We start from the raw sequence: 60,948 nt of genomic DNA, 5'->3' as shown, positions 1-60,948 counted from the left end.
GTTTTATTCTAAAAGGGAAATTTTAAGTTACTTTGGCATTTAAATTATTTTGGCTGTAGTTTTCTACTCATTTTTCAAGTTTGGGCCTGGAAATTGCTGCAAAAATGCAATTTTAACTTGAGAATGAAAAGAACTCACTGAGCTTAGAAGCATCCATTTTTTTCCACTCAAAACTATGGGGAACCACCCAAGACATAAAACAAACAGCCCTGTGCCCTCAATTTGGGTGGCAAGCAGTTTTAAGTACACATTAATTCTATTCACACACATAACTAGGAGCCCTTGCACAAGCAATTTATTGTTTTCACGGCAACCAAAATATTACTGGGAAGTTACACAGCAATTTAGTAGAGCACAGATCTCTGGCTAAATGACTTTGTTATTTCTTTCTACCAATCCAAATGTGCGTGGGTAAACATCGAGGCTCCTGGTGGAGACTCTGGCTGATGGTGGATGAGCCTCAGCCCCGCCATCAAGACTTTAGGACAGTGTGTCCGCACAAACACGGTGGTCAGAGTGACCAGAGGTTTGCTCGTGGCCACCTCCTCCCCTGCCAGCCGTGCCCACAGAAATGGACCGGCAACTAATTACCGGGTGGCTTTTCGTTTTTCTGCAGGGATGAGATCTTTCATTTGCATGTATTTAAACCTGCGCTTAACATGTACCATCAAGGAGGTTTTTACTCAGTAGTAAACTGGGCTTGAGCAACCGACAGAGCAGCCAAGCAAAACTTATTTTGGATATTCATCCCGGGATTTCTTTTGGGTTTAAACACGTGTCACCCCATTTCACAGGTCTGAGGCATTATGAGATGACGACAGGAAGCCGAAACCCTACAAAACAAAACTGATGGAAGAAAACATCTCGCGAGAAAACCAAGACAATGTTCCACTTGCACTGGTAACTAAAGCAAACCCCTGAGCTTAAGCTATTTCCTGTCCACCTTGAAGTGATACATACAATTTTAAAGCGGCAGACCAAGTTCTTAGGAAGTTTTCTAAAGTCTTCTAAAAATGACAAAATACCAGTTTATGCATCTGCTGCTAGGCACTCCAGATTTTGAAAGACAGGCCAATAGACTGTAGACCCGCAATTTGAAACATTTTAATGGCAGCCGCCCAGACGGTCATTTGAGTTTCCGCCTCTAACAGAGCTCTTAAGATACTCCATCATCTCCGCCTCTTTCGACAATTAGCTGTTGTTTCTTTTGCCTCGTAACTAAGCAGCGTGCAATGCCCAGTGCTCCCCCCTTTACAAAACGTACAAAATTGTCTCCGACTAAAGGGCCCAGTGCAAAAAGGTTGCCTTCCTTCGTGCATTCGTACGTGTACGGATCAATTTCCACCGGATTGCTCTTACAGGTGATGGGTTGGTTGGAGTTATGGCCCAGGTGGTACCCTTGCTCCTTCAGAAAGAAGAGACTCGGGTGAGAACCTATCAACACCGCCGCCGCCGAGAACTTGAAGCTCTTCTTCAATCCGGCGGCGCTCTGGAGAACGCATCGCATGTCCGCCTTAAAAGAGAGCACCTGGTGCTCAGGGAAACTGATGTAAGCAGATGATAAGCTGGGTTCTACAGCATACGTCTGAGTGCACATCATATGATAGACTTTATGGTATTCGGGATAAAGCTTTTTGGGGAGCTGCTGGAATATTAAGCCCGGATCGGTGACCTGTCTGCGGAACACGTGGATTACGGGGATATTATTGTTGTACGCGCACAGCACTGCGTCTGCGGCGGAGAGTCCAGAGCCTACTATTACAACTGGGTCCACGCTGCCCTGAAATTTCCCTTTACTAATGGCAGTTCCAAATTCTGGCACTGAGTGAAAGACAAAAGGAGAATCTTCCCCTTCGACCTGCAGTTGGGTCGGAGAATCTAATGTCCCGGTGGCTAGGGCGACGTTCTCGGCAAAGAGGCAGAAGGGAATGTGAGAACCATCAGCTCCTTTCTGATAGCCTCTAATTTCCCAGTTCCTCTTGATGAAGGTTGATTTCTCGATTGGTAGTTGCTGAGGTGAAAGGTCTTCATTTTCTTGATCTTCGCCTTCACAATCCTCTTGGTTTCGGTAAAGTCTCGATATAGAGGTTACGTAAGTGTTGTCTCGGAAGTTTTTCTGGAGACCCATGACTTTTACATAATGCTTGTAGTAACAAGCTATTTCCTCGGGCATAACTCTGTCACTCTTGAGATTTCTACTACAAGAAAAAACAAAAAAAAGAGTATATTTCTCAGTAATAAAACATCTTTGTAACTATAAAACTTAGTCACTGAGGATGTACTTTTACGGGATCTCCTCGGGCTAAATTAGATTCCTATTTCACACTGGCATTTAGCCATGTGTAGGGAAAGGTCTGCTAGCTTTCTCTCGCAAAGCCCTTCAGACAGTAACTTTGGTCAATACATGAAAGAAACTACATAAGTGACGTGAGCAAACAATATTTCTAGTTTAATGAGGGTCTCCAGTTCACAAGGCAACACCATCAGCGGCTCTTTAAAAGGACATAAGAGAAGCAGCGTGGCTCAGTGGAAAGAGCATGGGTTTTGGAGTCAGAGGTCATGAGTTCGAATCCCAGCTCTGCCACTTGTCAGCTGTGTGACTGTGGGCAAGTCACTTAACTTCTCTGTGCCTCAGTTCCCTCATCTGTAAAATGGAGATGAAGACTGTGAGCCCCACGTGGGACAACCTGATTCCCCTGTATCCACCCCAGCGCTTAGAACAGTGCTCTGCACATAGTAAGATCCGCCCTTTCCTCTCCACCCAAACGGCTACCTTACTATTACGGGCTCTCGTTATATCCCGGCTAGACTACTGTGTCAGCCTTCTCTCTGACCTCCCTTCCTCCTCTCTCGCCCCGCTCCGGTCTATTCTTCACTCCGCTGCCCGGCTCATCTTCCTGCAGAAACGATCTGGGCATGTCACTCCCCTTCTTAAACAACTCCAGTGGTTGCCTATCGACCTCCGCTCCAAACAAAAACTCCTCACTCTAGGCTTCAAGGCTCTCCATCACCTTGCCCCTTCCTACCTCTCCTCCCTTCTCTCTTTCTACCGCCCACCCCGCACGCTCCGCTCCTCCGCCGCCCACCTCCTCACCGTCCCTCGGTCTCGCCTATCCCGCCGTCGACCCCTGGGTCACGTCCTCCCGCGGTCCTGGAACGCCCTCCCTCCTCACCTCCGCCAAACTGATTCTCTTTCCCTCTTCAAAACCTTACTTAAAAATCACCTCCTCCAAGAGGCCTTCCCAGACTGAGCTCCTCTTCCCCCTCTACTCCCTCTGCCATCCCCCCTTTACCTCTCCGCAGCTAAAGCCTCATTTTCCCCTTTTCCCTCTGCTCCTCCACCTCTCCCTTCCCATCCCCACAGCACTGTACCCGTCCGCTCAACTGTATATATTTTCGTTACCCTATTTATTTTGTTAATGAATTGTACATCGCCTTGATTCTATTTAGTTGCCATTGTTTTTATGAGATGTTCTTCCCCTTGACGCTGTTTAGTGCCATTGTTCTTGCCTGTCCGTCTCCCCCGATTAGACTGTAAGCCCGTCAAACGGCAGGGACTGTCTCTATCTGTTGCCGACTTGTTCATCCCAAGCGCTTAGTACAGTGCTCTGCACATAGTAAGCGCTCAATAAATACTATTGAATGAATGAATGAATAGTAAGCGCTTAACAAATATCAACATTATTATTATTAATAGAAAAGAAATGCCACTGAAAATTTCCACCTTTCATTCCATCCACCTGCCACAAAATAGGAATTCTTTCAATTTCAGAGGCTGAATTGGGCAAATGACAGTTCAATAACAGTGATGATAATCTACTGATCAGTGCTTGCAGAGACATCCTACACAACAAATTGTAAGCATACTGTAATTTAAGAACTCAGAATTTAAGAATTCGCTTTCTGTGAATTAAAGAATTTAGGCTTAAATTTGATCTGGTTTTGGCTAAAATAAGACATGCGATGATCACTGACAAGTTTCTTTGGTCAACACAGCATAACAAAGTCAGGCTGGTACCACCTGCCACTTATTTAAAACTTCTTGATGTTAAACTGCCAAAAAAAAAAAAAAAACCCGGTGCAGCATCTTTTCCTATGATTTCACCCTTCAAAGCGCCTGAAGGCAACTCAAGATGAAACTTGTATTTTATGGCAAAAACAACATCTAAGTAGAGTGAAATATGATCCTGCAATGACTTTTAAGTATTGTAGTGTATACTTTTAAGTGTGATACCAAACAGGAAATTAGGAATGCTAGATCATCAATAGTATTTATTGACAGTCTATCAATCAATAGTATTTACTGAGCGCTTACTATCGGAGAGAACAATACAACATAATTGGCAGACATGTTCCCTGCTCATAATGAGCTTACGAAATAAACGGATGTCAAAGAGATCAATTCATAGCTCCTCCAAGCATCCCAATGCTGCTGACAGAATAAATTCAGGCCAAAGGTCTAAAAGAGAATGGCATTTCTTTCGTTATCACTTAGACACTGTGTTGTCCAACTGAAGAGCCATGACTTGGTACACCTAAATTCACTGTTATCAAGTTGCAGCCTTAGTTCTCTTGTAATCATCCTTAAAAAGCCATTCATCCTAACTGACAAAAGCTTTTTATATCCTGATTTGAATTAATTACCCTGGATGCTTGGATAGGCTATGATCAACCAAAACAAAGTATTTTTGAAACTGTATGGTGTTATAGCTTATTTGTGAGGTGGTGTTTTGGGTGATAAAAGACTAACCATGTTGGTTTCTTTACTATTGGAAATAGAATATTTAATTTAACACCACCCCAAAACAAGCTGTTCTTTCTGGTCTCCTGCCTTTCAAGACTCTCTCATATATTTTTTACATATTTAAAAATTACATATCATGAAATAAAATTCTCTCACTTCTTCCTTTGATTCTCACAATCTACTGATAACCTTTGCTCCATTTCTGTCTGTCGCTTAGTAACACAGAAGGTACAGGGGCTTGCTCTTTAACAAGACAATTTAAATCGAGAGGGGAAACAATACAGGGGAGATTCTTTTGAGGATATTTCACTGGATATAAACCCATGGAGGAGCAGCACTTCCCTTCCAATGTTTTTTTTTTTAAAATTAATAATACTTCTATAAAGATGAATTGAAGGCCGGGTTACAAATACCAACCTTCCTTGAACTTGTCTAATAAGGAAGCCCCTTCTTTCCCAATATAAAAGAACTGCCCATTAGCTCTTACCTTCGTTTGTTAGCTGCCCATTCCTTAAATGAAAGCCCAGGTAACTCCATCCAGTCTCCAAAGCTGATGGTCAACATGGAACCTTCCATAGTCTGTAAGACGTTGGTACAAAGGCATTATACAAGTGAGAAGCCAACTAGATCTTTTTTGGTAGAGAAATCTCTCAAATATTCTTCAACTTGAGAGAAGGTGGACTACGTTTAGGGAATAGGCAGGGCTGGAGTAGACAACACCCGCTTGGATGGGGGGGGGGTGCAAATAAAGTGGCTTATTCATTCATTCAACAGTATTTATTGAGCGCTTACTATGAGCAGAGCACTGTACTAAGCGCTTGGAATGTACAAATCGGTAACAGAGACAGTCTCTGCCCTTTGACAGGCTTACAGTCTAATCGGGGGAGACAGATAGACAAGAACAATGGAAGTGAGGGAGGGCCAGTTGATGGAATTTCCCAAAACCCACCACTAGAAAGGCAAGAGGAACTGGAACTCACTGCAGGGATCTCATGGGGAGAGAGATGTGGCTGAATCAATCGATCGTTTGTATTTATTGAGCACTTTCTGCGAGCAGAGCACTGCATTAAGTGCTTACGAGAGTACAATATATAACGGAGTTGGTAGGCATGTTCCCTGCTGAAGCAGTGCTTGAGGAGTATTACTTCCGCTGCTGTAGCTAGATGTTGAGAAGGTTGGAGAGGCTAGAGACAGAAAGGCTGGCAAGGTGGCTGTTACAGCACTTCAGGCACTGTGTGACCTGAATTGTGGTTTCTGTTAAGCGCTTACTGTGTGCCAAGCACCGTACTAAGCACAAGGAGAGATACAAGATAATCAGGCTGAACACAGTCTCTGTTCCATATAGGACTTGCAGGCTAAGTAGGAGGGAGAACAGGTATTGATCGAATCCCTGTTTCACAGACGAGGAAACTGAGGCACTGAGAATTTAAGTGACTTGCTTAAAGTCACCAGCAGGCAAGTGGCAGAGCCGGGATTAGAACCCAGGTCCTCTGATTCCCAAGCCCGAGCTCTGATAACAGAGCAGCTCTGATAACAGAAGAAGGGATAGATTTTACAGCTAATTCTCAAATTAAGGAGCAAACTAAATGCAACAATTCTTCAGTCGCATTAGATATCATGTAACAATTCTTCAGTCGCATTAGACATTATTCGCCATTATCATCTCAATTTATTAAGTCGCTATTCATTAGCATTTAAACGGTACTTATAAGGCGTATTGCCATGAAGATGCTTTACTCTTCCACGGAGTAGAGAGTCGAATAGTCTGTATTGTGGTTGATTCTTAGGAATCATCTTCTTTCTCCTGACAGGCAGAAACACAAAAACTAAATACTAAAAGAGAAACTGGAGGAGAAAAATGACTTACATGCCAAGCTCCGCCGGGTGGTCCTTTACCAAGCACTAGATGATGAATATAATGATGTTGTTCTAGTTTCCAGCGCAAAATGGATGGATACTCATAACCAAAGTCAGCATCTGGATGAAGTAGCGTATCGAGAAGGATCGCAACTGGGTTGGATGATCGGCCCTCGAGACCCTCAGACAGGTACTCCAAATCCTCGGGAAATCGTCACAAGAGAACAACTAGGTGAAAACACTATCGAGTCACGGTTACAGTGAGGGGCAACAGCATCATTCACCTTTACCAACAGCATCATTCACTTCAACTCTGACCCTCCACCGAACAAAGACAGTGCACAACACAGCGATGGAAAAATTCAGAAAAATCGTAAGAACTGTTCTCATTCTGGTCGCAAGACATGGGTCTCAGGCCTACAGCTCTTGGGCTTCAGCCCACACCCAGCCCCACAGCACTTAAGTACATCTCTTTCGACTCTGCCGCTTCCGATCTGTAATTTGTCTGCCTCCCCCGTCTAGATTGTAAGCCCCTTGAGGGCAAGGAACATGTCTACCACCTCTACTGTATGTTAAGCAGCGTGGCTCAGTGGAAAGAGCACGGGCTTGGGAGTCATAGGTCATGGGTTCGAATCCCGGCTCTGCCACCTGTGAGCTGTGTGACTGTGGGCAAGTCACTTCACTTCTTTGTGCTCAGTTACCTCATCTGTAAAATGGAGATTAAGACCGTGAGCCTCACGAGATTACCCTGTATCTACCCTAGCGCTTAGAACAGTGCTCTGCACATAGTAAGCGCTTAACAAATACCATTATTAGTATTACTCTCCCGAGCCCTTAGTACAGAGCTCTGCACACAGTAAGTGCTCAATTAATACCATTGATTGATTGATTAGAGGAACTAGCAATACCTTCTTGAGGTTACAAACAGACTATTCACTCATTCATTTGTATTTACTGAGAGCTTACTGTGTGCAGAACACTGTACTAAGCGTTTGGAAAGTACAATTTGGCAACCAATAGAGACAATCCCTGCCCACAAGGGGCTCACAGTCTAGAAGGGGGAGATAGGCAACAAAACAAGTAAACAGACATCAACAGCATCAATATAGACAGAATTATAGATCTACACATATCATTAATACAAATATGCACTTCTACACACAAGTGCTGTGGATGGGGGAGGGGGCAGGGCAAAGGGAGGGAGTCGGGGTGATGGGGAAGGGAGGGGGAGCAGAGGAAAAGGGCTTAGTTTGGGAAGGCCTCCTGGAGGAGGTGAGTTACTTTTCATTCTCTCGCTTTTTCCGTTTTCCCTGCCTCCCCATTTTTCTCATATCCTTATACTTGGTTGCTTCCCCAACCTGTCACTTCCCTTAATGTCCTGTCTCCCTGCAATGGACTGTAAGCTCCTTGAGGGAAAGGATCATAGCTGCTTCCACTACAGTACTCTCCCAAGTGCTTAGTTCAGTGCTCTGCACAGAGCAAGCACTCAATACATATCATGGATTGACCGATTGATCCTAGCATGTCCCTCTACCCCAGTTGTTTGCCTGTTTCTCGTCCATGTGCCGGCGCTTCTCCACATTGGTCTATCTAGGTGTCTATGACCTAATGCCCTGTGCGTCTCTCCACACAGGTGTAAGCCCCTGAGTATGTACGTGCATTAACACACGGGGAATAAGCATGGCTGCGTGGCTGAAGCATCGGCAAGGCCAGGGCCACAAGATTTACCATCTGCCCGTTTCCTGCTCTACAGAGTTGGAAGTGCTCCCACGCCACTGTGGCTCGGGTCGGAGTGGAAGGAACAAGGAGGTGACAGGGGTAGTTTGTGTGGTCACACTGCACTGCCATTGTTTTGGCGAGCCCGGGCTGTGCTATGCCGTGCCTCTATCGGTTCACGGTTCTGATGGTGGGGGTGGGAGGAAGGGATTTCAACAGAACAATGCCAATCTGTGTTTGCAGGGAGGAGGGGACGAAGACAGGGTGGCGGAAGACCTGAGGCTCAAGTCGGTTTCTGTCCATCACTTGCTCCGGTAGGAAACGGTAGCGTGGCCCAGCAGCTTAGTGGAAAGAGCACGGGCTTGGGAGTCAGAGGTCCTGGGTTTGGATAACGACTCTGCCGCTTGCCGGCTGTGTGACTTTGGGCAAGTCACTTCACTTCTCTGGGCCTCAGTTGCCTCATCTGTAAAATGGGGACTGGGACTGTGAGACCCTCGTGGGACAACCTGATAACCTTGTATCTGCCCCTGCGCTTAGAACAGTGATTGGCACATAGTAAGCGCTTAACAAGCACCATCATTCCCCCGTTTACACTGTGAGCCCATTATTGGGCAGGAATTTTCTCTATCTGTTGCCGAACTGTCCATTCCAAGAGCTTATTACAGTGCTCTGCACATAGTAAGCGCTCAATAAATATTATTGAATGATTGAATGAATGAAATGTGGCTTCTACGCTGCAGTGGCAGAGAGGTGGACAGAGGGAAGCAACCACTCCCCAGCTCCTCCCTCCCTCCTCCTCCCAAACTCGACTTCGGCTCCAGTTCCTTTTCAACTCTTCCCACCTTGACTTCTCACTTGCGATATTCCCTCAGCCAGGAACTCCCTGCCTCCTGGAAAATCTGCTCTATCTTCAAAGACTCACTAAGGTCCCGCTTTCCAGGAAGCCATCCTCCGTTAATTCACAACATCCCAGATACATGTCAAGCCGACATCCCCCCCACACCTTTAACACTTTCCTCAGCAAGTAGGCTCATTGATGTATTTATATAACCAGTAGGTGCTCAACACATACCATTACTTGGCTGATGTATTATTTGTATCTTCACTTATTTATCTGGCTGTGTCAACCTGATTTGTCTGTAACTACTTCTTCCTACCATGCTTCGTTCCGCCTCCTGGTCTTTGTAAATTATTAGACTGTAGGCTCCTCGAGATTAAGGAAGGGGTGTCTTCTATTGAATTCTCCCAAGTGCTTAACAGAGTGCTCTGCACTCAGGAGGCACTTTGTTATGGCACTTAAATACCACAGATTGAATTCCTCAGGGTATTAGGCCCCTCGGGAGTCTCTCTACCTCTGGCATAGCACAATGCCAATTGAATGACTTACTGAAACAGGTGAATTGAAGAGGAATGGCACAAAGAATGCTCTGGTCAAAGAAAGTAGTATTACTATTTATTGAGCACCAACTGAATGCCATGAGACTACATGTGAGGCAGTTTCCCTGGTCATTAGAGAAGCAGCGTGGCTGAGTGGAAAGAGCCCGGGCTTGGGAGTCAGAGGTCATGGGTTCGTGCCCTGGCTCTGCCCCTTGTCAGTTGTGTGACTGTGGGCAAGTCACTTCACTTCTCTGTGCCTCAGTTCCCTCATCTGTAAAATGGGGATGAAGACTGTGAGCCTCACGTGGGACAACCTCATTCCCCTGTATCTACCCCAGCGCTTCGAACAGTGCTCTGCATGTAGTAAGCGCTTAACAAATACCAACATTATCATCACTATTATTATTATGTAATTTAGAAACGGCAGTCCTAGAAGCAATCTATAAACAGGAATATCATACTTTAAAGAGGGAAAACTTATAATATTTCAGAAAGATACCTGATCAACAATGGAAAGATGTCGTGCTTCCTCTAATTTACTCTGTAATACTGGATTTGGGTGTATGGCCTCCGGAGACAAGTACGGTCTGTATCCCGATAACATGTACGAAAGGCAAATGCCTGAAGGCCCATTACCTAGAAAAGGTTCACGCGTTATTATCCTGTGGGACAAAAGCAGGCAAAGCTGGCTTTATTGTAACTGCTAACATTTATAGCTGGGACAGCAAAACATCAGGAAAAAACATCTGGACACATCAGCTAGAAGTTCAGCACAGGCAGAAATTTTAAAACTAAAAATTTTCAAGAAGTTGTTTCTGAACAGGTGGAAAAACTTTCATTTTAAAAAAAGTTTTCCACCATCTTTTACTTTTAAAATTGAAGACTGCATTTGCTTTTAGGTTTGCTTCAGGCTTTGGAGCAATTCAGCTAGAAGGGTTATCTTGCCAGGACACTCAGTCAAACCTCAGACCCAGATCTGGGAGCATAAACACAGGTCACCATCATTCTGAAGGTGTCATTTGACCGAAAAACTCAAGATTGATTCATTTATCCTTCCCACTACCATTTTTTGGAACACTTACTTTCACGTGGGCAGAGGACATAAAACAAGTAAAATATGTCTGTCATTTAGGAAACAGCAACGTTGTTTATGAAAAAAAGGGGGACATTACAAAAGTGAAACAGACAGCCTATGAACTTGGGTATGTCCCACACTGCTTATCTTCAGGTTGTCCTTGGAGAGAGGAAACTGCCAAAATGTCCCATGGAAGATTGCCTACCAAAAATTCAAGGAAGAGTAAACTTGCCTCTTGTTACCTCCTAAAATTAAAATATCTATCGAGAGATATCTAATGTGAAATCAAGCCTGGTGATCTCCATTCACATATTTAAACAGATCAGCCTCTTGGAATTACCTCAGTGCTCTGCTGGGCTTGGCACGAAGCCACCATGTAATAAATACCATTATCACGATGATGAGGAGGAGGATGATTATACCACATTCAGCCTGGAATTTCCTGGGCTAAGGGGGAGTAACTCCTCTCAGGGTCGCTCCTGGAGAGTTTCCAGTACTCTACCAGTCTTGACTACGGGTGAGACAGTCAAGCAGAGGCACATCCATTCCATTCTTAGCTTGGGCAGTAGCTAGCAAGTGGAAGGCAACCTGCTACAAGTCAGAACTCACCCGTGCTAGGCAGCAGCGGCAGGGGAGAGAGTCGAGGGCGGAGACTCAAGTTTACCACACCGAAGGAGGTAATGGTCAACCGCTTCTGTATACTGACCGAGAAAACTCTATGGGTACACTACTAGAACGACTGCAGATTGAGGTGGGGTGTCCTGGGAGAGATGTGTCCATGGCGTCGCTATGGGTCGAAGACCACTCGACGGCATAAGACAAGATGGGGGAGTGAAGGGAGAAAAGGTTTCTCCCGGCACCGAGCAGGAAAGGAGAGAGTAACCCCTGCAACTCCAGGGACATATCTTCCAGTGGGTTTCAAACACTGGAGAATGTGGGTACCTTTGAGGGTCCAGGCAAACAGTTTCTGTTGTATTGTTGCACTGTACTCTCCCAAGTGCTTAGCACAGTGCTCTGCACACAGTAAGTGGTCAATAAATACGACTAACCGTTTCCCCGGAAATGCTGTTTAGTGTTTGAACTGTTCTTCAGGCGCCTATGTAATTACAGGCATGTGTAATTACAGGATTGTCAAGGTTTCGAGAGCTGAAGTTTTTCCATGTATGTGAGGCTTGCCTCCCCAACTTTAGTTGGATTGTAAGTGACTCCTGTTTTCATACTACACTCCCCAGCACCTCCTCTAGTGACTAGTCCATTTCACAGAACCTGGAAGAAACCATTCTGATGGGGAGGAAGGAGGAGGATGGCGGCTGTCCCAAGAGCTACGGAACATCCACTAGACAAACTCACCGACTATTACCACTGGCAAAGTGAGTGACGACTCTTCAGGCAAAGTGATTCCTTCCACTAAGGGCATTGCTTGGACTTTTCCCACCCGGCTGTCACCAATGTAGTGCGCTAAGGAATTCAAAATCTGCTCTTCGGCTTCCTGGGCGCTGTATTTCCTTCAAGGAGAAAAGAATTGAGTAATGAAAAAAATTATTGAACCTTTATTTTATATTCAGCTGTAATGAATGCTTCCCAACTGTAAAAACAGGGGAAAAAAAACCCCTATTATTTACTCTTGGTTAGTATCAACCAATGAACAGTTTTTACTGAGCAATTACTGCGGGAAAAGTATGTGAGTTTTAATCCTGGCTCCGCCACGTGTCTGCTGTGGGACCTTGGGCAAGTCACTTCACTTCTCTGGGCCTCAGTTACCTCATCTGTAAAATGGGAATGGAGACTGTGAGCCCCATGTGAGACCAGGATTGTATCTAACCCGATTTGCTTGTATCCACCCCAGTGCTTAAGTACAATGCTCTGAACACAATAAGCACTCAATAAATACGACTGAATAATTAAGTGCTTAAATACCACAATTATTACCAGTAGTAGTAGTACGTTTGGGATAGTACAATATAAGAGAGTTGGTTTCCTGCCCAAAATGAGCTTATAGTCTAAAGGAGGAGACAGACATTAATAGAAATAAATAGATCATAGATATGTACTTAAGCACTGTGAGACTTAAGGGTGAATAAAGAGTGCAAGTGCAAGGGTGACAGCAGAAGGGAGTGGGAGAAGATGAAATGAGGGCTTAGACACGGAAGGACTTTGGGAGAGTATGTGCCGGTTGGGTTGAGTGATCATCTGCCATATAGAGAGAGGGTGGGTGTTCCAGGCCAGAGGCAGGACGTGAGCGAGAGGTCATCAGCAAGATAGACCAGACTGAGGTACAGTTGGCAGTTGGCATTAGAGGAGTGGAGTGTGTGGGGCTGCGTTGTAGAAGGAAATCAGAGAGGTAAGGTAGGAAGGGCCCATGGTGATTGAGTGCTTTAAAGCCATTGGTGAAGGGTTTCTCTTTGCTGCAGAAGTTAACTACTGGAGGTTCTTGAAGAGTGGGGAAACACGGACTGGACGGTATTGTAGAAAAATGATCTGGGCCACAAAGTGAAGTACGGACTGAAGTGAGGAGATAGGAGGCAGGAAGGTCAGCAAGAGGCTGATGCAGGAATCAAGGTGGGATGGGATAAGTGCTTAGAATATTATATTGTAGTATTTCTTAAGTGCTTACTCTGTGCCACACACTGTTCTAAGCACTTGGATATAAGATCAACCAATCAACTGTACTTATTGAGTGCTTACCGTGTGCAGAGCACTGTACACTTGGGAGAATACAAGTGTGGGAGAGTTGATAGCCACATTCCCTGCCCATAAGACAATCGGGTCAGACACAGTCCCTGTCCCACATGGGGCTTAAAGCCTGCTACTTAAGCGCTGTGGGATTGAAAGACGGGTGAATAAAGAGTGCAAATAGCATTCATCCACCCTCTCTATATACGGCAGATGATCACTCGCCCAACCGGCACATCCTCTCCAAAAGGCCTTCCCTGCTTAAGCCCTCATTTCCTCTTCTCCCACCCCCTTCTGCTGTCACCCTTGCACTTGCACTCTTTATTCACCCCTTCTGCAGTCCCACAGTGTTTAAGTACATATCTATAACCCATTTATTTCTATTAATGTCTGTCTCCTCTAAGTAGGAGGGAGAAAAGGTAATTTATCTGAGATAAGGAAGCTGAGGCAGAGAAAAATTGAGTCATTTGCCTATGGTCACAGAGCAGGCAAGTGGCCGAAGCGGGACTAGAACCCAGGTCCTCTGGCAGCCAGATCCATGCACTTTTCTTCCTATGGCCACGCAGCTTCTTTTTTTTCTTTTTTTGAAATTAACTGGAATTCTATAAATATTTCACTGCAGCTCATTAAAATCTAAATAATTAGTTATAAAGCCGGTGCCTTTCCTATGCTGTTTGTACTTCTACTGTGCTTCTAGAATAAACTCCATCTCCTTTTAAAATAGACACTACAAGAACACTAGGACAATTAACTGCCATTTAAATCAGCTAACAGGAAATACTTTAAGGATACGAGTCAAATCGTTAACATTCTGATTCTTACCAGGAATAATAATAATGACGATGGTATTTATTAAGCACCGATTATGTGTCAGGCACTGTTATACACACTGGGGTAGATACAAGCTAATCAGGTTGGACACAGTCCCTGTCCCACATGGGGTTCCCAGTCTTAATTCCCATTTTCCAGACGAGGTAACTGAGGCCCAGAGATGTGAAGTGACTTGCCCAAGGTCACCCAGGAGACAAGTGGCAGATCTGGGATTAGAACCCAGGTCCTTCAGACTCCCAGGCCCGTGCTCTATTACACTAGGCCACTCTGCTTCTCGGTGAAGTAGGATTAAGAAGCACACGAGTCAAAACGAATGAATTAAGCAACCTCTGCCTTCCGTCTGATCGCTGAAGAATATATTAGTGACTCTTTCCTTTCTGTAAATTGCTGAGTTCTGTCATTGGTCCAGTGGAAAGAGTGCTGCTCTGGGAATCCAGGGGATCCGGGTAGTACCCCTGCTTCCACCTGTAATGCCTCCTCATGGGGCAAAGACCAGGAGCCACACCCCGGCCTGCCTACTCTCTTGTCGGACTCTGTACCCCAGAGAGAAAGTGATTGGCCAAGGAAGATGGTGCGATTGGCCCCGGGCAGGCTACTAGCACCATTTAGGTCGATTCCTAGCACCACTTGAGTCAATTCCTGCACCACTTGGGTCAATTCCTCCGTGCTGGCTCTCCCATCCCTGACACTTCATCATTACATACGGCCACCTTGACTCGCTCCCAAGAATTGGCTGACGTTTTTGACAAACGCTCAAGATAACGAATATTTCAAAATAAGGAAAATGATGTTACTGGGCTCAGGGCCTGCGCTGAAGATGAAAGTTTGCTTCAAGGATTCTGAAATTCCAGTTCTGAATGTTGTCCAAGGATCAAAAACACATCTCTACAAATCATTTGAGAGGAAAATCTGCCCTTCGGCGATTTTGACTGTTGACTGTAGATCAAAAATAGCCTATTTTCTTAAAATCTCCAATTAACAAGCTATATAAATCAAACACAAATACTCTTTAATAGAAGCAGTAAGATTTAAGGTACACCAAATCAAGTTGGGCAATTAAAACATAAATCATATATATCTATATATCTCTCTCTATATAGATATATACACACACAATCACATACTACTACTTTTCTAAATCTGTTTTTCCAAAATCACACAATTATATGGTTTGTACTGGCAGTCATTTTAAAAGCTCTCATAAAACACTGGGTATTTTAGATTACAAGATCGTTGTAGGCAGGGAACGTGTCTACCAATTCTGTTGTACTGTCTCTCCCAAGTGCTAAGAACAGTGCTCTACACACAGTAAGCACTCAAATGCGACTGATTGATTGCAAAAGGAGAATGAAAACAACGTGCTAAACTCTGCTAAAGCTACCAATTTGTTCAGGAATTCAGTCACCATCTCAAGAGCTTAGTGGGGCACCCTTAGTTACCTGTTCAGTCATTCATTCAATTGTATTTATTGGCACTTCCTATGTGTAGAGCACTGTACTAAGCACTTAGGAGAGTACACTAAAGCAAACAGATGCATTCCCCGTCCACAACAAGCTTACACTCTGGGGGGAGGGGGGACAGACATTAATATAAATAGATTATGGACAGGTACATAAATGCTGTGGGCTGGGGTGAATTAAGGGAACAAGTCGGGGCAACATAGAAGGAAGTGAGAGAAGAGGAAAGGAAGGCTTAGTCAGGGAAGGCCTCTTGGAGGAGATGTGCCTTCAAAGGCTTTTGTGGGGAGGGGAAAATAACTGTCTGTCGGATTTGAGGAGGGAGGGCATTCCAGGCCAGAGGCAGGGCATGGGTGAGGGGTCGGCAGCAAGATAGACGAAATCGAGGTATCGGGAGAAAGTTAGCATTAGAGGAGCAACGTGTGTAGGCGGGGTTGTAATAGGAGAGTAGCGAGATGAGGAAACAGAGGGCAAGGTGAAGAATTTTTGTTTGATACAAAGGTGATAGGCAACCACTGGAGGTTCTTGAGTGGAGGAAACATGTCCTGAAAGTTTTTTGTAGAACTATGATCTGGGCAGCAGAGTGTAGTATGAAGTAGAGAAGCAGCCCGGCCTAATGGCAAGGGCATGGGCTTGGGAGTCAGAGGACGTGGGTTCCAATCCCGGCTCCGCTACTTGTGTGCTGTGTGACCTTGGGCAAGTTGCTTCACTTCTCTGGGCCTCATTTACCTCATCTGTAAAAATGGGAATTAAGACTGTGAGACCCACATGGGACAGTCTTGTATCTACCCTAGCACTTAGAACAGTGCTTGGCACATAGTAAACGCTTAACAAATACCATAATAATAATAATGTTGGTACTTGTTAAGCGATTACTATGTGCAGAGAACTGTTCTAAACGCTGGGGTAGATACAGGGTAATCAGGTTGTCCCACATGAGCTCACAATGTTAATCCTCATTTTACAGATGAGGTAACAGGCACAGAGAAGTTAAGTGACTTACTCAAAGTCACACAGCTGACAAGTGGAAGAGCCGGCATTCAAACCCATGACCTCTGACTCCCAAGCCCGGGCTCTTTCCACTGAGCCATGCTGCCCCCAATAATGGAGTGGGGAGACACAGGAGGCTGGGAGGTCAGAAAGTAAGCTGCCACAGTAATCAAGGCAAGATAGGACAAGTGACTGTATTAATGTAGTAGCAGTCTGGATGGGAAGAAAGGGCGAATTTTAGCGATGGTATGAAAGTTGAACCGACATGTTTTAGGAATGGATTGAAAATGTGGGCTGAATTCATTCATTCAATAGTATTTATTGAGCGCTTACTATGTGCAGAGCACTGTACTAAGCGCTTGGAATGTACGATTCGGCAACAGATGGAGATAACCCCTGTCCAATGACGGGAGAGGAGTCAGGATAACGCCAAGGTGACGGGCTCTTGAGACAGAAAAGGATGGTGGTGCCGTTCACAGTGATGGAAAAGTCAGGAGGAGGACAGGGTTGGGATGGGATGCTAAAGAGTTCTGTTTTGGACATGTTAAGCTGGAGGTGACAGCAGGATATCCACAAAGAGATGTGTCTTGAAGGCAGGAGCAAATGCGAGGCTACAGAGAGGGATAGCAATCAGGGCTGAAGGCACAGATTTGGGCAGCATCCTCATACGAGTGGTAGTTGGTAGTTGAAGCTGCGGGAGTGAGGAAGCTGCAGGAGTGAGGAAGCTGCGGGAGTGAGGAAGCTGAAGTCGTGGGAGCGAATGAGTAAGCTGCGGGAGTGAGGAAGCTGAAGTCGAGGGAGCGAATGAGTTCTCCAAGGGAGTGAGTATAGATGGAGAATGGCAGGGGACCCAGAACTGAACCTTGAGGGACACCCGCAGTTGGGGGCTGGGAGGCAAGAGGAGGAGGCCTGCGAAGGAGACTGAGAATGAGCGGCCAGAGAGATAAGAGGAGAACCAGGAGAGACCAGTGTCAGTGAAGCCGAGGTTGGATAATGTTTCCAGAAGGGGGTGGTCGACACTGTTGAAGGCAGCTGGTCTGGCACTGTTGATGTCATCATACGGATTGCCCCAGTTCCTTTCAGGCATTCAAGTACTGGATGGTAAGTGAATAACTAAAATTTTTCTCTGGTCTTAGCCCTTAGGTATGCCTACTCTCCCTCCCACTAATAAACCACATCTCTACTGGATACTGTGCAATAACAGTAATAGTCATTGTATTTATGAAGTGCTTCCTATGTACCAGGCACTGTACTAAGCGCTGGGGCCGACATGAGGTGACTGAGTTGGACAAAGTCCCTGTCCCACAAAGAGCTCACAGTCTTCATCCCCCTTTTCCAGATGAGGTAACTGAGGCCAGGGGAAGTGAAGCGATTTGCCCAAGGTCACAGAGCAGACAAGTGACGGAGCGGGGATTAGAACCTAGGTCCTTCTGACTCCCAGGCCCGTGCTCTATTCACTGCGCCACTACAACTTCACCTAACTTTTTAGCAGTAGCAGCAGGTGAGTATTATTGACGGGTGCGGATTTCATTTTAGTCACTGTAGTGAAGCAGCACGGCCTATATTGGATAGAGCCCGGGGCTGGGAGTCAGAAGGACCTGGGTTCTAATTCGGAATGCCTCCATCACTTGTCTGCTGTAGATAACCTTCGGTAAATCACTTCTCTTCTCTGTAGCTCAGTTACCACATCTGCAAAATGGGTATTAGGACTGTGAGCCTCATGTGGGACAGGTACTGTGTCCAACCCGATTTGTTTGAATCCACTCCAGGGTCTAGTACAGTGACTGGTACTTAACCCAAACCACACTTATTTTTACTATGAAGCACTTAGGTATGATTTGTTATGCCTATTTTGTTATGGTTAGAAATATAAAATTGATTTGGAGTAAAAGAGAAAAAAAACATACAGAAAATATATTTCACTGGTTGTCATATAAGAATGAAACCAAGACTTGGGCTAGCATAATTCCTTCACAATATGACTGAGAAAAGAAAACCAAACCCACAGGAGTTCATTTCTAATACTGAATTGCTGAATGTTGTATTGTGCAATTGTACCATACCCTCCCAATACCTAAGTTAAAAATGCCATTTTTTCTATGTTAAATATTTGTGTTTTATAGGATCAATGGGTGCTTTAATCTTTTCTTTTTTTCCCTGATTTGGATAAATTACTACTTACAGTCTACAGGGGCAGACACTTTGAATGTGCATTTAAACTAGGGGCTTTCTACATTTGGCCTATTCTCAAATAGGGGGTTGGCCTATTCTCTTGGCCAACTCCCTCCTACCCTTCAAAGGACGAAAACAGTATTTTCTACATGTAAAGGCTCTTTCCTGTCAGGACTCATCACCCCACAGATTTCCCAACAGGTTAACACCCTTAACATTTCTGAACCCAACTGATTGCCTCCATTACCTTTCAACTTTAAAACTCTCAAGATTATATCTTAGTAGAGTAGTAGTCGTAATATTATTTAAGTGATTATTGTGGAGGACTGTCCTAGGCCCTGGGAAAGAATACCTAGGTGGGAATTAGATCTAGTACGAGAAGCCGCGTGGCTTAGTGGAAAGAGCACAGGCTTGGGAATCAGAGGTCGAGGGTTCGAATCCCAGATCTGCCACTTGTCAGCAGTGTGACTCTGGGCAAGTCACTTCACTTCTTTGGGCATCAGTTCCCTCATCTGTAAAATGGGGATTAAGACTCTGAGCCCCACGTGGTACAACCTGATAACCTGGCATCTACCCTAGCGTTTAGAACAACACTTGGCACATAGTAAGCGTTTAACAAATACCATCATAATTATTATCTCGTCTCTGTCCCTTGGAGAGCCCCCAGTCTAAAAAAGCTACAAATGGGCAACAAGATAGACTGTAGTTAGACACGGAGACCTAGAGGAGGATGGAGAATTCTTCCTCCTGCTTTGGCTCTTAAATTTCTGTTGACTAGTTGCCCCTGAAGTGCAGGACTGAATTGTGCCGACCCGTAAAGCGACTCCAGCGAACTTCCCGAGGTTATTATTTCAATACAAAAAACGTTTCGAATAAGCACCTGATATATTTTTGTCATCCGGGCTCAGCTGAATAAAATAATGCCCTCTAACCTCTTTCTGGCCTACCACTATATCCTTTCTCCTAGTTTCTAGAATTCTAAAGTTTAGATGAACAGGCGACTTTTAAGGCCAAAAACGGATGAATATTCTTGCAAAAAAGCAACCCAAAGGGTCAAACCCGTAATAACCTTTTTTTTTTTCCTTTCAGATCGGTAAACTGAAAAGCTGCTCCTCCGTAACCGTGCGCCAGGGACGGGTGTGGGGCACATGATTTTAACCCGGCCACGAACTCGTTATTTACTGACCGCCTTTCCTGGGCGCTGACTGTGCGCAAAGCACTCTCCGAAGCGCTCGTCGGCCTACTGCTCATAGCCTTGCCGGCCCGGGTAAACTTTTCTGGTGGTATGGTGATGCCCCGCAGTCAATGAGAAGGGGGCTGGTCACCAGGCCTGGGGCCCGGGCGGCAGGGGTCTCGGGTGAATCGGGGAGCCCAGCGTGGCTGGGGGGGCAGATGGATGAGGGGATGATCTGTTGCCTAATGTACATTCCAAGCGCTTAGTACAGTGCTCGGCACACAGTAAGCGCTCAATAAATATAACTGAATGAATGGGACGGACTAATAATAATAATAATGTTGGTATCTGTAAAACGCTTACTATGTGCCAAGCACCGTTCTAAGCGCTGGAGTAGATACAGGGTAACCTGGTTGCCCCACGCGGGGCTCACAGTCTCGGTCCCCATTTTACAGATGAAGGAACTGAAGCCCAGATAAGTTAAGTGACTTGACCAAGGTCACCAAGCGGACAAGTGGCAGAGTTGGAATTAGAACCCACAACCTCTGACTCCCAAGCCTGGGCTCTTCTTTCCACTAAGCCATGCTGCTTCTCTCCTGGGAGTATTACTTTACTAAGAGCACAGCAGCACTAAAGCATTGTGGTCTAGTCGGTACAGCAGGGGCCTAGTTGTCAAAAGGACCAGAGTTCCAATCCCCCCTCCGCCCTTTCTCTGCTGTGTGACCTTGGGCAGGTCACTTTACTCTTCAGTGACTTGGTTCCCTTCTCTGTAAAATGGGGATAAGGACTGCGAGCCCCACAGGGGACAGGGACCGATTAACCCCTATCTACCCCCGAGCTTACCAGAGTGCCTGGCATGTAGTAAATGGGAAGCAGCATGGCTCAGTGGAAACAGCACGGGCTTGGGAGTCAGAGGTCATGCGTTCGAATCCCGGCTCTGCCACTTGTCAGCTGTGTGACTGGGCGAGTCACTTCACTTCTCTGTGCCTCAGTTCCCTCATCTGTAAAATGGGGATGAAGACTGTGAGTCTCACGTGGGACAACCTGAATACCCTGGATGCACCCCGGCACTTACAACAGTGCTCTGCACATAGTAAGCGCTTAACAAATACCAACATTATTATTATGATTATTATTAAATGCTTAACAAATACCATTTTTTTTGTTTAAAAAAAAGGTGGCAGAGGCAGGATGCGAACCCAGGTCCTCGTGCCTCCCAGGCCCATGGTCTCTGCATTAGGATCTTCTTCCTCCCCGACCCGGCCCCGCTGACCCCTGCCCGGCCCGGGACTCACCTGAAATGAGCGGCCAAAGAGCAGCGGCAGCACCACACGGGCATCGGGCGCCGCGGGATGTGCCAGCGGGACCGGGCAAGGTCGGACAGACAGGACGGTGCGGGCCACAAGGACCGGACAGGACGGTGCGGGTCAGCAGGACCGGACAGGCCGGTGCGGGTCAGCAGGACCGGACAGGATGGTGTGGGGCAGCAGGACCGGACAGGATGGTGCAGGGCAGGCCGGTGCGGGTCAGCAGGACCGGACAGGATGGTGCGGGTCAGCAGGAGCGGACAGGACGGTGCGGGGCAGCAGGACCGGACAGGACGGTGCGGGCCAGAAGGACCGGACAGGACGGTTAGGGTCAGCAGGACCGGACAGGATGGTGTGGGGCAGCAGGACCGGACAGGATGGTGCAGGGCAGGCTGGTGCGGGTCAGCAGGACCGGACAGGATGGTGCGGGTCAGCAGGAGCGGACAGGACGGTGCGGGTCAGCAGGACCGGACAGGATGGTGTGGGGCAGCAGGACCGGACAGGATGGTGCGGGGCAGGCCGGTGCGGGTCAGCAGGACCGGATAGGACGGTGCGGGTCAGCAGGAGCGGACAGGACGGTGCAGGGCAGGCCGGTGCGGGTCGGCAGGACCGGACAGGATGGTGCGGGGCAGCAGGAGCGGACGGGCCGGTTGGGGGCGGGCAGCAGGCCCGGACGGGCCCGGGCAAGACGGTTTGGGGCGGCAGAGGCGCAGGCCGGGGCGGGAGCCGGTGCCCGCGGGGGTCTCCGGGGGCCGCGGCTCGTCCTCCCCCTGCCCCCCGCTCCCCCTGCAGCCCCCAGCCCCCGGCCCCCGCCCCGGCCCGGCCGTTAGCGCTGGCGCCCGGCCCCTCCTCCGGCCCTCGGCCACGAACGGCGGCGGCTGGCGGGCGGGCGGGCGGGCGAGCGGGCGGCGGAGCCCAGAGCACCGGAAGGCTGCGGGCCCGGCGAGGGGAGGAGCCGGCACCGGGGCGGGGGCGGGGGCGGGACCGGGGCCGGGCCGGGGCGGAGGAAGAAAGGCGCTTCCGTCCCGGGATCCGCCCCTTGCTCTCCCCGCCGGGACCGGGCCGGGGCCGGGGCCGGGGCCGGGGCCGGGCCCGGGCCGCACGGGCCCTGCATCCCCTCCAGACACACACCGCCCCACCTCCTCAGAGCCGCCGCTTCTTCTCTCTCTATACACTATTTAGATATATGATACACACACAGCTGCACAACCCCAAGCATGGATTTGCAGCACATCGCACTCTTCCACACACACAGCTGCACGACCCCAAGCGTGGATTTGCAGCACTTCGCGCAACCCCAAGCATGAATTTGCAGGACATCGCACTCATATACACATATATATATATTATATATGATATATACGCATATGTATATGCTTGGGGTTGTGCAAGGGTGTGTGTGTATGTGTTATACATATAGCATATATATAGAAGAATATATACATGTATACTTCTATATGTATGCTAAGCTATATACATGTATATATTCTATATGTATGCTAAGCTATATACATGTATATATTCTTCTATATATATATATGCTATATGTATAACACACACACACACCCTTGCACAACCCCAAGCATGAATTTGCAGCGCATCTCTCTCACACACACACATACATATATATTCTCTTTCTCCCTCTATATATTTGTATAATACACACACACACACACACCCCTGCACAACCCCAAGTATGAATTTGCAGCACACACACACACACACACACACACACACACACGAGAAGCAGCGTGGCTCAGTGGCAAGAGGCCGAGTTTGGGAGTCAGAGGTCGTCGGTTCTAATCTCGCCTCCGCCGCTCGTCAGCTGTGTGACCTGGGGCAAGTCACTTAACCCATCTGTAAAATGGGGACGAAGACTGTGAGCCCCACGTGGGACAACCTGATGACCCTGGATCTCCCCCAGCGCTCAGAACGGTGCTCGGCACATAGTGAGCGCTCAACAAACACCAACATCATTATTACACGGAGCTGCACAACCTCAAGCATGGATCTGTGGCACATTACACCCATGCACACACACACACACACACACGCACAACCCCAAGCGTAAATTTGCATCACATCGCACCTTTCTACACACACACACACACACACACACACAGAGCTGCATAACCCCAAGCATGGATTTGCAGCACATCGCACATATATATATTCTTTTTTATATGCACATATTCTTATATATATTCATATATATAATACTCACACCCCCAAGCATGAATTTGCAGCACATCACACATATATAAATCCTCGTGTATATATAGTCTTATTTATATATATGTATAATACACACAACCCCAAGCATGAATTTGCAGCACATCGCACATATATATTCTCATATATATATTCTCATATAGTCTTAGTCTTATATTCTCATATAGTCTTAGTCTTATATTCTCATATAGTCTTATTTATATATTTATGTATTTGCAGCACATCGCACATATATATTCTCATATATATATTCTCATATATATATTCTCATATAGTCTTAGTCTTATATTCTCATATAGTCTTATTTATATATATAATACACACAACCCCAAGCATGAATTTGCAGCACATCGCACTCTTCTACACACACACACACCTCCCCACCCCCCACTCCCTAGGCCCGGAAGGATGAAAAGAGGGATGCGCAACTGCTGGTTGCCGATAGCTCGGAAATGGATTTGTCAAATTTAGGCCGGAGATACCGATGGTTTCCAATAGTTAGAAAACTGATTTTTTCCCCCCTTGTTGAAAACCGAGATATCATCTGAAGCATAATGGTTGGGCTGAAGGTTTGATTCGGGTAACCCTCGAGGCGAAATGGAAAAATTTTGAGTTTTATTTTTGCTTTTACAATTCGTATACAGTACCTGAAATGAAAGTAGACATTCACTCATTCGTTCAGTCGTATTTAATTGAGCGTTTGCTGTGTGCAGGGCACTGTAGTAAGCGCTTGGAAAGCACAATACAGCAATAAAGAGAAACATTCCCTACCCGTTTCTTTGGTAATAGTACCAATCTGGTGGTACAAATGGCTAAACGACCCCCTTACTAGTTTGGCATGCATAGTAATGTTAAGGCTTAGTTTAGGGTAGTACCGCCCTCCGATAGCAATCCAAAACTCAACTATATCCTGATTTTGGCCTTGAGGCAAGGATTCCTTATGAGCAAATATAATAATAATAATAATGTTGGTATTTGTTAAGCGCTTACTATGTGCAGAGCACTGTACTAAGCGCTTGGGATGAACAAGTCGGCAACAGATAGAGACAGTCCCTGCCGTTCGACGGGCTTACAGTCTAATCGGGGGAGATGGACAGACGAGAACAATGGCAATAAATAGAGTTGAGGGGAAGAACATCTCGTCAAAACAATGGCAACTAAATAGAATCGAGGCAATGTACAATTCATTAACAAAATAAATAGGGTAATGAAAATATATACAGTTGAGCGGACGAGTACAGTGCTGTGGGGATGGGAAGGGAGAGGTGGAGGAGCAGAGGGAAAAGGGGAAAAAGGGGGTTTAGCTGCGGAGAGGTAAAGGGGGGGTGGCAGAGGGAGTAGAGGGAGAAGAGGAGCTCAGTCTGGGAAGGCCTCTTGGAGGAGGTGAGTTTTAAGTAGGGTTTTGAAGAGGGGAAGAGTTTGGCGGAGGTGAGGAGGGAGGGCGTTCCAGGACCGCGGGAGGACGTGGCCCAGGGGTCGATGGCGGGATAGGCGAGACCGAGGGACGGTGAGGAGGTGGGCGGCGGAGGAGCGGAGCGTGCGGGGTGGGTGGTAGAAAGAGAGAAGGGAGGAGAGGTAGGAAGGGGCAAGGTGATGGAGAGCCTTAAAGCCTAGAGTGAGGAGTTTTTGTTTGGAGCGGAGGTCGATAGGCAACCACTGGAGTTGTTTAAGAAGGGGAGTGACATGCCCAGATCGTTTCTGCAGGAAGATGAGCCGGGCAGCGGAGTGAAGAATAGACCGGAGCGGGGCGAGAGAGGAGGAAGGGAGGTCAGAGAGAAGGCTGACACAGTAGTCTAGCCGTGATATAACGAGAGCCCGTAACAGTAAGGTAGCCGTCTGGGTGGAGAGGAAAGGGCGGATCTTGGCGATATCGTAGAGGTGAAACCGGCTGGTCTCGGTAACGGATAGGATGTGTGGGGTGAACGAGAGAGGCGAGTCAAGGATGACACCAAGATTGCGGGCCCGAGAGACGGGAAGGATGGTCGTGCCATCCACGGTGATAGGGAAGTCTGGGAGAGGACCGGGTTTGGGAGGGAAGATGAGGAGCTCAGTCTTGCTCATGTTGAGTTTTAGGTGGCGGGCAGACATCCAGAAAAATATGGAACGCTTCACGAATTTGCGTGTCATCCTTGCGCACTGTTCTAAGCACTGGGGGAGATACAGGGGAATCAGGTTGTCCCACGTGAGGCTCACAGTCTTCATCCCCATTTGACAGATGAGTAACGGAGGCACAGAGAAGTTAAGTGACTTGCCCACAGTCACACAGCTGACAGGTGGCAGAGTTGGGATTCAAACCCATGACCTTCGACTCCCAAGCCCGTCTCTTTCCACTGAGCCACGCTGCTTCTCTAGTATTTTCAGCAGTAATAGCAATAGTAGCATTTGATGAATGCCCTCTTAGGGCAGTGCAGTGAACTAGCCTATTGGAAATTTAATCAGGAAAAGCATATTGCAGGAGGTGGGATTTTTAGGAGGGCCATGAATGGGGGGAAGAGCCCTGGTCTGATATGGAGAGAGAGAGGACAGGAAGACTGTTGACCCACAAAAGAGATAAAACACAAACAGTTTACAGGGACCAGTAATTTAAGGAAACTCTGGAGGGGAGATGATGGCAATATCCCAGAATTATGTATATATATATATATATATATATATATATATATATATATATATATATGAGAATCCTTTATATAAAATATATAAATATATCAGAGACATCGGATATATACACATATATATGAGAATCCTTTATGTAAAAATATATAAATATATCAGAGATGTCTACCCTGATTAATTTTGCACCTTCACCTTTTGTGTGTGTGTATATATGTGATCCTTTTATCAGTGACCAAACTACACGATCGTCTTTGATGACAGTGGGGGCCCAATTCTGGGGCACCTTTGGTTTCCTTCCCCACCTCCTCTCCCTTGTCATCTTTTTGTAAATGTCTTTCCTGTGTTGCCAACATGCAACTATTTTATATCTAAACTGCATATAAGCAAACATATTATAGATCTCATTTGAAGATGGGAATTTTTAAAAAGGCTCTAAATGGGTAACACAGCCATTGCAGATTTAAGATGATTCATGAAGGCACAATTCTCTATTGGCAGTGAAAATTAAAAAAAGCACAACTTCTTGGGTGTTTGGGGGAGGGGTTTTCATTTAAAAAAAAGTTGGAGGGGGATGGAATTTGAGTGAGAGCCTAAAAATTCATATCCTATAGTTGTAGGTAGGGTTGACCTCCCAGCCTCTTGTCTCTCTCCACTATAGCCCATACTTGATTCTGCTGCCCAGATCATTTTTCTACAAAAACGTTCAGGACATGTTTCCCCACTCTTCAAGAAACTCCACTGGTTGCCCATCCACCTCCGCATCAAGCAGAAACTCCTCATCATTGGCTTTAAAGCACTCAATCACCTTGCCCCCTCCTACCTCACAGTAGTTGTACAGTCAGTTGTTGCTCAATAAATGTTACTGATTTGGAATGGGTTTTTCTTTGATGGGCTGGGGAGTGCAGGGCAAGAGAGGGCTGGTAAGGGGAGGTCACAAAGGGGCTGTATGGTTGCCCAAGGGGATCACCGCCACCAACCCGGCTATCTGTTGTCTCTTTGGTCACCGGCAGTCACAGGTTGGGTTTTTTTAATGATATTTGTTAAATGCTTACTATGTGCCAAGCACTGTTCCAAGAGCTGGGGTTGATACAAGCTAATCAGGTTGGACACAGTCCATGTCCAACACGGGGTTCACTGTTTTAATCCCCATTTTACAGATGAGGTAACAGAGGCCCAGATAAGTGAAGTGACTTGCCCAAGGTCACACAGCAGACAAGTGGTGGAGTCGGGATTAGAATCCAGGTCCTTCTGACTCACAGGCCCGGGCTCTATCCATTAGGCCACGCTGCTTCTCCCATTTCTCGCTGCCCCACAGTCCTGGGCAGAGTGAGAGCTTTCCCCTTCAGTGCCTGGCCACCTCCTCTTCCTCGTTTCATTCATTCATTCATTCATTCATTCATTCATTCATTCATTCATTCATTTATTCATTCGTATTTACTCAGTGCTTGCTATGTGCAGAGCACTGTCCTAAGCGCTTGGAATGTACAATACAGCAAAAGATAAGAGACGATCCCTGCCCAACAACAGGCTCACAGTCTAAACCGGGGAGACAGACAACAAAACAAAACAAGTAGTCAGGCGTCAATACCATCAAGATAAATAGAATCATAGATATAGACAGATCATTAATAAAATAGAGTAATAAATAATAGATACAAATAGGCACAAGTGCCGTGGGGAGGGGACGGAGGAAGAGCAGAGTGAGGGAGTAGGGGGAATGGGGAGGGGAGGAGGGGCAGAGGGAAAGGGAGGACTCAGTCTGGGAAGGCCTCCTGGAGGAGGTGAGCTCTCAGGAGGGCTTTGAAGAGGGGAAGAGAGTTTGGCGGAGGTGAGAAGGGAGGGCGTTCCAGGTCAGTGGTAGGACGTGGGCCAGGGGTCGATGGCGGGACAGGCGAGAAAGACGGACCGTGAGGAGGTGAGCGGCAGAGGAGCGGAGTGTAGGGGGTGGGCTATAGAAGGAGAGAAGGGAGGTGAAGTAGGAGGGGGCAATGGAGAGCACTAAAGCCAAGAGTGAAGAGTTTCTGTTTCAAGTGTAAGTTGATAGGCAACCACTGGAGGTTTTTGAGGAGGGGAATGACATGCCCAAAGCCTTTCTTTAGAAAGATAATCCGGGCAGCAGAATGAAGAATAGACTGGAATGGGGAGAGACAGGAGGATGGGAGATCAGAGAGGAGGCTGATGCAATAATCCAGTCGGGATACTATGAGAGCTTGTACCAGCACGGTAGCAGTTTGGATGGAGAGGAAAGGGCGGATCTTGGCGATGTTGTGAAGGTGAGACCGCCAGGTTTTGGTGACGGATTGGATGTGTGGGGTGAATGAGAGAGCAGAGCCATCAGTCTCATTCACCCTCCCAGCCATCACCACAACCAACCGAAAGTCAACTGAGCTCTGACATGGTGGAGGTAGGGGGTGGTGAAGGAGATAGACAGTTGGGGGTGGTTAGGAACTTTATGATTTTCAACACAACAGCTTTGGGTGGCAGAGCAGGTGGAAAGGAAAGGGGACTCTGCTTTCTTTTTGGATTTAATCAATCGTATCTTTCCTGCACTGCGTACATACATCCACTCATTCAATCTATTTATTCAGCGCTTACTATGTGCAGAATCCTGTACTAAGCACTTGGGAGAGTACAACAATGAAAAGTCACGTTCCCTGCCCACAACAAGCTTAGAGTCTCTAGAAGTAAAAAACACCATTCTTGCCTCAGCGTTTACAGTCCAATGGATAGGGCAGCCTAGGTTTCCTAGTGAGACTATCTGACCCTGCCTTTTGGGGTGGCGTTGTATGTCTTCAGACACTGATGATCTGTGGGCAGGAAATGTGTCTACCAACTCAGTTGTATTTTACTCTCCCAAATGTCTCGCACAGTGCTCTCCACACAATAACCAGCGTGGCCTAGTGAATGGAGCGTGGGTCCGGGAGTCAGATGGAACTGGGTTCTAATCCCAGCAACACCACGAATCTGCTGCACAACCTTGGACAAGTCACCTAATTTATCTGTGCCTCAGTTCCTCATCTGTAAAATGGGGATTAAGACTGTTAACCCCATGCTGGACGTGGACTGTGTCCAATCTGATTAGCTTGTATCTACCCAGCGCTTTGTACAGTGCTTGTCACATAGTAAGCGTTTAACAAATATCACAAAAAAGTAAGCAGTCCAAAAATACCATTGTTGATGATTATATATCTTGAGAAGCTATGCTTATGCACACAAGTGGAATAAATGAATAATAAAAAATAAGCATAACCCTCTGTGGGAAACAAGGCGATAAAGGACAACATCATATATCCGGCATATGGAAGGGAGTGATAAAATCAAAAACTTGGTATATAGAGAATCACCTATGTGAAAGTGGAAAGTTTACCTAAATTAGACAAAAGAAGGAATAAGGATGTCCTTTTGCATTTAAAAAAAATGGGCAATATCTAGAGTATCTCAGGATTAATTATCCCAGGCTTCAAATCCCCTAGAGACCAGAACAAGCTGACTGCAGTGTTCCAGAATGGTAGTTCGGTAACTCATTTTTCCTATACAGTCATTCCCCACTCATACTTTCTTCTCCCACCTTGGTCCTTCCAGAGATGATCCTTTCATAGGAGACACATCAGAAAGCTCTCCTTCATCCTTTGAAGGGTTTGTTGTTTATTGTCATGATTTTGTTACAATACTAGTAGTTGTTGTAGCAGCATTAGTAATAGTGATAACAGGGAATAATGGTACCTTAAGCGCTTACTATGTGCCAGGCACGGTACTAAACACTGGGGTGGATACAAGCAAATCCAGACGGACATGGTCCATGTCCCACACTGCGCTCATATTCTTCATCCCCGTTTTACAGATGAAGTAACTGAGGCACAGAGAAGTGAAATGGTAATAGTAATAGTAGTGTATACCCTGAGGCCTTTCAAGTAGATGGCAGAGGCAAAAGGCAGATCATTTAACTCAGGGGAGACAGCTGGAAATTGCTACGCATGCGGTAAACTACTCTTTGTTCTCCTGGCAGTTTTCATCTCTGAATCTGAGACAAATGGGCAAAAATAAAGTAGGGAGGGAACTGATAGGATCTCAGGATCAGATAAGAAAACTGGTAGTGACTGCTTTAGTAATTGGCCCAAGGTTTCATAATTCATAGATCGTGAGCCCCTCGAAGGACACGGTCCGTGTCTAATCCCCACTCTTTCCCGGGCCTTAATGGACAGTGCTTTGTAGACAGTGTTTAATAAATACTATTATTCCTAATAAATACTAATATTACTACTGCAATTTCTCAATGAGAGGGCAAGAGGGACGGAGAGGGAACAAAGAGAGACCATGTGCCCCAAACAGAACTTCTCCAATACCAACATATTCCCATCCATCTCACTGCCAACCTCTCACCCATGCCCTGCCTCTGGCCTGGAATGCTCTCCCTCTTCACATCTGACAGATAATCAATCACTCTCCCCACCTTCAAAGCCTTTTGTAAAAGCACATCACCTCCACGAAGCCTTCCTCGACTATGACCTCATTTCCTCTTCTCCCACTCCCTCTGCACTTGGATCTGCCCCCTTTACTGGGCTATTTCTGACCTGATTACCTTGTCTCCACCTCAGTGCTTAGCACAGTACCTGTCACATAGCAGGCGCTTAACCATAAAAATAAATGAGAGCTCATAAAAATGAGATCTCTTTATTCACCCCTCCCTCAGCACGCATCTATATATCAGTAATTTATATATATTAATGCCTGTATCCTCCTCTAGACTGTAAGCTCACTGTGGGCAAGCAACGCTTCTACCAACTCGGTCGTACTCTCCCAAGTACTTAGTATAGTGCTCTGCTCATAGTGAGTGCTCAATAAATACAGTTGATTGATTGATTCTCATCAGTCCTCCCAAATCCTTCTTTCCTGCCAACTTCCCTGACTCCATTGACAAGAGCAATAGATTAATCAACAAATGGCATTTATTGAGTGTCTTTTGTGTGCAAACCACTGTACTAATTGGTTGAGGAGCATAGTACAGTTACTAGTTATATTCCTACCCTCAAAGAATTTATATTCTCCTCCCTGTGAACTGAAGCCTTGTCCTTGATATCATTCTCAACTCCTCACTCCACTCTGCTCTCATGTCCAATCTCCTGCTAAATCAATCAGTCAGTCAATCAATGGTATTTACTGATTGCTTAATGTGTGCAGAGTCCTGTACTAAATGATTGGGAGAGCACAATGTAACCAACCCACAAAGCAATTACAGTCTAGAGGAGGAAGCTTGGCAACATTCTTGATTCCTCTCTCTCATTCAACCCCCATCTTCAATCTGTCACCAAATCCTATCAGTTTTACTTTCACATCATTGCTAAAACCTGCCCTTTCCTCTTCATCCAAACTGCTACCTCACTGATCCAAGAACTTTAAATCCCACCTGGACTCCGGCATCAGCTTCCTTGCTGACTTCCTTGCCTCCTGTCGCTCCCTAATCCAGTCTATACTTCACGCTGCTGCCCAGATCATTTTCTAGAAGCACTTTCAGTTCACAGCTCCGCACTCCTAAAAAACTTCCAGTGATTGCCCAGACACTTCCACATGAAACAGAAATTCCTTATCAACAGCTCTAAAGCCCTCAATCAGCTCACCCCTCCCATTTTAGCTCTGTGATTTCCTACTACCCAGGGCCCATGATTTGCTCCTCCAGTGCCAACCTACTCAGTATACTCAGTCTCATTTATTCATTCATTCATTCATTCATTCATTCAATAGTATTTATTGAGCGCTTACTATGTGCAGAGCAATGTACTAAGCACTTGGAATGTACAAATTGGTAACAGAGACAGTCCCTGCCCTTTGACGGGCTTACAGTCTAATCGGGGGAGACGGACAGACAAGAACAATAGCAATAAATAGAATCGAGGGGATGAACATCTCATTAAAACAATAGCAAATAAATAGAATCAAGGCGATGTACATTTCATTAACAAAATAAATAGGGTAATGAAAATATATACAGTTTATCTCACCGCTGACCCCTGGCCCACGTCCTCCCTCTGGCCTGGAACTCCTTCCCACTTCTTTCACATCAGACCATCATTCTCTCCACCTTCCAAAGCCTTACAAAAATCTCATCTCCTCTTAAAGGCCTTTCCCAACTAAGCCCTCATTTCCACTACTCCCTCTCCCTTCTGTGTCACCTACGATCCTGGATCTGTATCCTTAAGGCCTTGATATTCACCTCACCACAGCCCCTCGGCAGTCTCGTACAGATGCATAATTCATTTTGTCGGCCTTCCCCTCTAGACTGAAAGATCCTTTTATTCATTCAGTAGCATTTATTGAGCACTTACTATGTGAAGAACACTGTACTAAGCGCTTGGAATGTACAAATTGGTAACACATAGAGACAGTCCCTGCTCTTTGATGGGCTTACAGTCTAAACGGGGGAGACGGACAGACAAGAACAATTGCAATAAATAGAATTGAGGGGATGAACATCTCATTAAAACAATAGCAAATAAATAGAATCAAGGTGATGTACATCTCATTAACAAAATAAATAGGGTAGTGAAAATATATACAGTTGAGCGGACGAGTACAGTGCTGAGGGGATGGGAAGGGAGGGGGGAGGAGCAGAGGGAAAGGGGGGAACAGAGGGCTTAGCTGCGGAGAGGTGAAGGGGGGGGTAGAGGGAGCAGAGGGAAAAGGGGAACTCAGTCTGGGAAGGCCTCTTGGAGGAGGTGAGCTTTAAGTAGGTTGAGCTTTAAGTAGTCCTTGTGGGCGTGGAGCATACGTCTACCAACTCTGGGCTTAGTACAGGGCTCTGCACAGAGTAAGTGCTCAAAAAATACCACTGATTGATTGATTGACAGATATTACACTAAATTACAAATATGAACATCATTGTTGTGGGGCTGAGTTCTCCAAGGAAGTCGGTGTTGGTGGAGAATAGAAGGAGACCCAAACATGAGCCTTGAGAGACACACCCACAGAGGGTGGGAGGCAGAGGAGGAGCCCGTGAAAGAGACTGAAATTGAAGGAGACATAGGAGGGGACAATGTCAGTGAAGACAGGAGTATTTTGTGATCTGCCCCTTCTCTCCAGCCATAGTTAGTCATAACTCTGAATCAATTGCCCATCATATCTCATTTGGAGTACCTTACTAGCTTCCTTGTTGGTCTCCTTGCTTCCAACCTCTCAAACCCTTCTGTCTAATCTTCATACTGTCTTGTCTTATGATGTCGAGTCATCTCCAACCCATAGTGACGCCACGGACACGTCGCTCCCAGAACGCCCCACCTCCACCAGCAATCATTCTGGAAGTGTATCCATAGAGTTTTCTTGATAAAAATATGGAAGTGGTTTACCGTTGCCTCCTTCTGCACAGTAAACTTGAATCTCCTCCCTCAAGTCTCTCCCATGCCCCTGCTGCCCAGCACAGTTGAGGTTTGAATTGTATCAGATTACCTTCCACTCGCTAGCCACTGCCCAAGCTTGACCCTCTCTCCCATAGTCAAGACTGGTAGAGTACTGGAAACTTGCTAGGTGTGACCCTGAGAGCGGAAATCTTTACAATGTTTACCTATTTTTCCCCTACTTGCACACCGCTCCTCCCAAGCCCACCTCCCAAAAATAATATTAATGATGGCCTTTTTTAAGTGCTTACTGTGTGTCAAGCACTGTTCTAAGCGCTGGGGTAGAATACAAGGTAAGCAGGTTAGACACAGTCCTTGTCTCACATGTAGCTAGCTCACAATCTTAATTCCCCATTTTACAGATGACGGAAGTGAGGTACAGAAGTGAAGTGACTTGCCCGAGGTCACATAACAGTCAAGTGGCGGAGTGGGGATTAGAACAGAGGTCCTTCTAATTCCCAGGCCCAAGCTTTATCCACTAGGCAACGCTACTTGTTCATGCTGCCCTAAATTTGCCGGATCCAGAAACTTTGCCTTATGTCTGTAACCTATCCTCTCTTTGCCCATTTCCAGTCCCTTGTTCACATTGTCCCCAGAACCTAGAATTCTCTTCCCCACCAAATCTGCCAGACCTCAACCCTCTTCACTACCAAAGCCTTTCTAAAATTCTTCCTACTCCCAGAATGATAAAATTAATAATAATAATGATAACGGTATTTGGTAAGCACTTACTATGTACCAGGCACTATACAAAATGTTGGAGTAGATGCAAGATAATCAGGTTGGACACAGTCCCTGTCCCAACTGGGGCTCACTCTTAATCCCCATTTTACAGGTGAGGAAACTGAGGGAGAGGTAAATGAAATGACTTCCCCAAAGTCACAGAACAGACAAGTGGCCGAGCTGGTCTGACTTCCTGATCCATGTTTTTTTCTCTAGAGCACATTGCTTCTTCTCGCAGCAGACTTCTCAGAAGCCTTTCCTGAGTCCCTGAGTCCTTAGAGTACTCCAATTCTTATCACCCTTCAGTTGCCTCTTGTACATATGTACTTACACATGCCCATCCCCAGAGTTTATGTATAGATGTATATTCAATGGAATATTCAATTTTACTTTCTCTCATAACTGTAGTATTTAAGGTAGCACTTTACTAAGCATTGGAATCGCTACAGTAGAAGCAGATGGGGCATAGTCCTTGTCCCGTATGGGCCTCACAGACTAAGAGAGTGGGAGACCAGGTATTTAATCCCCATTTTACAGATGAGGAAACTGAGGCACAGAGACCCTAAATGACTTGCCCAAGATCACACAGCAGGCAGGTGTCAGAGACAGAATTAGAACCCAGGTCCTCAGACTCCTAGGCCTGGGCTCTTTCCACTAGTCCATGATTCCACTACTTATGACTGTTGGAGCTTGAACTCCTTGTAGACAGGGAACATGTCTTGGGCTTCTGTTGAAACAGTGTGGTGTAGTGGATAGAGCATGGGCCTGGGAGTCACAAGGTCATGCGTTCTAATCCTGGCTCCACCACTTGTCTGCTGGGTGACCTTGGGCAAGTCACTTCACCTCTCTGTGCCTCAGTTACCTCAACTGTAAAATGGAGATTGAGATTGTGAGTCCCATGTGGAACAGGGACTGTGTCAAACCCAATTTGCTTGTATCCACCCCAGCACTTAGAACAGTGCCTGGCATGTAGTAAGCTTAAGAAATAGCACGATTATTATTATCATTGTTATTTCCAAATGCTTAGTGCATGCAGCGTATTGTTCATTCATTCAATCATATTTATTGAGCACTTACTGTGTGCAGAGCACTGTACTAAGCACTTGGAATGTACAATTCAGCAAGAGAAAGGGACAACCCCTGCCCAAGAATGGGCTTACAGTCTCCCCAAAGGGGGAGACAGACAGGAAAACAAGCAGTGTTGCTCAGTGGAAAGAGCATGGGCTTTGGAGTCAAAGGTCATGACTTTGAATCCCAGCTCTACCACTTGTCAGCTGGGTGACTGTGGGCAAGTCACTTAACTTCTCTGTGCCTCAGTTACCTCATCTGTAAAATGGGGATGAAAACTGTGAGCCCCACGTGGGACAACCTGATTCCCCTGTGTCTACCCCAGCGCTTAGAACAGTGCTCTGCACATAGTAAGCGCTTAACAAATACCATCAATACCATCAAAATAGATAAACAGAATCATATATACACATCATTAATAAAATAGAGTAATAAATAATACATACAAATATACACAAGTGCTGTGGGGAGAGGAAGAGGGTAGAGCAAAGGGAGGGAGTAGGGGGAATGGGGAGGGGAGGAGGGGCAGAGGGAAAGGGAGGGAAATGTGGACTAGACACTTCCTTTTTTTTCTTTCTCTCTCTCCCCTTCCTTCCCCCCCGTCACCCCACTTCGACCATGAGCCGCTGTGAGTCATAGAGGACTGATTTGACTGTTTAGTCCAGTGTTCTGTACATATTGAGCACTAAGGTGCCCAACAAATACCATTATTACTCTTATTGGAGATGAAGAGTCCAGAGAAGAATGTAGGGGGAGTGGAGGGGGCATAGCAGAAGAGAATGAGATAATAGAGAGAAAACGATAGCAAAGAGAAAAAGGAAAGGAACAGGAAAAGGGAGAGGAGAAGACCACTCTTTCTCTAATCTGGCTGAGGAGTTTGTTGGTATCCTCCTCCTGTCCCCTTTCACTGATAATACCCCTTTAATTTAAACTAGAGAGAGATGCTGTATGTTCCCTTGAGGCAAAATTGCATTTATCCATTTGCATGAATAAATTTACAAATGGCGTTTCCTACTTTCCAAAATCATTTGAAAATGATTCTACTTCTGGTAAAATAGTCATCTTACCAGATAATTTTTTTCTCTCCTTTAGTTAGATCTTGGCAACTTGAATGGGTTTCTTTCATTGTAATACTGTTCCCAGAAATAGACAGTGTTCTGATAACACTTCTAACAATGCCCTTTAAGGAACTGACATACTTTATGCTAATTTAAATCATGAGTTCTAGCTTTTCATATAACTAGAAGAGTCTGATGTTGTCGGAAAGTTGGGAAGACAGATTGACCAGCTGGGAACCACACTGTCCAGTATAAGACTGGACAAAGGGCCAGCCTAGGTATGATACAGTCTCAGGGCTTGAAGTCCCACTGAGTTCCCTTGAATCCTTCTAGATCGAGGTCAGTTGCACTCAATTTGGCTTTCAGATATCACACCCAAGGGTTGAGTCTGGCCTTTGCAGGGGTCTCTTTCACCTCTTATGGATTTCTTGCTCTTTTTGATCAAATAAGAATAAAAAGCCCCAGGATTTTGTCACAAAACTTAGCAGTGATTGTGGTATTTGTTATGTACTTATTACGTGCCAAGCATCATACTGACTGCTGGGGTAGATGCAACATAATGGATCAGAAACATGAGAGACATTCCCCGTCTCACAGGGTGCTTACAATCTAAGGGGACAGGAGAACAGGTATTTCAACCAGTCGATGGCATTTACTGAATGCTTACTTTGTGTAGAGCACTATACAAAGCGTTTGGGAGAGCACAGTACAGTTGGTGGACACAATCCCTGCCTTCAAGGTGCTTCTAGTCTAATAGTCTCATTTTACAGATAAAGAAACTGAGGCACAGAGAAGTTAAGCAATTTGCCCAAGATCACACAGCAGGCAAGCAGCAGAGCCACTATTAGAACCAGAGTCAGGAGAGTCTCCTGAATCCTGACTCTCAGACTCATACTCTCTGTACTAGGCCACACTAAATTAATCTTTTTTTATAAAAAAAGGTCCTATCCTACATAGGGCTCCCAGCCTTAGTCCCCGTTTTATAGATGAGGTAACTGAAGTACAGAGGAGTTAAATGATTTACCCAAGATCTCACAGCAGACAAGTGGTAGATCTGGGATTAGAATCCAGGCCCTCTGACACCCAGGCCCGTGCTCTATCCACTAAACCACGTTGCTTCTCTCTGTGAAGTTGATGAGTTTCTCACAGTTCACATTCCCTTTAGGGAAGCTTTAGTGGTTTAAAGACAGGGTATTATAGAAGCTTTTTCTAATAGGAAATGGGATGAAACAATAACAATAACCATTGTCATCGGCTGACATTATGGCCTTCGCTGTTTGTATAAAAGTTCAGAAGCAGCATGGCCAATGGATAGAGTACGGGCATGGGAGTCAGAGGACCTGGCTTCTAAACCCGGCTCTGCCACTTGTCTGCTGTGTGACCTTGGGCAAATCACTTCACTTCTTTGGGCCTCAGTTACCTCATCTGAAAAATGGGGATTAAGACTGTGAGCCTCATGTGGAACAGGGTCTTTGTCCAATTGTGTCTACGCCAATGCTTAGAACAGTGTTTGTCACATAGTAAGCATTTAACAAATACCATTAAAAAAAATTTAAGCTTGAGGGAACTTAAACTGAAAATGTTATTCAAGTCATTATCATCAGTGAAATGTATCTTCCAGGGAAGCAGCATGGCTCAGTGGAAAGAGCCTGGGCTTCGGAGTCAGAGGTCATGGGTTCAACTTCCGGCTCTGCCACTTGTCAGCTGTGTGACTGTGGGCAAGTCACTTAACTTCTCTGTGCCTCAGTTACCTCATCTGTAAAATGGGGATTAATTGTGAGCCTCACGTGGGACAACCTGCTCACCCTGTATCTACCCCAGCGCTTAGAACAGTGCTCTGCACATAGTAAGCGCTTAACAAATACCAACATTATTATCTGTGCTCAGTGGAGAGATTTTTCTCTTTATCCCAACCATGGCTCGCATGCAGTAACCAAAGAGGATCTTGCTTTTTAATTTATGCCACGATTCAAAGGCATAAGCCCAGCCTTTCCTAAATATTGAATGACAAGTTCATTGTGGGCAGGGAACGTGTCTACCATTTCTGTTAGAGTGCATTCTCCCAAGCACTTAGCACAGTGCTCCAAACACAGTAAGCATTAAATAAATATGATGGAGTAATTGATTGATTGAAGTAATTGATGGAGTAATTAGACCTCAGAGGATCTTCAGGGGAGATCTACTGCCTCCTCTTAGATGCCACCTCCTCCACATGTGCATCGGACCCCATTCCCTCACACCTTATAAAAACTCTCACTCTTTCCCTCCTTCCCTCCTTAACTACCATCTTCAACCGTTCACTCTCAGTGGCTTCTTCCCCACAGCCTTCAAACATGTCCACTTCTTTCCCATCCTAAAAAACCCTCCCTTGACCTTACAACCTCCTCCAGTTATCGCCCCATCTCCCTTTTACCCTTCCTTTCCAAACTCCTTCATCTATACTTGCTGCCTCAAATACCTCCCCTCCAACTCTCTCCTGGACCCCTCCAATCTGGCTTCCGCCTCCTTCACTGCACTGAAACCACCTTCTCATAGGTCACCAATGACCTTCTTCTTGCCAAATCCAAAGGCTCTTATTCCATCCTCATCCTCCTCGACCTCTCAACCGCCTTTGATGCTGTGGACCATCCCTTTCTTCTCAATATGTTATCCAACCTTGGCTTCGCTGACTCCGTCCTCTCCTGGCTCTCCTCTTAACTCTCTGGTCATTCATGCTCGGTCTCCTTCACGGGTTCCTCCTCCCCCTCCCATCCCCTAACTGTAGGGGTCCTTCAAGGGTCAGTTCTTGGTCCTCTTCTATTCTCCATTTATTCTCACTTCCTTGGAGAACTCATTCACTCTCATGACATCCAAATTTACATCTCCTCCCTTGTTCTCTCTCCCTCTCTCCAGGTTCACATCACCTCCTACCTTCAGAACATTTTTACTTGGACGTTCTCCCTCCACCTCAAACTCAACATGTCCAAGACAGAGCTCCTTATCTCCCCTCCCAAACTCTGTCCTCTCCTGAACTTTCCCATCACTGTGGACCACACAACCATCCTTCCTGTTTCTCAAGCCCACAACCTTGGGAGTCATCCTTGACTCTGTTCCCTCATTCACCCCACACATCCAATCCATCACCAAGTCCTGCCGGTCTCACCTTCACAGCATTGCCAAGATCCACCCTTTCCTCTCCCTCCAAACTGCTACCACATTAGTACAGTCACTCATCCTATCCTGACTGGATTACTACATCAGACTCCTTTCTGACCTCCCAACCTCCTACTTCTCCCCACTCCAGTCCATACTTCACTCTGCTGCCCGGGTTATCTTTCTACAGAAATGTTCAGTGCATGTCACCCCTCCTCAAATATCTCCAGTGGTTGCGCATCAACCTCCGTATCAAACAAAAACTCCTCACTATTGGCTTCAAAGTTCTCCATCACCTTGCCCCTTCTTACTTCAACTCCCTCTCTCCTTCTACCTAACAGCCCGCACACTCCACTCCTCTGATGCTAACCATCTCACTGTGCCTCTATCTCGTCTGTTTCACCGCCAACCCCTGGCCCACATCCTACCTCTGGCCTGGAATGCCCTCCTTTCTCAAATCTGCCAAACAATTACTCTTCCCCCCTTCAAAGCCCTACTGAAGGCACACCTCCTCCAAGAGGCCTTCTCAGACTAAACCGCTTTTTCCTCAGCTCCCTCTCCCTTCCGCATCACCTGGACTCGCTTCCTACTCTTTTACCCCCCTCTCCCTGCTCCATGGCACTTATATGTATATGTATATATCTATAATTCTATTTATTCATATTGATGCCTTTTTACTTGTTTTGATTCTATTTATTTTTATTGATGTCTGTTTACTTGTTTTGATGTCTGTCTTCTCTCATATAGACTGTAAGCCTGTTTTGGGCAGGAATTGCTTCTCTTTTTTGCTGTATTGTACTTTCCAAGCATTTATTATAGTGCTCTGCACACAGTAAGCACTCAATATATGTGGTTGAATGAATGAATGAAGTCTATCCCCCTCCCCCCACACACACACCTCTACCTCTAGACTATTAAGCCAACTGTGGGGAGGGATTGTCTCTATTCCTTTATTGTAATTTCCAAGTGTTTAGTACAGTGCTCTGCACACAAAAAGCTTGAATGAATGAGTAATGGGAAGTAGCATGGCCTAATTGATAGAACGCAGGCCTGGGAGCAGAAAGAACTGGGTTCTAATTCTGACTCTGCTGCTTGTCTGATGTGTGACCTTGGGCAAGTCACTTAACTTCTCTGTTAACTTCAGTTCTTTCATCTGCCCAATGGAAACGAAGACTGGATCCCCATGTGGGACAGGGATTGTGCCCTACCTGATTATCTTGTATCTACTCTAGCACTTAGTATAGTGCCTGGCACACAGTAGGTGCTAAAAATGATAGCATGTGCTAAAAAATACCATAAAAAAAGTCTCTGCTCTCCAGAGTAGGGAAACAAGTTGTTGGTAGCTTGTTGGATGATATCATGGCATATAGTGTGGGTGGGAGAACAGCCTTCCTCACACACCCTGAGCTGCAGGCCTTTCAGGGAGGGTGGGATTTTGGAGGTGGGCTAGTGGGTGGGTTAGTGGGGATCTGAGGCCAAGCATGGCTACTCCATGTCCCTTCCAACGGTTGCCCCAGTCAAGCTGGAGAAGAGTGTTTAGGAGTTGGCAGTGCTACAGGCTGTGGATGGCAACCCTTAGTTGCAGCAGGAATTGACCAGTGGTTTTTCCACTTTTCTGGTCTGCAGATCACTTTGCTAAGGCACAAGAGCCCCAAGGACCCCTTTCATCGCCAGCAGGGAAGAGTTTCACCTTCAAGAAATTCCCCTCTGCCCTGAAGAGCAGGGTGGCCTAAGGGAAAGAGTACAGGCTAGGGAATACAGTGCTTGGCACATAGTAAGTGCTTAACAAAATACCACAACTGTTATTATTTGCGCTGAAAAGACTCTAGAGCTATAATCTCCTCAAGGGGAGAAGTCAGACCTTGTTGGAGAAGCAGCGTGGCTCAGTGGAAAGAGCACGGGCTTTGGAGTCAGGGCTCATGAGTTCGAATCCCAGCTCTGCCACTTGTCGGCTGTGTGACTGTGGGCAAGTCACTTAACTTCTCCGTGCCTCAGTTCCCTCATCTGTAAAATGGGGATTAAGACTGTGAGCCCCACGTGGGACAACCTGATTCCCCTATGTCTACCCCAGCGCTTAGAACAGTGCTCGGCACATAGTAAGCGCTTAACAAATACCAACATTATTATTCTTCTTTGGGCTATTCCTCTAATGAAAGTCTTTTTTCCTCATCGATAGTATTTTGGAAAGTATATTATTGTGTAGAAGCAGCAGGATATTGTATAGAAGCAGCATTGCATAATAGACAGAGCTCGGGCCTGGGAGTCAGAAGGTGATGGGTTCTAATCCTGGCTCCATCATTTGTCTGCTCTGTGGCCTTGGGCAGTTAGTTTCTCTATGCCTCAGTTACCTCAGATGCAAAATGGGGATTAAGATTGTGAGTCCCATGAGGGTCAGGGACTTTGTCCAACCCCATTTGTTTGTATCCACCCTAGCACTAAGAACAATGCCTGGCATACAATAAGTGCTTAACAAATGCTATTATTATTATTATTATTATGTACAGAGCCCTGAGGGAGATAGGGAAGAGAATAGGGTAATGAAGGGATGAGTTTGGGCGGGTAACAGACAACTGAAAAAGGCAGAAGGAAATGAAACTAAGGTTTGAGCGAGAGGCAGAAAGTGAAAAAGGAACAGATGGGGAACTGGGAAATGGCTGACAAGGAGATTCAAGGTGATGACCAGTCACATTCAGCTGTGGCTCCATGGTTCAGTCCCCTCCTCAGGGAAGCTCATCTCTTTCCCGCCACCCACTATCTCCTTTCCACACAGACTCTTGTTTTATTTGACTGCTGCCTTCCACAACCCTGGACTCATACAGTCATGGTGCCCTGTTTTCTGGCCCTCATAATAATAATAATGATGGTATTTGTTAAGCGCTTACTATGTGCAGAGCACTGTTCTAAGCGTTGGGGTAGACACAGGGGAATCAGGTTGTCCCACGTGGGGCTCACCGACTTCATCTCCATTTTACAGATGAGGTAACTGAGGCACAGAGAAGTGAAGCGACTTGCCCACAGTCACACAGCTGGCAAGTGGCAGAGCCGGGATTTGAACTAATGACCTCTGACTCTAAAGCCCGGGCTCTTTCCACTGAGCCACGCTGCACACAGCCCTTCTGGTTGCACATTCTGATAGCTCCAAAGGGTTGTGGGGTGGAGAAGAGGAAACTGCAACGGAAAGCAAAGTAGGCAGCATCAAGTGATCTTCTCTAGGGTTTTACAATGTGTCTGAATATTGTTATATTTTACTCTCCCAAGTGCTAGTGTAGTGCTCTGCATACAGTAAGCACTCTATAAATATGATTGAATGAATGAACGAATGAATACTTTCCATCCATTTTAAGGCACTCACTCAGCATTCCCTGCTACCTAACCTCACTGATCTCTTATTACGACTGAGCCCACACACTTTGCTCCTCTAAAATCATTCTACTCTCTGAACCTCAATCTCATCTTTCCCACCTTGCCCACGTTCTCCCTCAGGCGTGGAACTCCCTTCCACTTCATATTCGACAGTCCACCACTCTCCCCACATACAGAGATAAAATTAATTTAATTAATTTAATTAATTTGTTATAATGTCTGTCTCCCCCTCTAGGTGGTAAACTCCTGGTGGGTAGGAAATGTGCTTGCCAATGCTGTTGTATTTTACTCTCCCAAGTGCTTAGCACAGAGCTCTGCATTCGGTAAGCATGCAATAAATGCCATTGATTGAATAACTGATTGTTTGATGATTCTATTTGTAAATATTTTTATGTCTATCTTCCCCATTCCAGTGTGAGCTCCTGGTAGGCAGGGAACGTGAAGCTTCTTTGTTTTGGGATTCCCAAGACCTTTATCCAGTACTTTAAACCCTTTGGTCCTCAGTGAACACTATTGTTAAATCTTAATAAATATAATCGATTAATAACAATGATTATGCATTTTTAGATGCTGGTATTGGACTTTTCGTTTCTAACTTCTCTGCTCTCTTTGCTCTCTGAACCATCAGATAAAAGAAGAATTGAATTTGCATGTTATTTACCTCTGGGATAGAATAGTTGACCTAAAGACCTTCCTTATCTCCAATCTCTGATTCTATAAACTGCATTTAGAAAAAGTGGAAAGTATGTTGATAACATCAGAAAGAAACTTGGAAATAACTTAACTAAGAATCCCATAATGAAGTATACGTGCAGTTTGTCACAGGTTACGAGTCGCTGAAAAATTTCAGAATTGCAAACTGAATCTTCATGAGATAAGGCCTATGGACTATTCCTTTTGTGACCCATATCTGCACAGGGCACTGGAACCCCAGGCTGCAATCAAAGCCTTGCAGGCAGAAGCAATATCTTTGAAGTTAAATATATTGTTTTCTACTACAACCCACCCCAAACACTTCACTCCTCTAATGCTGACCTTCTCACTGTACCTACATCTTGTCTATCTCACCACCGACCTCTGGCCCATGTCCTGCCTCTGGCCTGGAACTCCCTCCCTCCTCATATCTGACAGACAGTGACTCTCCCTGCCTTCAAAGCCTTATCAGTGGCACACCTCTTAGCCTTCCCTGACTAAGCCCTACTTTCCTTTTCTCCCACTCCTTTCTGTGTCGCCTTGACTTGCTCCCTTTATTCATTCCCCCTCCTAGCCCCACAGTGATTATGTACATATCAGTCATTTATTCATTTATATTAATGTCTGTCTCCCCCTCTAGACTGTAATCTAGTTGAGGGCAAGGAGTGTGTCTGTTCATTGTTATATTGAACTCTCCCAGTCACTAGGTACAGTATTCTGCATGCAGTAAATAGTCTGCTTTATAAATATGACTGAATGACTGACTTTATAGTGCGTCTCCACTCACTAATTCTAACTGTCTGACCATCTCCAGCCCCAGGTGAGTGACCACTCTGAGGTCTTCAGGGTGGTCTGGCCAGGTAACGAGCAGCACAGTAAAGGCAACAGCAGTAAAGCAAGGAGCCCCCAGTATCAAAGACAGGAAAGACAAATGAAAATGCTAACACCTGGCAAAAACCCAGTGAAACTGATGAACCCAATAACCTTGATCCCATTCTAAATTAATGTAACACAATTAACTGTTTACCACCCCTTCTTCAACTTCAGTGAAAGAGATAGGGATAGGATTTTACTGTTTAGAAAAACTAGTTTGGGATTTGGTGGATTTTGAGCAGCAGCTTGGCCTAGAAGAAAGAGCACTGGCCTGGGAGTCAGAGGATTTTGGTTCTAAACCCAGCTCTACCCACTTGTTCTCCATGTGACCTTGAGCAAGTTATTTAGCTTATCTGGGCCTCAGTTTCCTTAGCTGTAAAATGGGGATTCATTGACTGTTCTATCTCCTTCTTAGACTGTGAGCTCCATGTGGGACAGAGACTGTGTCCAACCTGATTATCTTGTATTTGCCCCAGTGGTTGGCACATAGTAGGAGCTTAACAAACATCACAGTTATTACTATGAAAGATCATGGGTATTTCCAGATGAAGACACCGTCATAGAATTGTGAGGGTTTATTTTAATCATATTTATTTAGCGCTTACTAGGTACCAGGCACTGTACTAAGCACTGGGGTAGATATAATCTAATCAAGTTGACAGAGTCCTTGTCCCACATGAGGCTCACAGTCTTAATCCCCATTTTACAGATGAGGTAACCAAGGCACTGAAAAGTAAAGTGACTTGCTCAAGGTCACACAGCAGACACGTGCAGCAGCAGTAAAGCGGTGTGGTCTAGTTGCTAAAGCAGGGGCCTAGGAGTCAGAAGGACCAGGTTCCAATCCTGGCTCCACCACTTGTCTGCTGTATGACCTTGTGCAAGTCACTTCACTTTCCAGTGCGTTGGTTACCTCATCTGTAAAATGAGGATAAAGACTGTGAACCCCAAGTGGGACTGGAACTGATTAACCTGAATCTACCCCAGAGCTCAATTCAGTGCCTGGCATGTAGTAAATGCTTAACAAATACCTTTTTTTAAAAAAAAAAAAACATGACAGAGCTAAGATTAGAACCCAGGTCCTTGCAACTCCCATGCCCATGTTTTCTCCCCTGGGCCGTGAGTTATCAGGATCTTCCTTCTAGGACTACAGCTTAACCATGATCAGAATAGTCTTGAGACAATAAAGAAGCAAGCAAGTACCAACTGCCTTTGCCCACAACATCAGGTGGTCTGAAGTGATTAAAAATGGAAAATTGGCGAACAAGGACCTGGGAGGGGTAGAAGCAAAGATGGGGAAAATTGGGGTTTCTTCAGATAAATGCTCTAGGTTGGTGGCTTTGAATTCATTTCTGTAAGATGGCTTTCTATTGTGCTCTATGTGCATTCACTGTAATATAAAGTCATCATAGGGTCCAGAAGGGAGGGACCCATATCTCCCTGCTTCCAGTGGCCAGGTGCCAGAAGCTGATTCCGTCCACGACAAGCATATGGAAACTGATTCTATCCTATTCTGAGACAATTTGAGGGACCAAGGTCTTACCACCTCTCTCAGGATCTTGTATCTGTATTTTAGGATCCTCAGAATCAGAAAACCCTCTGTTGAGCAGAATCCCTTCTACTTCCAACTACGCTTATGTCCTTACGTTCAGGCTTCCGAACAGATGGAGTGATAAACTGTACTTAAAAATAGTAACAAATGGATAGGAAGGTGTCCTACATATATATTGGGAATGAATAAACATGAAAGTTTAGGTAAATAATTTAATACCAATCCATGCGTAGATGGTGTTAAAGGTTATCTTCCAATTAAAACAGAAAGGTTTTAGTTAAGAGGTTATATTTCAGTAAATATACAGGAAGGTTATGTCATTCCCTCCATTGTATCTGTTACAAGGGTTTTGTAACTAGAAGTATTTAGAAATATTTTCTTCCTCCCAATTTCATCAGGACAAAAAACAACTCAGGTCTTCTATGACCTTCAAACAAAAGACAATGTCCAAAAAACCCCACTGAGAACTACAACATAGAACATTTCGAACATGAAAAGGGTCCTTTCTGTTATAAAGCTTAAAGCTATACCCTTGAAAGAACCTTTAGGGTTTATCTTAATCCCAATCTATTTTCTAGCTGTTTAACCACGTTATGCAAGTTGTACTTGGAATGTGCTAAAGCAACATTCAGTTTCTCTGCAGAGAGCCTAGAAACACACTGTGCAATGGTAGTAAACAAGTTAGATTGTTCCACATATTTTCTATCATCTATCTATCATCTATTTCTTTCTTTCCATAGGTATCTTTCATGCTTGAAAAAGTTGCCTCTGACAATAAATTTTGTCTGTGGGTGGGTGAGTAATTGAAAGAGGCAACATAAACCCACAATAGTACACATATGGTACACACTCAAAGATGGTTCTTTGTAGAGTAGTGTGTCACTGGATCATCACCTGGTGTCATTTTCACTTTTGCCTCTCTGTCTTATCAATCAGTCAATCAATGGGATTGATTGAGCACTTTCTGTCTGCAGAGCACTGTACTAAGAGTCTGGGAGAATACAGTATAGTCGGTAGTCATCATCCTTGCCCCGAAAGAGCAGTGATTTTGTCGGGGAGATGGACAATAAAATTAAGATGGGGAAAAAATAGAGTTTAAGGATACCTACGTATCTGCTCTGGGAGTTTGGGCGAGTGAATAACAAAGTGCTAATGAGACTGAAAACAAGTACATAGGAGATGCAGAGAGGAGGGAGAATAGAGCAGGGAGATAAGGGGTTAATCAGGGAAGGTTTCCTGGAGGAGATATGATTTTAATAGGGATATGAGGATGATAATAATCACGGTATTTGTTAAATGCTTACTATGAGTTAAACACTGTTCTAAGCACTGAAGTAGATGCAAGTTAATTAGGTTGGCAAAGTTCATGTCCCACATGTGGCTCAGCCTTAATCCCCATTTTACAGATGAGGTAACTGAGGCACAGAGAAGTGAAGTGACTTGTCCAAGGTCACACCGCAGATAAGTGGCAGAGTCAGGATTAGAACCCGGGCCCTTTTACTCCCAAGCCCATGCTCTATCTCCTAAATCACACCATTTCTTTAAAGAACATGGTAATTATGGCAAGATGAGAAGTTCTGTTTTGGACATAAGTTTGAGGTGTCAGGGGGATATAATAATGATAACAATAATTGTGGTACTAGTTAAGCACTTACTGTGTGCCAAGCACTGTTCTAAGCTCTGGGGTAGATTCAAGTTATTCAGGTTGGACACAGTCCCTGTCCCACATGGGGCTCACACTCTTATCCCCATGTTACAGATGAGGGAACTGAGGCACAGAGAAGTGAAGTGACTTGTCCAAGGCAGCACAGCTACATGTGGCGGAGCCGGGATTAGAACCCAGGACCTTTCATTCATTCAATAGTATTTATTGAGCGCTTATGTGCAGAGCACTGTACTAAGCGCTTGGAATGAACAAGTCGGCAACAGATAGAGACAGTCCCTGCCGTTTGACGGGCTTACAGTCTAATCGGGGGAGACGGACAGACAAGAACGATGGCAATAAATAGAGTCAAGGGGAAGAACATCTCGTAAAAACCGATGGCAACTAAATAGAATCGAGGCGATGTACAATTCATTAACAAAATAAATAGGGTAATGAAAATATATACAGTTGAGCGGACGAGTACAGTGCTGTGGGGATGGGAAGGGAGAGGTGGAGGAGCAAAGGGAAAAGGGGAAAAAGAGGGTTTAGCTGCGGAGAGGTAAAGGGGGGGTGGCAGAGGGAGTAGAGGGAGAAGAGGAGCTCAGTCTGGGAAGGCCTCTTGGAGGAGGTGAGTTTTAAGTAGGGTTTTGAAGAGGGAAAGAGAATCAGTTTGGCAGAGGTGAGGAGGGAGGGCGTTCCGGGACCGCGGGAGGACGTGACCCAGGGGTTGACGGCGGGATAGGCGAGACCGAGGGACGGTGAGGAGGTGGGCGACGGAGGAGCGGAGCGTGCGGGGTGGGCGGTAGAAAGAGAGAAGGGAGGAGAGGTAGGAAGGGGCAAGGTGATGGAGAGCCTTAAAGCCTAGAGTGAGGAGTTTTTGTTTGGAGCGGAGGTCGATAGGCAACCACTGGAGTTGTTTAAGAAGGGGAGTGACATGCCCAGATCGTTTCTGCAGGAAGATGAGCCGGGCAGTGGAGTGAAGAATAGACTGGAGCGGGGCGAGAGAGGAGGAAGGGAGGTCAGAGAGAAGGCTGACACAGTAGTCTAGCCGCGATATAACGAGAGCCTGTAACAGTAAGGTAGCCGTTTGGGTGGAGATGACTCGCAGATCCATGTTCTATCCACTACACCATGCTGCTCCAAGTAGAGATGTCCTGAAGGCAGGAGGAAATGTGATATTGCAAAGGAGAGAGATGGGGGTTGAAGAGATGGAGCCTGTTGCTCAAAAGGAGATGCTCCTTTCTTGATTGCCCTGATGACCCACTGGCTGTGATTGTTTCCGGTTTTCAGCTGTGATGCCATATTGTCTAAAACTTTGCTTCACTGTTTGCTAAACTTCCTCAGTCCCCCTTGTTTTTAGTCATCCTTTCCTAACTTCCCCACATCACAGCTGTTCAGGAATACTGCTATTATCTGTTCTCCTCACAGGTCCCTCACAACCAAGCTACAGCCATTTGAGTATTCTACTGTTAGCCATTCTCCTCACAGGCTCCACACAGCCTGGCTCATTTCAATGATCAATCAATCCATCAATCAATGGTATTTATTGAGCACTTACTATGCATAGAGCACTTTGTTAATGAGATGTACATCCCTTTGATTCTATTTATTGCTATTGTTTTAATGAGATGTAGATCCCCTTGATTCTATTTATTGCTATTATTTTTGTCTGTCTCCCCCGATTAGACTGTAAGCCCCTCAATGGGCAGGGATTGTCTCTATCTGTTGCCAAATTGTACATTCCAAGTGCTTAGTACAGTGCTCTGTACATAGTAAGGGCTCAATAAATGCTATTGAATGAATGAATGAATGTGGTAGAGTACAAGAGAATTACAACAGAATTGTACAGTACAACTGAAGCAACATGGCTTAGTGGATAGAACACAGGCCTGGGAGTTGAAGGACCTGGGTTCTAATTCCACCTCTGACCCTTGTCTGCTGTGTGATCTTGGGCAAGTCACTTTGCCTCTTTGTGCCTCAGTTCCCTCATCTAAAAATGGCAATTAAGACTATGAGCCCTATGTGGGACAGGGATGATGTCCAACCTGATTATCTTGTATCTACCCCAGTGCTTAGAACAGTGCCTGGCACATAGTAAGTGCCTCACAAATATTTTTATTATTACTAGTAATAATTAGCAGACATGTTCCTGGCCCATTATGAGCATACAGACTGTAGGGGGAAACAGAAATGATCTAGAATGTCATTTGTGATCCTGTTTTGCCTCTTGATGTCAAGCATGGGCCATGATGATGATGATGATGGAATTTGTTAAGCGCTATGTGCCAAGCACTGTTCTAATTGCTGGGGTAGATACAAGGTAATCAGGTTGTCCCAGTCTTTATCCCCCTTTTACAGATGAGAGAACTGAAGCACAGAGAAGTTAAGTGACTTGCCCAAAGTCACACAGCTAAGTGGTAGAGGTGGAATTTTAAACCCATGACCTCTGACTCCCAAGCCCATGATCTTTCCACTAAGCCATGCTGCTTCAATAAATGGTGCTAACAGGGAACTGCTCAAGCTGTTGGAGGTGCCATCTGTGAGAGACCCCATCTCACAGCTGCAGAGAAGGTTCCCCAGCACTCTAGCTCTGCAAAATGACAATTTGCTCCGAAGTCCGATGCCACGCTTCCAAACACATTCTCCATCCCAAACAATGTGCTAAGCTTCTTAATTTTGTTCTCTACTTCCTTATATTGGTATTTGTTATAATGGTATTTATGAAATACCTATTATATACCAAAGCTCTGTGCTAAGTGCTGGGGAAGAGGCAAGATGATTAGGTAGAACTCAGTCCCTGACTTACAGGGGGTTCATAGATAAAAAGGCAGAGACAGTGGTGGTGAACAGTGTACTTCCTGGAAAACAGAATTCTGTAACTTTTTTCATTTACACTGTGAAGTATCAGCGATGATCTTTGGTTAGGCGTAGGACTCAAATGTGGTAAGCTGTGTGTCACTGTGTATGTTTTCCAGTATCTTACAAAAGCATTTAAAATTGGATCTGCATCATTTGAAGAGTTGGGTTTTTTTCCTACAAAAAAGATCGCAGTCTTGCTGATTACCAGGTACGCAATGGGGAGGTGGCGGGTGCTATGAGAGAGGGATTTTCAGTCAGTCAATCAATGGAGTTTATTGAGTGCTTCCTGTGTGCAGAGCACTGTACTAAGCACTTGGTAGAGTACAAGAAAATAGAGTTGGAAGACACATTCCCCGACCAGTTCAGAGAGTAGCAGTAGTAGCAATAGAAGAATAGAAGCAGCAGCAGCAGTAGATAATAATAGTAATAATAATAATTCATTCAATAGGATTTATTGAGCACTTACTGTATGCAGAGCATTATACTAAGCACTTAATAATAGTAGTAATAATAGTAATAACAATAGTAATCATATAATAATAACGTTGCTATTTGTTAAGCATTTACTATGTGCCGAGCACTGTTCTAAGCGCTGGGGTGGACACAAGGGAATCGGGTTGTCCCACGTGGGGCTCACAGTCTTAATCCCCATTTTACAGATGAGGTAACTGAGGCACCGAAAAGTTAAGTGACTTGCCCAAAGTCACACAGCTGACAAGTGGCCGAGCTGGGATTTGAACCCATGACCTCTGACTCCAAAGCCTGTGCTCTTTCCACTAACCAGTCAACACTGCTAATTGAATTCTTACTCCATGCAGAAGGCTCTACTAATAGCTAGAGAGAGACAGTAGTATTAGGAGATGTGGCCTGTGGCCTCAGAGAGATTACATTCTAGCTGGGGAAACAAGTAGTAATAGTCAAAGAGAGGGAGAGCAAAGATTACTCAAAGTGTTTTCTACAGGTAGGAACAGGAGGAATGGAATCATTACTTAGAGTATCCAGTGGCAGCATGGTTTTTCAATCAATCAATCAATTATATTTAATGAGCACTTACTGTGTGCAGAGCACTATACTACTTGCTTGGGAGAGTACAGTATATCAGAGTTGGTAGAAATGTTCCCTGCCCAGAATGAGCTTACAGTCTAGAAGGGGAGGGAGCTGTCAATATAAATAAATTATGGATATGTTACATAAGTGTTGAGGGGATGATGGGGCAGTGAATAAAGGGAGCAAATCTTTATTCTCTTATTTTTTTCCTAATTTAGGGACTGCTCTCCTGCTGGTGACTATTGATCCCAGCTCCGCCACTTGTCAGCTGTATGACCTGGAGCAAGTCACTTAACTTCTCTGTGCCTCAGTTATCTCATCTGTAAAATGGGGATTAAGACTGTGATCCCCACGTGGGACAACCTGATTACCTTGTGTCCACCCCAGTGCTTAGAACAGTGCTTGGCACATGGTAAGTGCTTAACAAATGCGCTTATTATTAATAAATTAATTATGCACAAATTATTATTATTATGTCATTTTCTGAGAATCCATTGTTGAGTAGGGAGTGTCTCTATTTGTTGCCGAATTGTACTTTCTAAGTGCTGAGTACAGTACTCTGCAGACAGTAAGCGCTCAATAAATATGATTGAATGAATGAGTTGTCCACAGCCTCCATTGTCAGAGGTACTGATCCTCCATTTTGACCTGCCTCTTCAGACAGACTGCTCCTTCCAATATCTACTGTCTATTTTCCTTAGTATCTATGATTTTCAAATCCCTGGTGGTACTATCTCTCACCCCAAACTCCACCACTCATTGGGAAAATTTCCAACCTATTTGCATTTTATTAAAGGTCTTCATTTTTTAACTAAAAGTACAAAAGTATTTTATTTCTTTTGGTACAAATGAAGCAAAAAACAGGATCTCTCTGGAATAATTTTTGAGCCTTGAGTTCAGTAAATCATGGCAAGGACCACTGTTATTAAAAAAAAAAAAACCTTGGTTACGAATAAAGAAACAAAAATCCTTAGAGAGAAAGGCTATTTATCAGGGCATTTCCCAATGTCTTGTATTGCAGCATTCCAGAGGACTGCGTTAATCACCGGGAGAAAGAGCCAGCTATCCAGCTACCCATCTGGGAGGCCCACAGGCCGGCTGATCAGTCAGTCAATCGATGGTATTTATTGAGTGCTTATTGCATGCGGAACATTGTACTAACCACTTGGGAGAGTTGGTGGAAAGCTTCTCTGCCCACAAGGAGTCTAGAGTGAGGGAACTTTCCCCTCTCTGCCACCCTGACCGCAGCTTAAGGCTGCTGCTGGAGAAGCTGGCATGTCTGTGGAGAGCAGAAGGAACAGTTTAGGCCTATGAGGCCCCAAACCTTCAACTACCCTGGCCTGAACCACAGAGCTTCCTCCTTCTTAAGATGCAGTGGTCAAAGTAATTCTTAAAACTCTGCTGCAAAAGGTGTGGGCAAAATGACCAGCAGGGAATTTTTCTGCCTCTCGCTCACTGAGGTATGTTAAACTCAGGCTTGCTTCCTTGGCACCCAGATTCTCTTTGCTTTTAGCTCTTCTGTCTCTCCTTCCCCACTCCCCAAACTCCTTACAGTTCCCCTAACACATCCTCTCTATTAACTCCTCCAAAAGCTCCAGTGAATGCCCATCCATCTCCACATCAAACATGAACTCACCATTGGCAATAAAGCACTCTACCACCTTGCCTCCTCCTACCTCACCTCGCTACTCCCCTTCTACAACCCAGTCTGCACACTTTTCTGCTCTAGTGCTAACCTTCTCACTGTGCCTCGATTTCACATATTTTATTGTCGACCCCTCACCCGTGTCCTTGATCAATGTCAATCAATGGCATTTATTGAGCACTTACTATGGGTGGAGCACTGTACTAAGAACTTGGGAGAGTACAATATATGGGAATCAAAGTGGACACAGTCCCTGCCCCCATAGACCTCATAGTATAAAAGAGAGAGACAACAGGTATTTTACCCCATTTTATGGAGAAGGAAACTGAGGCACAGAGAAGCTAAGTGACTTACCCAAGGCCACACAGAGGGGAAGTGGCAGAGTCAGGACTAGGGCCCAGGTCCTCTGACTTCCAGTCCTGTCTTTTTTTGAGGTGGGGGTGAGGGTGTGCTGATTTCCCTCCCATCACCCAGTCTTGGCCTCCCCATCCCCTGACTCTGCAAAGATGCCATTGGAAACCACCAGCCTTAGAACTATTAAAGAAAATCAATCAGTTGTATTTATTGAGCACTTACTGTGTCCAGAGCACTGTACTAAGTGCATGGGAGAGTACACTATAACAGCATTGTCTAGACATGGGAATGCAGAGGGGACTGAGAAAGCAGGAGTGAGTTTGGCATCTCGGGTGAAGCGGGGAGAATCAAGGGCTGTGAATCTGGAGGGTTGGGTTAGGGGGAGAGGCCAGGAAGGGCCAGGGATAGTTCCTGGCTAATTGGCAAATAATAAGAATAAAGGTATTTGTCAAGTGCTTACTATGTGCCAGGCACTGTACTAAGCCCTGGAGTGGATACAAGCAAATTGGGTTTCACACAGTCCCTGTCCCACATAGGCTCACGGTCTTAAATCCCCATTTTACAGATGAGGTAACTGAGGCACAGAGAAATTAAGTGAGTTGCCCAAGGTCATATAGCAAACACTTGGGCAACTCACTTAATGGTTTATGCTTTATGCTTTATGGGATTAGAACCATAAACAGAAACCAGAGCTGCCATTGCTTTGGGAGGAGGAGATTTCTGTTGGACTGACCTGGAACTGTGGAAGAGGGAAGCAGTTGTGGGAAATAGAGCCTTTCTGCCCTAAAGACACCACAAAACTCACAGGGAACATTGGCCCTGACCTCAGCCTGATCCCTTTCTTGCGTAGCCCAGACGAGGTCTGCCCTGGGCCGAGAGGAAAACAGATATGAAGGAGAAAATCTTCTGTCCCTGAGGGGGAAGTTGAAGCAGTTTTCCCAAGGATGAGAGAAAGTCCTGTTTCGTCAGTTGTAAATGGGTTATTTCATTCATCATTCAAGGGAGCTTAATTGTGCTAAGCAATTCATTGGCTTTGGGAAGGAGGGGGCCACCCAAAAAGTAATTTTCTGCTGTAGATATCAGTTTTATGAGGAGCAGAACTTTCTTCACTTTTGAGTACCACTTCTGGAAGTCTGCGTGAGGTTGTAGGAAAATCTCACTTCTTTTCCTTAAAAGGACGGAACCTTAAAATAAAGATCACCTGCTGACATGTGAAGAGCTATGGTGCTTTCAGTTTGTTAGACTTAGGCGGACTGCTTAGGCTGAATAAAAGAGTTACAATCCCCCACGCTCTGATGAGATAATCTCCTGAAATGAAAAGGTCCGTGACTAGGAACACAGTGAACTGTCCTCATTTACAAGAATACACTCCCTCCCCTGGAATTTTGTTTATGGCTTATCAGGCTCATTTAGGGTACAACTAGACACGTTTCTTTTCTTTCCTGAAAAAAAAAAAAACAGATCTGAACACCTAAGGTGTTTCTGATCTCACAACTACTTTGGAATTAGGAATGAAAGACTGTCCTTGGGTCAGCTGCCCTAAATCTTTTTTTTAATGGTATTTGTTAAGTACTTACTATGTGCTAAGTTGAGTTGGACATAGTCCCTGTCCCAAATGGAGCTCAAAGTTTCAATCCCTATTCATTCAATAGTATTTATTGAGCGCTTACTATGTGCAGAGCACTGTACTAAGCGCTTGGAATGAACAAGTCGGCAACAGATAGAGACAGTCCCTGCCATTTGACGGGCTTACAGTCAATCCTATTTGACAGTTGAGGTACCCGAGGCCCAGAGCAGTGAACTTACTTGCCCAAGGTCACCCAGCAGACAAGTGGTGGATCTGGGATTAGAACCCATGACCTCTGACTCCCAGGCCTTTGCTCTATTCACTACCCCATCACTCTACACATGACATGCTGTGCACATGACTTTCAGGATGTGATATTGGGTGGATAAAAGTCCCCCAAGCCTTCCTAAACCTCCAAATCTAGAACATTTCTCACTGTGTCCATTCTATGATCTTGTATCTACCCCAGTGCTTGCTACCATGCTTGGCACATAGTAAGCACTTACCAAATTCCCTAATTATTGCTATTAAAAGGACTCATTAGATTCCCAGGTCCCTGTTCAAACAAGTACCAACTCGAGCAGAGTGAGTCTGGAAACTTTTAGGCACTGCTTTTGACAGTAAGCCCCAAGGAGGCTGTTCATTCACTTATTGTCTGAAATGGGTCCTTACTGTGTCATGTGATGGGGCTGCATGAAACCATTCCCACAACATTTTATCCCATTCCCACAGTGTTTTCCTAGGTGGTGTCAAATCAGCTGAATGTTCTGTCTATCGCTTCGACCAACCTTCCCCTTCTAGACTGTAAGCTCGTTGTGGGCAGGGAATAATAATAATAATAATGTTGGTATTTGTTAAGCGCTTACTATGTGCCGAGCACTGTTCTAAGCGCTGGGGTAGACACAGGGGAATCAGGTTGTCCCACGTGGGGCTCACAGTCTTCATCCCCATTTTACAGATGAGGGAACTGAGGCACCGAGAAGTGAAGTGACTTGCCCAAAGTCACACAGCTGACAAGTGGCCGAGCCGGGATTCGAACCCATGACCTCTGACTCCAAAGCCCGGTCTCTTTCCACTGAGCCACGCTGACTGCTTTATTCTTATATCATATTCTCCGAAGCACTTACTACAGTGCTGTGCACACAGTAAGCACTCAATAAATATGACATGCTGTTTGACTGCTGTATTATACTCCCCCAAGCACTCAATGTAGTGATCTGCACACAGTAAGCGCTCAATAAATAGCATTGATTGATTGGTGGACCGATGAGTAGGAATGCTATTTAGTACTTAAAACAAAAGATGAGAGCTCTCTTCAATCTTGATACATCCCCGCTTCACCCCCAAAATTGTTTTCAATCAATCAGTCAATTCATCAGTGGTATTCTATTGAGTACTTAAAGTCAACAATGGAGAATGAATCCGTCAGTGAGGAGAGGAGAGGAGAGGAGAGGAGAGGAGAGGAGAGGAGAGGAGAGGAGAGGAGAGGAGAGGAGAGGAGAGGAGAGGAGAGGAGAGGAGAGGAGAGGAGAGGAGAGGAGAGGAGAGGAGAGGAGAGGAGAGGAGAAGAGGAGAGGGGAGGGGAGGGGAGGGGAGGGGAGGGGAGGGGAGGGGAGAGGAGAGGAGAGGAGAGGAGAGAGGAGAGGGCTGGTGGTGGGAATGATGGGAAAGGCAGCCTTATTGGGCATTGGAGAGTGCCATACTAAAGGAAGCTAGAAGGGAGAGGGAGAGGGGATGAGGGGAAGATGTGACTGAAGAAAACTTGTCTGCTGACCTCTTCTCATTTCCTGCTGCTCTTCCTTCATGTTTCCTGTGTGAACATTATCCTGGCCCTAGGCAGCTAAAGACTCAATAGTCAGAAACACCAGCCAACATCTTTGTTATATTAATCGACTGAATATCCCTTCCCTCTAGAGATCAACTGGCTGCAGGACAATGGGCATTGTACTAAAGTTCAAAAGGATATCTGTTGGAAAGTGTTTTCAAAAATCAGCTGATGTCATATTGGTTTCTTTTTGTTTTTGTCTTGCTTTGTTTTTATGGTGTTTTTTAAGCACTTTCTATGTGCCAAGGCACTGTACTTAGTGCTGGGGTAGACACAAGCGAATCAGATTGGACACATGGGGCTCACAGTCTTAAGTTCCATTTTACAGATGAGGTCACTGAGGCACAGAGAAGTTAAGTGTCTTGCCTAAGGCACACAGCAGGCAACTGGTGGAGCTAGGATTAGAACTCATGTCCTCTGTCTCTCCAGACCATGCTGCTGGTTGCTGGAGGGTCATTTTGATAGCCATAATATACAAGACAAATGCCTGGGACACCGAATAACAAGCCATGACTGCAATTCTCCTAATGTTTAAACTAATATTAATGTTTAAACTTCCCTGACCAAGCCCTCATTTTCCTTCCTTTCTGCACTGCCTATACACTTGGCTGTGTACCCCTTGAGTGCTTGATAGTCACCTCACCCCCAGGCCGACAGGACTTCTGTACATGTCCTTAAACTCTGCCATTTCCCCTAGCTGTAAATTATCTTTATGTCTGTCCTCTCTCTAGACTGTGAGCCCCTTGTGGGCGGGATCGTGACTCTAGGGTCTGTTGTATTGAACCATCCTAAGAGCTTAATAATAATAATGTTGGTATTTGTTAAGCACTTACTATGTGCAGAGCACTGTTCTAAGCACTGGGGTAGATACAGGGTAATCAGGTTGTCCCACGTGAGGCTCACAGTCTTAATCCCCGTTTCACAGATGAGGGAACTGAGAAACAGAGAAGTGAAGTGACTTACCCAAGGTCACACAGCAGACTAGTAGTGGAACCTGGATGAGAACTCATGACCTCTGACTCCCAGGCCTGTGCTCTTTCCACCGAGCTATGCTGTTTCTGTGTTCTGCATATGGCAGCATGGTGTAGTGGATGGAACCCAGGCCTGGGAGTCAGAAGGTCACAAATTCTAATCCTGTCTCTGCCACTTGACTGCTGTGTGAGCTTGGACAACTCGCTTCACTTCTCTGTGCCTGTTACCTCATCTATAAGATTAGGATTGAGACCGTAAACCCCACCTGGGACAGGGACAGGGTCCAACCTGATTTAATCATAACCCCCCCAGTGCTTAATTCAGTGCCTGGTACATAGTAAATGCTTAATGAATTTCACACGTTAGTATTATTGCAGTAAGTACTTAATGAATATCATTGGTTGACTGATTGATATACACTAGTGTACTCCCCAGACATCCTGGATATCATTTTGTAGATGAGGATTTCAGTGCTGAAAATGCTACTCTAGTGCCCTGATGAGTAAAGGCTCTCGAAGAAGCCTAATAGTTTCAGGAAATAGCTTACAGTTAAGGTAGGCCTGGTTCAGAATGTCATATTCAGCTTCTCAAATATACTTCCATATCTTTTTTATGGTATTTGCTAAGTGCTTACTATGTACCAGGCACTGTACTAATTGCTGAGAAAGATACAAGCAAATCAAGTTGGACACAGTCCATGTCCCATATGGGGCTCTCAGTCTTAATCCCCATTTTTCTAGATGAAGTAACTGAGGCAAGGAGAAGTGAAATGACTTGCCCAAAGTCATACAGCAGATAAGTGGCAGAGCTTGGACTAGAACCCACGTCTTTCTGACTTCCACGACTGCACTCTACCCATTAGGCCATGCTGCTTTTCACGCTGCTTTGTTTAGTTTCCAAACTAACCTACCTCATTTTTTAGGTCAGTTTCAATCGAGTGCTGACTGGTTGTCCTCCTTTAGCTGTCCAATTTGGCTTATTGTTTATTCATTCATTCATACTTATTGAGTGCTTACTGTGTACAGAGCACCATACTAAGTGCTTGGGAGAATACAATGCAACATTCTAACAGACACATTCCCTGAACAATTCATCAGGCCTTTGTATATAGATTCCTTTGACACAGTTGCCATTTCTGAACGATGGAACTTAGTGGCAGGAGAAACAGGCCAGTGAGACTGGGTGTGGAAAATAGAAAGGAAATAAAGGTGCCATATTGGATCGGACAGTTAACAGACCAGCTGAGAAACAGACTGAAATTAAAACCGGATGCCTGACCAACCTAATTCTAGATGATTTTCTGAAGGTCACTCGACCAATCACTTGTATTCATTCATTCATTCATTCATTCATTCATTCATTCATTCATTCATTCATATTCATTGAGCACCTACTGAGTGCAAAGCACTTTACTAAGCAGTAGGGAGAGTACAGACACATTCCTACCCACAACAATCTCAGAATACTCTCCCAAATGGTTAGTATAGTGCTCTGCACATAAGAAGCATTCAATAAATACAATTGACTGACTGACAATCAGAAGAACATTTGACAGTTGCTGAGGGGAAGACATCTGTTTCTCTAGTGGAACATTGAGTGGTCATGGTTAGGTTTATCCTTCACCTTTCCATGGCCTCCTCCAACTGGCTTTTGTGGAGCCTACTGATTTAAGGAGTCAGAAGGACCTGGGCTCTTGTCTGCTGTGTGGGCAAATCACTTAACTTCTCTGTGCATCATCTGTATAATGGAGATTAACACCGTGATTAGCTTGTATCTACCCCAGCGCTTAATACAGTGCCTTTCACACAGTAAATGCTTAACAAATAATTGAAAAAAAAAAGCACTCCTGACTTGGGAGATTCCGTGAAAATAGTGGTGGCTCTGTCCTCTTCCCTAGAGGGGAAGGGTGAATCAGGGGGTTCAATTTAGAGTTTCCCAGCTGGTATTTTAAACACTATGGGAGCTATTCTTTCTCTTATTAACACATTCCTAAAGTTCCTTGTCTTATTGTCCCAGACAAAAGCAGGGAAAATGACTTCAGAGTAGCAGCTGTGGTTTCACAGGACCAGGGTTATATTCAGATTTTCAAATGAGGGGTTTGTTTTTTTTATCCAATGGTATTTGTTAAATACTCACTATGTGGTAGAGAAGCATCATGGCTTAGTGGTAAGACCATGGTCTTGGGAGTCAGAGGTCTTGGGTTCTAATCCCAGCTCCACCACTTGTCTGCTGCGTGACCTTGGGCAAGTCACTTTACTTCTCTGTGCCTCAGTTACCTCATCTGTAAAATGGGGATTGAGACTGTGAGCCCCATCCATGTCCCACATGAGGCTCTCAGTCTTAATCCCCATTTCACAGATGAGGTAACCGAGGCCCAGAGAAGTGAAGGGACTTTGCCAAAATCACCCAGCGGACAAGTGGAAGAGCTGGGATTAGAACCCGGTCCTCTGAATCCCAGGTTCGGGCTTTTTCCACTAGGTCATCTATAAAGGAGAGTTATTCATCCAGGTTAGAAAGACTGAATCTGCACTAGCAAATTATCTGAACAATTCAGGCTGAAAAATACCCTTTGATTTGAGGCAATCATTAGTATTTACTGAGGACCTACATTGTACAGAGCACTATACTCAGAGCTAGAGAGTGTGCAGCAGAATTGAGAGACATGATCCTACCCTCAAGAAGCTGGCAGTTTAGCCAGGGAGACAAATACCCAAATAAATTATAGAGAGGAGGAAGTAATTGAATATGTAAGCTATGGACCTCCATCTCTGTTGAATGAAGCACCGTGGTAATTGCCGCCTTCTCTCCTGGTACTGCGGGTTCCTGCTCCCAGCTTGCTCTATTCCCATCCGATGGGGAATTAAAGCTGCTTCCACATGAACCAGCAGCACGAGGTCCCCACCAAGCCCCATGAAGACTGGTGGCTGAAGGTGGGCCTTGAACTCTGAGCCCCAGGGAGCCTGAAATTC

The 60,948-nt window shown here is 45.4% G+C and overlaps 1 protein-coding gene across 3 annotated transcripts; it reads right to left on the bottom strand.

Annotated features, from left to right (window-relative positions):
• Nucleotides 1-273: 273 nt before the first annotated feature.
• OSGIN2 (oxidative stress induced growth inhibitor family member 2) lies at nucleotides 274-22,141 on the bottom strand. Of its 3 annotated transcripts, none has more exons than XM_001515605.5 (6): nucleotides 21,362-22,141; nucleotides 12,120-12,274; nucleotides 10,194-10,330; nucleotides 6,612-6,803; nucleotides 5,232-5,323; nucleotides 274-2,195 (listed from the first exon to the last, which is right to left on the bottom strand). In XM_001515605.5, exons 1-6 carry the CDS (start codon nucleotides 21,403-21,405, stop codon nucleotides 1,157-1,159), a joined length of 1,659 nt encoding a protein of 552 aa, XP_001515655.1. In that variant the 5' UTR covers nucleotides 21,406-22,141; the 3' UTR covers nucleotides 274-1,156. The 3 variants fall into 3 exon arrangements, with proteins under 3 accessions (XP_001515655.1, XP_028919081.1, XP_028919082.1); XM_029063248.2 differs by having other exon boundaries at nucleotides 274-2,198; nucleotides 21,362-22,138; XM_029063249.1 differs by lacking the exon at nucleotides 21,362-22,141 and adding an exon at nucleotides 20,910-20,944 and having other exon boundaries at nucleotides 274-2,198.
• Nucleotides 22,142-60,948: the final 38,807 nt, after the last annotated feature.

This window comes from Ornithorhynchus anatinus, chromosome 4 (genome assembly GCF_004115215.2).
Source record: "Ornithorhynchus anatinus isolate Pmale09 chromosome 4, mOrnAna1.pri.v4, whole genome shotgun sequence".
Classification (NCBI taxonomy): domain Eukaryota; kingdom Metazoa; phylum Chordata; class Mammalia; order Monotremata; family Ornithorhynchidae; genus Ornithorhynchus; species Ornithorhynchus anatinus.
Note: the sequence above shows the minus strand (reverse complement) of the source record. Positions and strands in the feature narration are given on the sequence as shown.

Bases quoted from the DNA above. Each gene is read 5' to 3' on its own strand.
- OSGIN2 (XM_029063248.2), bottom strand. From the start codon at position 21,405: ATGCCCGTGTGGTGCTGCCGCTGCTCTTTGGCCGCTCATTTCAG. The intron at 6,804-10,193 runs GTATCTTTCTGA...CGATTTCCCGAG, and splicing joins ATCTTTCCATTGTTGATCAG to GATTTGGAGTACCTGTCTGA. The intron at 5,324-6,611 runs GTAAGTCATTTT...AACGTCTTACAG, and splicing joins CACCCGGCGGAGCTTGGCAT to ACTATGGAAGGTTCCATGTT.